General features: G+C 39.1%; 1 protein-coding gene and 2 long non-coding RNA genes across 3 annotated transcripts; 2 read left to right on the top strand and 1 right to left on the bottom strand.

Annotated features, from left to right (window-relative positions):
- Positions 1-36,448: 36,448 nt before the first annotated feature.
- LOC148009957 (uncharacterized) lies at positions 36,449-37,870 on the bottom strand. Its single transcript, XR_015689756.1, has 3 exons — positions 37,736-37,870; positions 37,516-37,603; positions 36,449-37,431 (listed from the first exon to the last, which is right to left on the bottom strand). It is a non-coding gene; the product is annotated as an uncharacterized LOC148009957 (long non-coding RNA).
- Positions 37,871-45,118: 7,248 nt separating this feature from the next.
- LOC148009956 (uncharacterized) lies at positions 45,119-60,101 on the top strand. The gene is made up of 4 exons (XM_087672849.1): positions 45,119-45,257; positions 46,614-46,795; positions 56,511-57,500; positions 59,958-60,101. Exons 1-4 carry the CDS (start codon positions 45,119-45,121, stop codon positions 60,099-60,101), a joined length of 1,455 nt encoding a protein of 484 aa, XP_087528975.1.
- A 7,297-nt stretch (positions 60,102-67,398) lies between these two features.
- Positions 67,399-68,350, top strand: LOC148009955 (uncharacterized). The gene is made up of 2 exons (XR_015689684.1): positions 67,399-67,775; positions 68,247-68,350. It is a non-coding gene; the product is annotated as an uncharacterized LOC148009955 (long non-coding RNA).
- Positions 68,351-72,089: the final 3,739 nt, after the last annotated feature.

The following is a 72,089-nucleotide window of genomic DNA, read 5'->3' as shown; positions in this document are numbered from 1 at the left end:
CATACCTCGCTTTGGTTAGCTATAATCAAATTTATGATAATCTTTTATTATCATTGTCTGCCAATTGGTGAAACAATAGTACACTCGTCAGAGGTCAATGCAATACAAATCTAGATTGAGATTGCTTGCATAATTTATTTTGTATTATAAATGAGAGAGAGAGAGAGAGAGAGAGAGAAGATGGTGGTGAAGGTAGTAATGGTGGTGGCTGTGGTGGAGCTAGCCGTGGTGGTGGAAGTGGAAGTGGAAGTGGAAGTGGAGGTGGAGGTGGATACATCTAAAACTAGAATAAGTGAACTATGTGGAACAAGACTAGAGGGGTTGCCAAAAAAAAATCACTCATAAGCTTGCTTCTTGCCCTTTCTCTTTTAGTAATAATGAAGAATTAATATTTTATTTTTATGTCACTTCATGTCTATAGTTTGTATGACTATGAATTAGTAATCATGCTATAAATGTATGTATGAAAATCATGTATGACCTAGGATACTTTCATGTGGGGGTATGTTGCATAGAGGTATTTATATGTGGGATCAGTATAATGCATGAAAAAGCTCAAAAAAACAAGATTAATTGCAAAAGAAAGAAAATGAAAGCTCACAAAAATAAAATCTCCTTCAATAACTTGTCAAATATGCACATGAGGAAATGTAAAGTGCAAAATAGAAATTCTCAATGTTAATTGAGAGTATAATTTAAATGCCTAGGACATGCCAAAAAGGAGAAGAACAATGCAAATTTTATGTAGAATTCAAAGCCCAACGGAAGCAAAAGACACGGATTTGACGATTTTAAGTGACCATGGAGATAGTAATGCAAATTTCAACCTTTTGCAGTGGTTACAGATTTTTCATAATTATTCTTGTTGAGAAATAAGGCATACGGTACAACATTTCCGATTCATAGGTCCGCTCCTGCGTTTACACAATTGGACCTCTCGGGTCCTCCATTCCGGCATTAATAAATCCTTATACTATGGTTGTATTAAGTAAGTATGTGAGAGTCTATGTAAAGTTCCCTGAAGGTCGAAGGGTCTATCTGTTTGTGAGAGACTTGGAAAACTAGACTGTAGAGAAGAGAGAAGGAGAAGAATGACGAAGAAGAGAGTGAAGAAAGCTTGAGCCTTTAAATCCGTGTCTCAACCACCTTCCATTGTGCATCCCCATCGAATCTCTCATCTATTCTCATTTGGTATCAGAGCATTCAAGAGGTAGAGCATTCAGGAGGTAGAGCTTCCGATTGGAAACTGTCTCGACAATAAGCTGATGCTTGCCTCCTTCATTGCCATTAGTAGTTCTAGTAAGAACTGAGATATTGTAATACTCCTTTATGTTAACGGTAGGTGTTGAGGACTCCAAAATGGCAGTAATAGCCACAACATTAGGATCGAAACCTCCCTCGAATTGTGTCTTGCCACGGAGTAAGCTTCCTTTCTGAGAAAATAAGAAATTTATTCTAAGAACTTCTCTAGATTTCTATAGTCCTTAATGGAGGGCTTATCAATGGGTAGCTGTATGCATATGGCGCCTCGCCACAAGTGAGCCGCTATGTTTGGTTTCCAAGGGTTTATGCTGCCAAAGTATTTTCAATGGCCTTCGCAGGAAATTTGAGAAGAGTTTGAGTGCATATCTGGCATATCTAATGTGAGTGGAGCCATGTATACCACACGCATACCAATCATTGCTCCAAAGATCAATGTTGAATAGTACTTCAACAGAAGGCACAACAAAAGGGATTTTTAAAACACATCATATTCAATCACCCTTCAAGGTGTTGTTGATACCAATGGCATCTTTATTGATGTTTGCATAGGTTGGCTAGGCTCTTATTTTGATGAGCAAGTGCTACAGAAAAATAGTGCCATAGCTAGCTGTCGGTAGCTCTCACGATTTCTTTTTTTTTTTAAGTTTTATCTTATAAGTCTTAATAGCCTTATTACTAAGGCTCGAATCTTCTTCAGCTAAACTTTGTTCACATTGGGGACATTGGAAAACTAGTTATTTTGTGGAATTTCTTTTACACAGGAGAGTCCATAAACTGGTTATTTTCTAAACTGGTTCACAGTTGGATATTTCACACTGTTGTAGAGTCAAACTAGCTATTTTGGAGGCCTAGAAGGCCAGTTTTATGCCATTTTTGGGTGTCATTTTGGAGGTAAAAAAGTTGCCCAAAAAATCCAAATAAAATTGTGCAGCTTTAGCTTGACTAGGGACTTCATTCTTGCCATGAAAAATTGCAAAAAAACTACAATGAAATTGGTCGATTTTAAGCCCATATTTTGATGCTTTTGGGTCATATGAGCATCATTTGAGCTCCGTTTTGGATGTTTCTTGCTGGAAAGCAAATGCATGATGTATGGGCATCATGTATGAATTTATATAACAACATTTGAGATTATTTATAGCAACCATTCTCTTTGAAGGGAATTTACATGAATTTTGGGGCTATTTTTGGTGCATTTTTTGTCTCGGGTTGACCATTTGAGGTAGTGGATTGGTTCATGTTGTTGAATGCTTGATTGAAGTAGCACATACTACTGGTTTTTCTGAAATTGCAACTATCAAAATGTTAGTCACAACTCAAATTACTCAAATTTTTGGAGATAAATAGACCAAGGACAACTACAATGTTTGGTCATACAGGATGGAGAACTTTTTGATGGTGGGGAGAGGTCTTTGGGACCTCATAAGAGGTGATGATGCATGTCTAGAGCTTCTTAATGAGGAGCCCATGAAAGAGAAAAAGAAGGCATACAAGGATAGGACTGGAAAGAACATGAAGATTTTGCATTGGGCCTCTATATGCATATTAGAGACTTTGATTCCTTGTATCAACGCATGGGAGATCATTGAGAAAATGTATGGGGCATGTATGGAGGCAAGGAAGATACAACTTAAGAAAAGATTGCATGGAGCATGGAGAGGAAACCGCACTATCAGTGACTATGCTGCAAAAATCAAATAGGTTGCAAAAGATATTGCATCTATAAATGCACCATGGATGATGATGACTTGGTTTCAATCACACTTAATGGACTTGGCCTAGGATATAAATCTTTGGATACCTCTATTTCAGTTAGAGGAGGCTCTATGCCAGACTTTGAAGAATTGATTTGCTTTGCTACTTACAAAAGAAATAAAGTTGGGTTTGAATGCATCTAGCAGTAGCAAGAATGCAAGTGGAGATAGTGTCTTTTATCATCAGAGAGGGCGTGGCAGCCCATCTAGAGCTAGAGGCTCATCTTATGGCTATGGTGATGATAGCTTTGCATGTAGTCAAAGTACCTTTGTTTGTGGTGGTTTCATGCCAAGAGGTAGGGGGAAAGCTTACTCTAGAGGTAGAGGATGGTCTATTCCTCCACATAGAGATGTTGCATGTAATTCTTGTGGGTAGTATGGACATTTTCAAAGGGAATGTTATCACAAGCAAAATGCTATGCCTAGAGATCAAGGAAGGACTCAATATAACCATTATGAAAGTGGCTATGGAGGTGCAAGTTATGGACCTAGAGGTGGCTCTGCTAGATGCCATTTATTTTGCCATGGAACATGTATTAGGGAGCATGACCCATCCTCCCAGTGAGGATGATTGGTTTTTGGACTAGGGGCTACAAATCACATGACTCGTCATGTTGAGTGATTTGACACAAAGCAACAAATGCAGAATGAAGAATATGTGGCTACTGGGGTTGAAACTTTGCATAACATTACTCATATTGGTAGTGTGCCACTTGTCACTAGAGATGGAGTTGAAAATAAGCTTGGGGATGTCCTTTATGTACCTACAATCACAAAGAGCTTAGCATTAATTGGTCAAGTGGCAAACCAAGGAATGCAAGTGAGATTCAATAGATATGGATGTTTCATTGAGGAATTTTGAAATGGAAGGATTGGCAGATTGATTGCAAAAGGGAAGAAGAAAGGCAAGCTATTTGCATTGGATGTAGGTACTCGTGTCATTCAGAATTCTATGTATGTTGAAAGTGACCCTGGTCAAGATAAGGATGTTTGAATTATGGCATAGGATAATTGGACATGTAAACCTGCAAAGATTGTAACAAATACAAACTAAACAGGTGGTTTATGGTTTGCCTCATTTTGGTTATGTTAATTATGATTATGTGTGAGGCTCGTGAGTTTGGAAAAGCAAGCTAGATTACCATTTCCAAAGAGGGGGAGAATCAACAGTTATCCTTTGAAAATGGTGCATTTTGATATTTGGGGTCCATGTCAGAATGTCTCATTGAGTGGGAGATGCACAATCTATATCGCTTTTATTGATATTAGAATGACTTGGGTGTATTTCATGGAGTATAAAAGTGAAGCCTTTGAAAGATTTTTACAGTTTAAAGTGATGGTTGAAAAAAAATATTGTTGTTACATAAAAGGTCTCATAATGGAGGAAAGTACATGTCATATGAATTTTCAAAATTTTTGAGAGATCATGGAAACAAAAGATAGGTGATATGCAAGTACACACCTGAGCAGAATGGTGTGGCAAAAAGGAAGAATTGTATCATTGCAGAGATTTCTAGGGCAATGATGAACCAAATGAATATGCCATTGACATATTGGGTAGAGGCAATGCATACTGCAATACATACCATGAACATGACACCTACAACATTGACTCATCATGTATCACCATATGAAAAGATATATGGCATAACACCCAATATTACTTACTTCAGGGTTTTTGGATGTGTTTGTTATATTCATGTTCCTAATGATTTGAAGAATAAGATGGAACCAAATGCTATAAAATGTATCTTTCTTGGATACCATGATGAGAAGAAGGGTTATAAATGCTATGATCCAGTTACTAAGGAAAGTTTACATTAGTAGGGATGTCAGATTTAGTGAGTATGAATCATGGTACAAGCCCAAGATTGCAGTGGACTTGGATTCTTATGAGAGTAGTGATGATGATGCTCATGGGAAGAAAATTTCAGCAAATGGTAAACTTGAAAATCAACACTTAGAATATTTTTCTGGACCTCAGGAGAATGCAGAAAGTAGTGGCAGCTATAGTCCATGGAGTGGCAGGTTGAGGAGTTTACAAAAGAGTGTGAAAATTGCAAAAGGCAAGAGGCCTATGGATGAAAGTTCAGAGGATGAATCTATCGATGATGAGTATGGTATTCCTCATGTAAAAACTCAAGGTATTAGAAGTGCAGGAAAATATGTGCCACCACATGCAAGAGCAGTTGAGACACCAAGTAGTGCGCCTTAGTAGAGGAGATTAGAAAGGGTTAGATATCTTGTTGATAGATTGACATATAATGGGTTCATGAATATGCATTATGCTTATATGGTTTCTTATGTACAGCATCTGGAACCTACTTGCTTTGGGGAAGTAGTGGATGGAAAGCAAAGAATGGAGACAAGCTATGGATGAGGAGATGGATGCTTTGAAGAAGAACAAGACTTGGGATTTAGTGTAGTTACCTCATGGAAAGAAATCAATTGGTTATAAATGGGTGTACAAAGTCAAGTACAAATCACATGGTTCTCTAGAAAGATATAAACCAAGGTTGGTTGCAAAGGGTTGCGGCACAAACATATGGACTGGATTATGAGGAGACATTCAGTCTAGTGGCGAAGAGGACTACATTGAGATCAATGATTGCTTTGGCTTCTATATATGTCTTGAAATTGTATAAAATGGATGTGAAATATGCATTCTTGAATGGGAATTTAGAAGAGGAAGTGTATATGGATCAGCTTGAAGGGTATGTGAATCCTAAATAACCCCATTATGTATGCAAGTTGAAGAAGGCATTGTATGGACTGAAGCAAGCAGCAAGAGCTTGGAGTGAGAGGATTAGCAAATTCTTGTGCAGCATGGGATTTCAGCAGAGTATGGCTGATTACTCACTCTATGTGAGACATACAGTTGTGGTTTTCATCTATGTTGATGACCTTATTATTACATGTACTCTTGAGAGGGAGATTGCTAAAGTTAAGCATGGTCTTCATAAAGAATTTGACATAAAGGAACTTGGTCTGTTGACAGGCATTGAGGTCATTGATACACCTCATGGTATTTGGTTGGTACAAAGATAGTATTCTTTGGAGATGTTGGAGAATTATGGCATGACAAGATGTAAGCCATTGGATACTCCCTTGGATCAAAACATCAAAATGATTGATGATGGAAAATATGTGGAAGATGTGACAATGTTTAGAAAGATGGTTGGTAGTCCATTACAAGGACAGATTTAAGCTATTTTTTGGATTAATTAGCCAATTTATGCAAAGACCATGTAAATCACATTTGGATGCAGTGAGGAGAGTTCTAAGGCATGTGAAGAAGACAGCTAGATTTGGTTTATTCTATGAGAAGGGAATAAAGCCTACCTTGTTTGGGTATACTGATGCAGATTTGGGTAGGTAATCTTATGGATAGGAGATCCACCAGTGGTTATGCATTTTCATTTGGATTAGCCATAGTAAGTTGGAGCAACAAAAAGCAACCTATAGTTGCTTTATCAAGTACAGAAGTTGAGTACCAAGGTATTGCATTGGCTGCATGTGAGTAGACATGGCTAAGATTGGTTTTATGTGACATGGGGATTGAAATTGATGGTGGAGTCATCCTATATTGACAACATTATCAACATTATGTTGGCACGGAACCCACTCTACCATGCTAGTACAAAACACATAGAAGTGGACTATCACTTAATTAAAGAGAAGGTCATTGATGGAGAGGTTGACTTGGTCCATGTCAAAACAAATGACTAAGTTGCTAATATCTTTACCAAAGCATTAGGTAAAGATAAGTTTGAGTATTTTAGAAGTACACTTGGAGTATTACCTTTGCAAGCTCATTATGAGCTTGATGGGGAGTGTTGAGAAATAAGGCATAGTCTAAGCCTTATCCTATGGTGTATTAATTTTAAGTAAGTGTGTGAGAGTTTGTGTAAAGTGCCCTAAAGGTCAAAGGGTCTATCTCTTTGTGAGAGACTTGGAAAAGTAGACTATAGAGAATAGAGAAGGAGAAGAATGAAGAAAGCTTGAACCTCCATATCCGTGTCTCAACCAGCTTCCGTTGTGCATCCCCTTCAAACCTCTCATCTACTCTCACTTCTGAGCGCCGGATCGAAGTAAGATGACTTTTGGCCATTCAAGACCTCAAGCCAAATGCACAAGATTTTCCAAATCTTGAATCGATTACCAAACATGGAAGCTACGAGAAGTCAGGCACTTTGGGGATCAAATATTGTAAGATTTTAATGGTTATGACTTTTAACCCTTTTGGGGGGGGGGGGGGGGGGGGAGGGGGAGGCGCAAAAGAGGCCATTTTAAACATTTTTATCAAATGGGGGTGTGAGGGGTTGTAAAATTGTGCCAAAAAAAAAAAACGACTCCTAGCGATTTGATGGGGTGGATGGGGGCTAAGAAGAACCAATAACACTGATTAATGCAGCGGAATCCTTAAATTTTTCACTCAGATTTGCCACCTTCCTCACATGAAATGGCTACCTAGATAGAGATCTCCAAATTTAGTATTTCTCTCTCATCTCTCTCTCCTCTTGATGCATGTTTCTATGGTTCAACCTATGAGAGAAGGGGGTGGGCTGATTTGAGAGATTTTGATTGGGAGATAATGCTGAGACATTATGGAGCATAGATCAATATTTGGAGGAGCATAGAGGTTGTTAGTAAGCATTAGCGGCTTTCCAAGTACAAGATATGTGTGTATAAAGCGTGGTTTTATAAGTAATAAATTTCATCATTTTATGATAAATCTTGATTGCAAATGGTTGAAAATGGTTGCTCTTGTAAGAAGTTGGGAAGAATAAGGATTTAGTGTGTAAATAGTATTGATGCCATGTCACATTGACATTGGTATAAAAGGAGGGGACATGTAATTTTTCTCATCTTTTGACACATTAATACATTAATGTCCTCCTCTTCACCTTGCTCTCAGCTTCAATGACTTCTTTCTCTTTCCTATCTTTCTCTCACATATTCTAGTCCTTCTCTCTCCTCTCACTCTCTTTCTCTCTCTTCGACAGTCTTCTCTCTCCTCTTTCTCTCTCTCCAATTCACTTCTTGACAAGTGGTATCAGAGCATTGGTCTTTGATCCATTTTTTCCTCTATTTTAGTCCAATTTTTCTCCATATTAAAAACCAATTGCAGACAAGTACTACAAGTGCTTGACATAGATAATGACTAGTAGAGGTTTGCAGATCATCTAGAATTAGCAAGAGACTATATATGGAGATCTTTAAGGGCAGATATGGTGTTGGAAGGCTAAAATATCAAGTCCTCACCACATTTTCATGCAATCTGGAGGTAACTAAGTTAAATGGGAGTTAACCCGGCTTAGAAGAGAAATAAAGTATGGTTACTTTTCAAGTGGAGCTTCTCTTTCTCTCTCTTCCAAGATTTTGGCTAAAGCTTCGATGGTGGTTGCCAAGAAATCCCTCAAGCTTGTTCTCCAGTGACCATTTTTTCCAACCAAACCATGGGGCAATGATTCCACATATCTTCTACATCAAATTGAGCACCATTATTAGGTAGCTTATGCAGTGATTGGATCAGTAGACAACCCAAAATTTACACTGTAATTTTCTTAGAGCAAGTTCCTTCAACAAGTTTCAGGAAGAATTGGAGCCCTAATCTTCATTCTCTTTGTTGGAAACCCTAAAACACAGCAGGGCAGCCATAGCCCCAAACTTGGAAGCTCAAATTTCTTCAATCTTTTGATCTTCTTGACCTCCAAGACTTCTCTACTATCATTTTGAAGCTGAATGGACTCCAAGATTAAATGCATTGCAAGGATTTCAACTTATTTAGGATCTTGGAGCTCATATTGATGGTCTATTTTGGGGCTTTTATTCAAAAGGCTTGAATCTTTGACATTCAACTGTTCAAGCAAGCTAAAGGCATTGATTCTTCATGGATTTGATAATATTGGAGCTTATATGGGCTGATCTTATGGATCTTTCAAGCTTTATGATAGATTCGTGGTGGATTATGAAGGATATTTCCATTATTTGGATTGGACTTGACATTAATCATCTTCTTCAAGCTTAATCAATGTATCTTACTTGCTTAATCTCTGAAATCTCTCAATAATCCACTTATGCTTTTTCACTTATTGGATGAGAGATTATTAGTCATTTAATTCTCTAAATTGATCAATAGATTAGATATTAGTGCTCTTTTTGTTAATCAAAGCCTATTACATTGAATTTCAGCATTCATTCAATCTTATTTCATCATAGATATCACTTTCAAAGTTTTGATGCATAACCTTGATTTTTTTGGCTAATTTCCATCTTATTGGATTCGATTGATGCATAACCTTGAAATTTCCATCTTATTGGATTTCATGAAAGGGGTATTTACAGGTCATTATAGGTACCAACTTCATTATTGAAGTACAGATGTAGATACTATAGGGTGCCCATAGGTTCTATTCAACCTCCTACAAGGTTTGGTAACCATTTGGAACCACCATTTTACTCTTACATATGGAAACAACTTCATTATAGGTACCAACTTCATTATTGAAATACAGATGTAGATATTATAGGGTGCCCATAGGTTCTATTCAACCTCCTACAAGGTTTGATAACCATTTGGAACCACCGTTTTACTCTTACATATGGAAACAAGGCATTTACAGGTTGAAATCACACGGTCTCAAGAGGATATTGGAAATACCTGTTTTAGAAAGTAATCCTAGTGACCTTGTTTTGTTGACCTGCTAGGCGGCCGTTTTAAGAGTTTCTGTTAGTTGTAAAGTAGTTAGAAAAGCCTGCCAGAACAAATATATGCAAAGAAGCAAAATCTTGAATAGTTGAAGAATAAAAGTATATAAAGATGTGTAAAAACGGGTTCTAACCCCTATAAAAATAGAAAAGGAAAGAAAGAAAAATCCTTGAGTAGTTGTTCATCACCTTGCGAGAGCTTGGTAGGTTCTTGGAGCCGAGACAATACCCGAGGCCGATGCCTTGTCTTCCTAGCAGTGGCATCTAGTTGAAAAAATAAAAATAAGATCATGTTAGAGCAAAAATAAAAGTGAGTGGAAGATGAAAGGTACAAATGATTAAGTGTCGCCTTGCGAGGGCTTGGTAGGCTCTTCGGTACCGAGACTGGACTTGAAGCTGATGCATTGTTCTCCTTAAGTCACTACGCTCAGCTCCCTTCTTTTTACACGCCTTAGTATGGAACAATTAAAGCTAAAGATAAACGTATTAAATAAAAATATTTATTGTTTAGTGAGAGCGGAATTTTGGTGCCAAGAAGTGCTTTAAAATAGCTAAAAATTATGAATATCAAGGAAAAAATATTAAACGTTGAAGGCGACAGCTCGATCTAGGATTATTTTAAGTGCCAAAGTGCTTTAAAGGCGCCCGAGTGACACTTGTTGATTTTTCATAATTTTTCAGACTATCGTGCGGATTGACAAGAGTTACTAGCCAATCAGGATGCCAAGCTAGATGCCCAGGATTTTTCAGAGCTTAATTCGGAGTCCGGACGGGAAAATGGCCACAAAGTGGGTAAGATTTGAAAAGGTGGACATGAGTTTGGCCAAAGGAGTGGTGACCTTTAGGGGCTAGGGGGCATTTTATGCCAAAATTTTAGTTAGCATGAAATCGTGGGATGAGAGAGAAGATTAAAAACGTGATCAAGGAGGCGCCGAAATTTTCGCCCCCTTGTTGATCATGCATCATGCATGCTGCAAACAACCCCCCTAATTGATCATGTGGCCTCATTCCCCCCTGGATCCTGGTCTTATCACCGTGCTTCGCTCCTCCAATGGCGGTCTCTATGAAGATCTCTGATTTCAGTATTTCTCTCTCCTCCCTCTCTCTCTTCTAAAGGCAGATTCATGTGGTGAATAAGAAGAAGAAGAATGGATGACGAATGCTTGTCCAATGAAGATCGGATTGCTCCGTGGTGCAAGAAGAATGAAGATTGCTGATTGTGGACTGTCACGAGCATTAATGGTGGCTATAAATCAGTCCCGAGATATGGCAAATAAAAACCCGCAACCCGCAAAGAACGGTAATCTCATTTTTACAAAGAAAATTGATGTTTTATGCAATTTGCTTCATGGATACTTATTCCCATGGGATGATTATGCATTATAATGTTGTTTGCAATGTCTTTCAACTGTTTGAAATCAGAAAATCAGAAAATCATAAGTGTTGTGGATGAAATTAATAGTGTAAAACCTGTAAAACATGTGAAATATGAAAAAATTGAGTATTTTTTATATATCAATGAAAAATATAATAAGATACACCAACTAAATTTGTGTTTTTGCTGCAAATAAACCTAAGGGTCACAATCCACAACACATTTTGTATTTTCAGTCATTTAATATTGCAAAAAATACAAGAAAAATAGAAAAAATAGAAAAACATAAGGAAAAAATAAATTTTGAGTGCCAAAAATTAAGAAAAAATAATAACCATGTTTGTGGATGTATGGGGGGTCTGAAGTATGAGGTTTAGCCTCAGTTCAGTCCTACCTTCATGTTTTAGTGAGTTTTTATGGCGTTTATACAATAAAAATGTGGAAAATGAACCCTAAACCGATCAATAATGCATAACCTAAACGGGTGAGGTGGTAGAGTGTATAAGAGGTGTTTAAATTATAAATGGAATGGTGGTCGATAATTAAAAGATTAAGAACCTAGTAGCACGGGGGTTTTCTCGGTGCTAGGTTCATGCAACGGTGCATACGAGCGATAGTCAAAATCATTGAAAGAAATGTTTTCCACATATGCACCAATGCTGATTTTCTTAATTGTTTGAGCACATGGACATTCTCAATTTGCATGAATCATAAAGAAATTTAAAAGGTATCAGACAATATCTCCTGGATACATGGCAATTGCTTTCTAGAGGAACGTGACCAACGTTGAGTGAGTAAGGTTATTCTAAGCTGTAGGATAGACGTTGGATCTAAGGGAAAGAAAGTGAGGTATGGTACATTCTTGGATACGATCAATTGGTACCTTGAGTGGAAATATGTGCAATATTGTGTTTTATGTTTAGCGACGCATCGAGGGGCCAATCCCCAAGGTGTAGGAGAGTCACAGTGAGGTAGCGGCAGTCAACTGTGGGAGGACCTCCTATGTTTGTACTTCATGCTATTTGGCAATGTGCTGGGACTCCCTCTGAGGAGTATTGATTAGGTTAGAGTTGGACTACGAGACGTGATACAAATGCAAGATATTTAGGAAGATGATGTATGTGTCATCCACGCTCCTGGCCGCGAGGCCGTGGGGTTGTTGAGTGCATGATAGAGGTCCGGCTAGTGTATGAGCCAGTGCCAGCCCGTTTTAGGTCCCATCAGTGGTGCGTCTGCAGGGAGTCACTTAGAAGTGGCGGTTCTCGAATCCTAGTTTTCTAGGGACCAGTTAGCAATTTATGCCAAAGGATACTGAGATTGATCCGTTATTCATCGATAAACATCGTCTAGCAGAAATCCAAAAGCAAGAGAGAGACGAATGAGCTAGGCGACGTACTGAAATTCTTAGGAGGTATTCCCCTAAGCGTTGCGGTGCTGAACCCTTACGAGGGAGTGGATCTAGTTGTCTTATGCCACAAGCAATAAGTTAGGAGAAGGTGGAAGCTCTAGTGCTCCCCTTTCTCCCATAAGCCAGTCTCAATCAAGTGCGGGAGGTGTAACCCCACCGTCCCCTATTTCTAGTGCAAATCCAATTTTCGTCATGGCGCAGCCTATTGCAATTCCTGCAGGAACGATGGATTTGCCGGCTCTAGGTTACCCGCTACCCAGTTTTAATGGGCTAGTTGAGGAAGATGCGGAACTCCACATCAGGGAGTTTCAAAAGCTGATGTTCAACTGTCGCATCCAAGAAGAAGGACATTTAATTATGTTATTCAACATGACTCTCAAAGGAAGAGCTACCATATGGTATCATGGCTTAGAAGCCAAAACCATATTGAATATTGATTTATTTTATGGAGCTTTTCGAAGGGATTTCGCCCCTGAAAGGGGTGGGCAATATTGGTTGCGTGTACTTAACGTGACCCGCCAAGAACCACACAAGGATATTCGTGCTTATGCGAAGAAACTAAAAGAGGTTTTCCGTAAGTTGGACACCTCTATTCCTATCCCTGCAGCTGCCCAATTGCAATATTTTCTGCATGGTTTGGACTTTAATATCCAGTTGCAGTTGAGTAGTGTCCCTTTAGGGGATATAGATACTGCCATTACACGAGCACAAGTGGAATCGTGACTACAAGCAGCCTATGCCTGTCGAGGCAATCCGAATGTGGGTCTAGCATTGGGAAATAATATGGCGATGGCCAATGGCAGTGGTAGCCAAGGGATAGCAATGGGGCTAATCCTAATGGGAGAGGGAACATGATGCAGAATGTGCCTTTATTACTAGCTCCCCCTGGCATGTCAATGCCTACAGGCAATCAAATGGCTCCAAATGGTGGAGGCCAGGTAGTTAATCCTAATACCATACCTGTGGTTCAACAACCAGTGCCTAATCAAATTGTTAAGCAGATGGAACGACAGGGTAATGATCAAGGCTACGAGTCGAGCGCTTCCAATGTTCTTGGTGAGGTTAAGGATATGATGAATCATTATACCGACATGATTACGAAGCAGTATCTGACAAATAGCCGTTGATGTCAACTTTCTTAAAAAACAACAAAATTTGATAGGAAGTAGATACCCAGATGAGGGTGCACCTTCGAGATTTAGCTACAAATGGTGTGATGGTCAACATTATCCACGAAATTGCCCGAATGTCAAGTGCGACATCTGTGGAAAATCCGGCCATCTAGCAGCCACTTACTGGAGTAAGATTAGTTCCCTCCAGCGAGGTAGTTGCCAACCAGGGCCTATTAATCATCGTGCGCAAGGAAATGATTCCCAGCGAGAAGACGGACCTAAACAAATACTCCAACGACCAAAGACTATAGTGGAGGAGCTGCCTAGTGGTAGTGGGGTTAGTTTGATTGAGGCTGTCCGCGTTAATCACGCTGAGACCTCTAATCTGCGAGCTGTCCTTACAAGAGGTCAAAAGGATAGAGAGGCCGACAAGGATAAGCCTGTCGTGACGGAAACCCTAAACAGGGCAACAAAGGAACGCAAGTTCTGGATCCTGCCATGGAAGGAGGACCTCTGAAGCCCGTGGAGAGTAAAGCCGATGTTAAGAAGGATAAGGAACCACTGGGGAAGAATGTGAAAGTTAAAAAAGAGGCAATAAAGACGGTTTAGCGACCTAAAGAGTGGATGGTTTGGCGTGAAAAGCGAACTCTGCCGAACTATCATGAATTCGATTTGGCGAGCTCTCTTTGCGAAGTCAAGCCGGATGTGAACCTTTTACAGCTTATTAAGCTTTCTCCAGGAGTACGCAAGGAATTCAGAAAGATCCTGCGTACCGGGTATATCATAGAACCTTTGGATATTGCGCGAGTTGGTGATGACTTGTTCGAGCATGCTGAGGAAGCATTACCCAAGGGTTGGACCCTATGTCGATGGGATATTAGTAGATTATACCATTGTCGACACGGGATCATCTGTTAACATTATGAGTTCTGAACTGATAGAAAGGTTGGGTCTTGCGATCCAGAAAGATACCTCCATAATTCTCAGAATGGCGGATGATAGTTTGAGACATCCGAAAGGCTGCATTACTAAGGTCCATGTCACTGTTGCAAATGTAGAATGCTTGTTGGACTTTAGGGTGATTCGTTTTGCAGGGCGTCCAAGTTACCAAGTATTACTTGGACTACCTTGGATCTTGCAAGCGGACTACCAAGTGGATATACCTGTCGGTTGACTGCTATTCAGCAAAGGTGCTCAGTGCGTGGTGATTGATGCCTATCCCGAGTCCCCGCAGAGTGAGAGAGCTCCTCTATCTTCTACAGAATTGGAGACATTAGAGGATTTATTTGCCAGTGAGACATCATCGAGTGATAAGTCCAAAGAGGGATCCACCACGGAAGACATCTATCAAATCACTTTGAACGAGCCGATAGAGGCCCAAGATCGTATAAGAGATGCAGATGTTATCGAGCTAGACCTTGGTATGCCTGATGAGTCGCGACCAATTAAATTAGGTTCCATGCTCAGTTCAGCAGAAAGGGAGGACTATGTGTCCTTGATTCAAGAATTCCGCGATATCTTTGCCTAGAGTTATGATGAGCTGAGAGGCATTCCTCCCAGCCTGGCTGTTCATACTATTCCTGTAAAAGAGAGCAGTCGTCCTGTGCATCAGAAAGTAAGGCGTATGCCTTGCGAACTGAGGGACGGGCTATTTGAAGAGTTACAGAAGCTGAGAAAAGCTGGTTTAATCTTCCCTGTTTAACACACAGAATGGTGTTCACCAGTTGTTATCAGGAAGAAGAAAAATAATCAAATCCGATTATGTGTAGATTTTAGAGAGCTGAATAAGCAGACGGTTAAGGATTACTACCCGTTGCCATTTATTGACCAGATTTTGGATCAATTAGCGGGTAGGGAGATATATTCGTTTATGGATTGCTTTGCAGGATACAACCAGATGGCAATTGCAGAAGAGGACAAGTTGAAAACAACTTTTATCACTGTCTTTGGTACTTGTACGTACCATGTGATGGCCTTTGGTTTATCCAATGCGCCTGGTTCGTGGCAACGAACAGCAGATAAGACACTCGATGACATATCCCCTGAAGAGTTGAAGGTGTTTATTGATGACTTAGGGGCAGCCACCGTGAGAGAAAGGTAGTTGATCATTTTAAGAAAGTGCTTTGAGCACCGCAGACAAATTTGTATCGCTCTAAACCCACACAAGTGTGTTTTTGGTGTACCTTATGGGCTCTTGCTGGGCCATGTGGTCAGTTCGGTAGAAATTGCGACAGATCCCGAGGTCAAAGTCATAGTTGTCATGGGTCCACTACGCACTCCGAAAGAAGTTCATAGCTTTCTGACTTCGGTTGGTTATTACCGTAGATTCATAAATGCCTTAGTAGAAAGAATGTTGCCGCTTATAAATCTATTATCCTTTATCTGTTCATTTGTATGGGGTGATCCTTGTAAGGTAGCTTTCGAGGATGTGAAGCAGGAGCTAGTAAAAGCACCTGTTTTGAGCTGTTTAGCCCAAATCTGGGAGGAAAAGTGGTATCATCCGATAGCCTTTGCTAGTCGAAAATTGGGCATTTCAGAGATCAATTATACCTACATGGAGAAGTTGTGTCTTGCGATGGTCTTTGGGACCAAGAAATTCAAGCACTATATCCTCTATGAGAAAGTTGTGCTTAATACGAAGGTGGAGGGGCTTCGATTATTGATGAATAAGCTGCAGCTGCCTGATCGTCTAGCGAAGTAGTTAATCACTTTGCAGGAGTTTGATTATGAAATCAGGAGTAAGCCACCAAGGTTACAAGGTATTGTGCAATGTCTTGTGGACTTTGGGGAGCCGAAAGAATCTGTGGCTGAAGATAGTGACATGGAGTCGTTATTTAAGATAGATACGGCGTCTATACCCTCCTAGTATGCTGCAATAACGCATTATTTATCGACAGGAGAGGCTGGATCCGAACTATCTAAAGCTGAGAGAAGGAAAATTAAGCAACAACCATTAAAGTTTGCCTTGATCGCAGGTACATTATATCGGCAAGGGGTTGATGACATCTATCGCCGATGTGTGATGCCTGACGAGGTGCCATTCATTTTGGAAGAGTGCCATGATTCCGCTTGTGGAGGCCATTTTGCTGGACGGCTTACAGCACAAAAGGCTTTAAGAGCAGGTTACTGGTGGCCTGCCATCTTCTACTAAGAGATGCGATATTTGTCAACGACATGATAGTCGAGAGAATAGGAAAAGACCACTCACCCCTATTATGGCAATACTTCCATTTGAGAAGTGGGGAATAGACTTTGTGGGTCCTATTACTCTGTCGTCGACTGCGCAAAAGAGGTATATTATTGTAGTAACTGACTACTTCACAAAGTGGTCAGAAGCTCGTGCAACAAGGAAAGATGATGCCAAAGAAACTGCTAGTTTCCTTTTAGAGCAGATAATATGCCGTTTTGGTCCCCCGAAAGAATTCGTGTCGGACCGTGGAACCCATTTCCTGAATAAAGTAATCAAAATCTTGATTGAGGCTTGGCAAATCAAGCACAATAAAACGACTCCTTATAACCCGCATGCAAATGGGCAGGTTGAAAGTACTAATAAATAGCTTGTGGGGATCTTGTCTAAGATAGTCTCTGAGAAGAAACGAGACTGGGACAAGAAGTTGTATGTGGCGGTATGGGCATATAATACCATGTTCAAGCGAGCCACTGGCCACATGCCATTCAAACTAGTTTATGGTGAAGAGTGTGTTTTACCCTTAGAAATTGAGTTACTGACCATTAGATTCGCGATAAACCATTCTTTGGGTAATGAGGACGCCCTATTAGAGCGATTTATGACCTTAGTACACCTCGATGAAATCAAGTTGCAAAGCCTATTACACTAAGAGGTGGCTAAACGTCACATGAAACAGTTGCATGACCTAAAAACGAAGAAGTATATCTTTAAGAAGGGGCAACTGGTTTTGTATTACGATACGCGTAGGGAGATGTTTCCAGGAAAATTGGAACCTAAATGGGATGGCCCCTACAAAATCGTCAGGTTAGGGAAAAATAGGCCTACGGCCCTATTGGCTGATTTACAGGGAGTAGAGTTTAAGAATAAGGTTAATCTTAATAAGATTAAACCTTATTACTTCTAAGTATGCTAATACAAAGAAAATGCATTGCAGGTCCATCCTAGGAATGATCTGAGATCTGCGGAAAAGAGCTTAAAAGCTAGTGGATGGGTCGGTTAATCCCTTATTTGGAGCACCCATATCTGGAGCAGAGATACCATCAGGGGAAACTCATCTGGTGGAGCAAATGATATAAAGTGATTGAGCGAGACGACGGAACCTTTATGTGGGAGATTAAAGTCTTCTGCCATCACTGCTTTACGACTGTTGACGAGTATCCCTGTTGAGTTCAATAAAGAAGATGGGATGGACCTGTCAGTTCATTCTCTCAATATGCTAAACTTTGATTATCATAATTACAAATAGAGGAGTTCGTGATGGCCAGCTATGTAAACCCATTGTGGATGTATACATTATATTTTGACGGAGCATCTAGGGGCCCTAATAAAAAAGGAAGTGTTGGAGTAGTAATCTGAGATCCCCGACGAAGAGTTACGATGAAGTTAGCTGCTATCTTAGGGTAGGATTCACTAACAATATGGCGGAGTATAAAGCCTTGATTATGGGACTGCATATTGCCAAGCAAGGTGGTGTTCGTCGATTGTTAGTAAAAGGGGATTCCCAGTTGATCGTGAATCAACTAGATGGGACATACATAGTGTGGAATCCCATTCTTTGTATATATCATCGGACTGCTATGACCCTACTTGAGGAGTTTGAGAGTGTCTTTTCAGCTGATTCCACGTTACTGGAATCAGTTTGCGGATTCATTGGAAAATCTTGCTTATGAGAAAGACCTCTTCTTTAATTGTGGTCCTAGTTTGGATATTGTTATCAATGATGAAACAAGACCCGGTCGCTTGTGGGGAATGTTATCAGAGCATGCAATATATGGTAGACGATGATTGATATGGGTGATGCAAAGCGTAGCCGAGACCAATCTACCGTTATTATCTAGGACCCATAGGTTGATTAGACAACATATTATGTGTACGCCTCTTGCTATCTATGTAAGAGGGATGGGTCATAACCTTATGCGTTTAGTTTAGGGCTACGAGCCTGTTTTTCCGGAGCCTCTAATTGTATCTTTGTGCTCTTTCAGGGAGGGATGTGTAGGTGCTATTCTGTTTGATCTCGTTAGGCCAAGAGGGCCAGTGTTGCGAGGTTTTTAATGCTTTATTTCATTAGGCCAAGAGAGCCGATTCAGTTTTGTAGTGAAGTGTTTTATTTCATTAGGCCAAGAGGGCCAGTTGTCTGTTTAGTGCAGGTGCGGTTAATGGTTTCTTGTTTAAGTTCTGTGCTAGACAGGTTTGAAGAAGAGCTTGGAATGAGCCTTTTGTTGCGTGGAAGCTTCTTGTGGCCCTATCCAGGTGATATCTCTCCTTTATGAGTACTGTGGTTTGTATGTTATATGTGTTTGTATACTTGTTAAGGAGGGTTTTTCATTTCTTATTGGGGACCGACATCCAAGGCATGAAGTCGGAGGTTTCGGTTTAGTATATTTGAGGGAGGTCTGAATAGTTGTTGCCTCCTGTAAAGACATTGCCCGACACCGAAAGACCTGTTTTAGAAGGGAGTTCTAGTGACCCTGTTCTGCTAGCCTGCTAGGCAGCCGTTCTGAGAGTTCTTGTTAGTTGTGAGGCAGTTAGTGAAGCCTGCAGAAGGAAAATAATGATGATAAAGGGAAATAAAACCCTGAATATCTTCAAGAAAATAAATAAATATAAAGGTGTGTAAAAAGGGGTTCTAACCCCTATCAAAAAAAAGAAAGATAAGAGAAAAATTTATAAGCAATTGATCATTGCCTTGTGAGGGCTTGGTAGGTTCCTGGGGACGAGTCAGACCCGGGGCCAATGCCTTGTCTTCCTAGGGGTGGCATCTTGCTAGAAAAATGACATTCAGGAAGGTTGGAGCGAAAATAAAAGTGAGCGTCAGAAAAGAATTAAGTGTCGCCTTGCGAGGGCTTGGTAGGTTATTGGGTACCGAGACAGGTCCTGAGGCCGATGCCCTGTTCTCCTTGGGTCATTACGCTCAACTCCCTTCTTTTTACATGCCCAAGTATAGACAATAAAATCCCTAAGAGAAGAAATGTGCTTTAAAAGAATACTTATTGATCAGGCTATAGGAGTCCTCGCCTAGTAGGAGCTCCTAGTTGTGTTTGTCCTTAGTTAGGTAGGTAGTTCAGACCACCACTTAGGGCAACCTCTTTGACAATCCTTTTTAATTTGGCTGTGTTGGAGCAGTTGGTTAGTGACTAGCTGCAGACCTTCTATCAGATTATGCTAGGCCTACTCCTTGTGGATGTTATGCCTTGGTTCTGTCAAGGGGTAGGGAGAGCGTTGTGCTGTGTTTAATATGTATCTATTTTGTATCAGCTTAATGCTTCCTTTGGTTGTTTTGTGTAGATCTATTGTGGGATTCGACGGGTTGAGTCACCCTATCCCGTAGTCCACCAATGAGAGCGGAATTTTGGTGCCGAGAAGTGCTTAAAAATAGCTAAAAATTATGAATATCAAGGGAAAACTATTCAACGTCGAAGGCGGTAGCTCGATCTAGGATTATTTTAAGTGTCAAAGTGCTTTAAAGGAGCCCAAGCGACACTTGTTGATTTTTCATAATTTTTCAGACTGTCCTACGGGTTGACAAAAGTTACTGGCCAATGCGGGATGCCAAGCCGAACGCCCAAGATTTTTCAGAGCTCAATTCGGAGTCCGAACGGGAAAATGGCCACAAAGTGGGCAAGATTTGAAAAGGTGAACATGAGTTTGGCCAAAGGAGTGGTGACCTTTGGGGGCTAGGGGGCATTTTATGCCAAAATTTTAGTTAGCATGAAATCGTGGGATGAGAGAGAAGAGAAAAAACGTGATTAGGGAGGCGCCGAAATTTGCGCCCCCTTATTGATCATGCATCATGCCTGCTGCAAACAATCCCCCTAATTGATCATGGGGCCTCATTCCCCCCTAGATGCTGGTCTTATCGCCGTGCTTTGCTCCTCCAATGGCAGTCTCTATGAAGATCTCTGATTTCAGTCTTTCTCTCTCCTCCCTCCCTCTCTTCTAAAGGCAGATTCATGTGGTGAAGAAGAAGAAGAAGAATGGATGACGAATGCTTGTTCAATGAAGACCGGATTGCTCCGTGGTGCAAGAAGAATGAAGATTGCTGATTGTGGACTGTCATGAGCATTAATGGTGGCTGGAAAGCAGTCCCGAGATATGGCAAATAAAAACCCACAACCTGCAAAGAACGGTAATCTCATTTTTACAAAGGAAATTGATGTTTATGCAATTTGCTTCATGGATATTTGTTCCCATGGGATGATTATGCATTATAATGTTGTTTGCAATGTCTTCCAACTGTTTGAAATCAGAAAATTAGAAAATCATAAGTATTGTGGATGAAATTAATAGTGTAAAACCTGTAAAACATGCGAAATATGGAAAAATTGGGTGTTTTTGATATATCAATGGAAAATATAATAAGACACACTAACTAAATTTGTATTTTTACTGCAAATGAACCTAAGGGCCACAGCCCACAACTCATTTTGTATTTTCAATCATTTAATATTACAAAAAATACAAGAAAAATAGAAAAAATAAAAAAAAATAAGTGAAAAATAAATTTTGAGTATCGAAAATTAAGGAAAAATAATAACCATATTTGTGGATATATGGGGGGTCTAAAGTATGAGGTTTAGCCTCAGTTCAGTCCTACCTTCATGTTTTAGTGAGTTTTTATGGCTTTTTATACGATAAAAATGTGAAAAATGAACCCTAAACCAATCAATAATGCACAACCTAAACGGGTGAGGTGGTAGAGTGTATAAGAGGTGTTTAAATGCTGAATGGAATGATGAAAATCTTTTTGGTTTTTATACATACCATTTAAGTTGGTCGATAATTAAAAGATTAAGAACCTAGTAGCACAGGGGTTTTCTCGGTGCTAGGTTCATGCAACACCGCATATGAGCGATAGTCAAAATCATTGAAAGAAATGTTTTTCACATATGCACCAATGTTGATTTTCTTCATTGTTTGAGCACATGGACATTTACAATTTGCATGAATCATAAAGAAATTTAAAAGGTATCAGAAAATATCTCTTGGATGCATGGCAATTGCTTTCTAGAGGAACGTGACCAACGTTGAGTGAGTAAGGTTGTTCTAAGCTGCAAGCTAGACGTTGGTGTTTTATGTTTAGCGACGCATCGAGGGGCCAATCCCCAAGGTGTAGGAGAGTCGCAGTGAGGTAGTGGCAGTCAGGCATGGGAGGACCTCCTATGTTTGAACTTCGTGCTATTTGGCAATGTGCTGAGACTCCCTCTGAGGAGTGTTGATTGGGTTAGAGTTGGACTATGAGACGTGATACAAACACAAGATGTTTAGGAAGATGATGTATGTGTCATCCACGCTCCTGGCCGCAAGGCCGTGGGATTGTTGAGCGCATGATAGAGGTCCGGCTAGCGCATGAGCCAGTGCCGGCCCGTTTTAGATCCCATCATTTAGGCCATATGATTCCTCACCTAAGAGGATCTCCTAGTTGAGTTGTCCTCAGTTAGGTAGGTAGTTCAGACCACCACTTAGGATGACCTCTCTGATAGTTCTTTCTAGCTTGGTCGTGTTGGAGTAGTCGGTTAGTGACTGGCTTTGGGCTTTCTGTCAAATTATACTAGGCCTACTCCTTGTGGATTTTATGCCTTGGTTTTGTCAGGGATAGAGTGAGAGCTGTGATGTATTTTATTGTGTCTCTATTTTGTATAAGCTTGATACTATTTGTGGTTGTGTTTATGTGCAGATTTGTTCATGGAATTCGACAAGTAGAGTCGCCCTATCCCATGGTCGCCAATGAACGATGGATTTTTTTTTAAAAAGTGCTAAAATTTTATCAATTTTTTTAAATTCTATGCAAAAATTCAATCTCGTCGAAGGTGACAGAGAAAATTGGGTCAATTTTAAGTGGCAAGCAAAAGACGGGTTTCAAAAGCACTTTGAAGACACACCAAGTGACGGTTGCAGAATTTTCATAATTTTTCCAAGTGTCAGATCGGACTTCTGAAAGTGATTAGCAGTTGGATATCCCGAGATGATCAGCTAGAAATTTTTGGATCATTAATCGGATACTAGACGGTGCCCAAGGTGAAGGACAAAAAAATTTTGAGTTATAAATAGGCTTTAAGTGGAAGGGGGGTGACCCTTGGAACCTCCCCCCTCCAAACTAAAATGTGACCGAAGTGACCGTTTTTTTTTTTCATGGAAAAAACAAACGAAAGGGGAGCCGCAGATGACAGAAAAAAAAAGGGACATGGGGCTATAGGCCATGGCAGATGGTCTATATACCCATAGCAATCGATGCCACCATTGAAATGAAGAATTTCTATGCTCTCCAACGTTGGTGATCGAATTGCTCCAAGATCAAGAGGAGGCTAAGTGAAGGTGTTCAGCACTGAAGAATAAATGTTGCTTAAAAGACCTGCAGCTCATTTTAATTATCAAAAAACTTGCAACACGCAAATAAGCGATATACTTTATTTTTATAAATAGAATTTGCTTCTTTTTTATGTTTAATGGCTTAAATGATATATACATGAAAATATAATTTACATGAATCTTTTTTGCATCATGATTGAGGGTTGTATATGAAAAAATACAAAACATGTAATGATATATGATCATAATAATTAAATTCAACCCTGAAAATTACATTTTTAAAATAAAAACGAAGATTTTTTTAATTTCGAGTGGAGAAACGAAACTCACATGGGATAAAAATCTAATAAAAACTATCTTTTAGCTGTCATAATTGGTCAAGTATCATAGATTTAAAAATACCCTATTTTCATGAATAGATAAATAAAAAATAGTAAAAATAAGATCAAAATAAATTTTTATGTTTTAAAATTTATAAAAACTATGATTAATATTTGTGAATGTTTAACAAAGCTGAAGTATGAGGATTAAGCCTCAAGTCAGCCTTGTTTTTATGTTAGAGTGCGATTTTATTGCTTTCTACATGAAAAAATGACATAAAAATGAATCCTACACCTATGCAATATTGTAAAACCTAAACAGTTAGGGGGAAGAGGGATTGTAAAGGCTTTGAAGAAAATGATAGTGGTAGCACCTAACTTGCAACCTCCTCTACGTCATCTCCCATTCCATGTTTTGGTGGATGCATCCGACATTGCTTCAATGTAGTTTTGACACAAGATGAAGTAAGGGAGGGGTTGTTGAAAATACATCAAATTCTCATTAATTTGGTTTATGCATAGCATATAGGCCAATAATAATTTAAGTTAAAGGAGACTAGTAGCATGAGAAAACTTAGTGCTAGCCTCTATCAATGCAGTAACAATGAGTAGATCAAAAATCATTAAAGAATTATCTTTATACACCACGTGGCCGATTTCTAATCATAAAATGCTTTCACACAATGGTTATACACTTCTACATTTTGCATGCCACATGGTATAAAACCTAGATGTTAGATATGATCAATGTCCCACCCTCATTAGGTGCTACCAATGATCCATGGTGCTCAAAGTTGTAAGGCCCCATTATGAGGAGAAGCCAAGTGTGAGCCCGGACATTGGTGGAGTCCTGACTTGTATATCAGATGAGGTCTATGTGACCGGATGGCAAAAAGGTGACCATTGTGGGTCTAATCTTTGGGTTAGATAGAGTGGTTAAGCTGGTAGCAACTCGAGGCACATTGCATCGAGTTACGGTGTAAGGGAGTTAAAAGGGGCCCCTATTGTGGGGTCCGGGGGCCCGATGGTAAAGGGAATATTCCCTGGAATATTCCCTGGCCGACTAGTGGAGGCTCATATGGTAGGTCAGTCAGCAGGCCGACCTAACGACCTTCGTAGGCTATAAAAGATAAACCCCTTCGCAGCCATCACTCACTCATCTTTCACCCAGTCAGAGTTGTTGTTCCAGCTAGCCTTAAGCTCTTCACCTATCTTCTGTCTAGATCGCCATCTAAGCTTCACACAGTGGAAGCGCATGGGTGGACAGAGCCATCTTTGTATCAGTTGTTTGGAGTTAAAGAATTTACTGATTCTCCTCTTATCTGTTGTGTACTCTCTATCTCTTTCTCAGATTCTGTTCGCTGCGCCGTGTAATATTTTACACTAGATACACAACACTTGATTACCTAATAAATTACCAACACTGAGTGTATAAGGATATCCTTTTTGTAGGCTAGATGATTGTTTCCTAGGAAAAGTGATTTGTGAGGAAACATTGAAGTCTCTTGGATTGTTCAAAATCAATGAGTAGAGACTGTTCGAAAGTCCTTTAAGTTAAAGCAATGCACCTTGGGGCCAATCCTCTTGGTGTAGGAGAGTTGCAATGGAGCCACGGCATTCAGCCAAGGGGGGTGCCTCCTCTATGTTTGTGCTACGTGGTATAGTATACCAAAATGTGTGGAATCTCCTCTAAGGAGAAGGAAAGGACAATCGTTGGACTAAGTTCCACTACAAATGAGATATTTATATTAGTAGTTAGAGTAGAGTGTGTCTTAGACGCTCTTGGCTACAAGGCCATGTGGGGGGGTTGTCTTAGAGTGTGAGAGGTCTCGGCTAGTTCTAGAGAGCCAACGTCGGGCCCATTTTAGGTCCTAACACTAAAGTACTAACACATCAAGATATAATTATAAAATATATATAAATAAGGTAGAAAGGGGAGATGTGAATGTATATATAATGTGATATCTCATATGCATGCATAATTGAACTATTAACATTGTATTAATATTATCAAAGATAAACACATAAGCTTAATCTAGTAATGTAAACAAGTTAAGAAGAGAAAACTACTAATGCATTGTTAAAGGAGATGATAAATGACAAAGTTGGGGGTGTAAAAGACCGAGAGAGAGAGAGAGAGAGAGAGAGAGAGAGAGAGAGAGAGAGAGAGAGAAATAGGTTATTCAAAAGGAGAGGGAGACGGATGTCGTGGATCCTTAACATATGAGAGAGACAGAGACAGAGATAGAGAAATGTGTAAATGTATCTGGTTTTGCTCAGATGTGCACGATATCAGTACTAATATATCATGATGTAATTATAATATATATGCAAATAATTGAGAGAGAGGTGATGTGAATGTATATGGAGTATGATATTGCTTGTGTATGTGTAATTCAACCACTAACATTATGATAATATTATTAAAAATAATCACATAAGCTTAATGTAGTGATGTAAAGCAATTAAGGAGAGAACTATTAATGTGTTGCTACAAAGAGAGAGAGAGAGAGAGAGAGAGAGAGAGAGAGAGAGAGAGAGAGAGAGAGATGAGATGAGAGTTGAGGGTAAAAAAGAGAAAGAGAGAGAGAGATAAAGAGAGGTGTTATTAAGGGGGAGGAGAAGAGGGAGATGCATGTTGTGGGTCTCCAAGCTATGAGAGAGAGAGAGAGAGGGGGGGGGGAAAGAAAGAGGGATGTTATTGAGGAGAATGAGATGTCAGTGGTTGGTTTCCAACATATGAGAAGAGAGAGGAAGAGCGGAGAATCAATTGTGGTTTTGATAAGGAGAAGGAAAGTAAGATGTGGTGGTGTAGTGGCGATGCTAGTGGTGATAATGTTATTGAGAGGAGTGAGGTGTCGATGGTTGTCCCCAACATATGAGGAGAGAGAGAGGAGAATTGGTTGTGGCTCTAATGAGGAGGGAAAGAGTAAGATGTAGTGGAGGCGGTGGTGGCAATGGAGGAGCATCATTGGTGATTGATATATGCCCAAAAGAAAAAGAGGACCAAGTGGACTATGTGGAATAAAACTCAAGGTTGCCATAAAAATCTCACTTATTCTCACACACACTCTTACTAAAATAGTATGACAATTTACATTTACATGAACACACATTAAGAAAACAAGACCAATATGGCATATTCTTAACATAACCAACCAAATCAAATATCCTAATGCATGTGATCCCTTAATAGGAAGTCTCCTTTGTGGTAGCAAACATTTTTCAACATGATATATTGACCACCCTCGATTGGGCTTCCACATGAAATTTAAGGCAAAGTAATGATAGGGAAAGAAAAACCAATATAGTCACATGCCAACAACATAGTTGAATGATATGGGATTAACACAACCAACCACAAAGCATAATGTCAAACTAAACAATGTAATAAGTTTGCATGGCACACTCCCACCAACCATACAATCACATGGCATACTCAAAGATTAAACTATAGCCACATGATGAAGTACATGATAAACATCTAAAAATAGCAATAAAATGAGATGCCTAGAGTCCCTTAAAAAACCCTCTCTTTCTCAACACAGTACCGGTCCACACACAAGGGCGGATAAACATTCCCCATTGAGCACATCATCTAGCTCTAGACACATGCAATGCCTAATCTCCTCTGTGCTAGCCCGTGCCAAACCATGACATCCCCGCAAACACATCCAAAACATAGTCATAGCACTCCATAAATGTAGCCAATAACCACCTAACCATATCACCCATTAAGATACAAAATGTTTGTGACCATGCAAGTACAAATAATGAAATAACTATACAAGGAAACCTGAGAGCAAAAACATACAAAACTACTCACTGATAAAAAATATGAGACCTCTCTGCACCACCTCTAAGAATGACACCATCAATATCTATGGGAAAGACATAATCATCCAGCATGTAGCTACAATACGCTGGAAACAACCTCTCTGAAATCTTCTCCCCATCCTCTTTATCATCATAGCAAGATACAACGTGACTAGCACAATGCCAAAGACATACAGTAAGATCAAGTACCTATTCATGAGTGGAAATAGAATAAGTGATCCAAGTTTATATTTAAACCATGCAACACAAACCTTGTTTGCAACATATAACAATATGTTTAAAGCATCCAACTTTGTTATCTTACCACCTCTCTAGTAATAGGGTGTCAATAAGCCTTGGAATCACACATGAGCATCCAAGTGTGATGAAGCACAAGCCGCCCCACTCTCACTGCATCCGCAATGAACTCACCTATATGCTCTGCCAAGCACATACTAATCAAGAATCCCTCGTCGCGACCAAATACTCACGAGCAAGATCCATGCAACCCATAACTAGACCCTTTGAGAATGTATTCCACTTGGAAATAGTCATGTCCTCTAAAAGAAACACAAGGGTCATAACATATGGGAAGTGATTTTGATGTAAACCTTGTATGAGAAAAAACATAGCTTATCCAATGGAGCGGGAACTAGAGTATCCACAAGCAAGCTCGTGTAAAAAACTGCAAATATCAATCGAGCTACCTTTGACATGAAATGCCATCTTTGCTATAAAGATGTGTCTTCTGTGTTGTAAAAAAAACTTATTGATGCTATTCAAAAACAACACATAGTCATTGATGCTAAGTAAATAATGACGCAACACTACATGCAACAAATAGAGAAGATGGAGAGCTTCTCTACCACGGTCCCTCACCCTCACACACTCACTCTCTCACACTCTGACACCCCCTCTCAAGCACAAGCACAAGCACAAGTAAGAGAAAGAGAAGAAAAAAAGAAGAGAGCTACTTTTTCCACACACCAAGAATGAGCTTCTCATTTACTTTTTGAGTTTATATACAAGCCCTAAATCCCTTGGGTACCCATCCCCTTTTTTACATGATCGAGCATCTTGCCAAGGTTCTCTTTTCCTATTCCCTTCTACTTACATTATCCCTTTACCCATGCATGTCTAGATTTTACAATTTGTAGAGGAGGGAGCCTGGAGCTCTTTTATAAAATTTTAGAGGCGTCTTTCATTTAAAAATGCAACTTTCATCTTTTGCATTTTTCTGAGGTTGCCTTTGGAAGCACAACTACATTGGATTCTTCTCCCTCTCTTGGTTCCACCTATCGCGAACCCTTCCTCCCACGCTTATCACCTCCTCCAACACTTTGGTTTATAGCACTCTGCATAGTGTAGAGAAGAATTTGAAAGTGAACTTGAAGGGTTGGCAGTCATTCTCTTTCTACTCCCACATTATGAGCTCCGCATTCCAATTCACTGGAAAACAATCTTCTCGTGGTGGAATGGGTGCTTCGGGGGCTACTATTGGTTGGGATTTTAATCTTCCCCTTGCATGCTCCAATATCCTCTTCTCTTCTTCTTGATTTTTTCTTTTCTTTCAACACTGGTGTCCACCTCTTGCTGCGTTTCTGGTCATGGAGAGGGAGGTTGCGGGACTAGCTCCTCATCTAGCTGCCCCATTTCAAAATCTAGTCCTGCTTCTAGAAGTGGCCTCTGTATTTCGTCTTCTCTCTTGGGCTCTTGTGGTTCTCTTTTCTTGAAGCCTAGCAAGTCCACATCTTGGACCGTTAGCCTTGCACTTAGCAAATAATTTATTTGATCTTGTTGGCTTAGGATAGTCCCTTTTCCTTGCGGTTAAGCACACAACCCCTACCTTCTGGCTCTACAAGTGATCTTCGGCTTTTTATTTAATGTCTCAATGGCCTCCTCTTCTTCTAATTGTGTGACATCCATGATAGTGCTAAAAAAGGCACGTTGTTGGGCTTCCAATCTTGTATGTGTAGCCTCTGCCCCACTTTTTGCTAACACTATGTTCCCTTCTACAAGGGCCAGACAACTTGCTAGGTCTTTTACTCTCCTTTCACTCTTCATAACCCATTCTTCAACTTTGTGTTTCGTTTCGTCTAAGCTTTCATTTTGTCTTTAATCTAAGGCCACTATCGTTGGTTCTTGCTTTTTTCACTTTTTGGTTATTTTCTCCTTCTCCTTCTCCAAGCATTCAATCTCTCTCTCTAATCTCCCTTGCTCTTCCATCTCCATCAATAGCCTACCTATCATTTCGTCTATCTGTCTTTGATGCTCTTCTCCTTCTTGAGCTTTCTCAGCTTCTTCTATTGTGAGCTGATCCATGGCTTCTTGGATTGTATCCATCCACCCTATCAGCTCTTCATTTTGCACAATGGGGAGTTTGTACTGTATTTGTAGGCCGATCAGTTCCTGATGCTCTTCCTCAAGCCTTTCTCGCTACTTATCTTCTTCTCCTTCTTTTACCTTGAGCTCTGCCTTCAACTCACTTATCTCTTTTTGATAGTCAACCACTTGGCAAGTTCTATCGAGTTGGTAGGTTGCTAGTGTCTCCTTCTCAGCCTCCAAACTCAGCTATTGCTATCTTCTTATCCTCCTTTGCTTTGTCTAGTTGTGAGAGAAGCTCTTTAATGTATTCATCATAGCCTATGAAAGGCAGCATGACGGTGGGGATGGAAGTGGTAGAAGCCTTTATCTTCTTCCTTTTGGGGTCTTGTCTCGACTCGACATTTGCAGTCGCCAAATCTCTTAGTTCCAATCACTAGGGTTCATACACTTACATCCAAGGGGGTTGTCTCATGTGTCGTGTCCACGAAGAACTGCATCCATGCCATGAGATTATTGGCATCTACCTTAGGTGTAGTGCTTTGGATAGTTGTGGTAGCTAGGGTATTCGGCACAAGAGTGAGTGAGATTGGATAAAGTAAGCCCTTTCCCTTGCCTTCTGTCATCACTGGGGGTGGTACGATGTCTAGCACTTGGGCACTAGTTCCCAAGCCTTCTCCTCTAAAAGGGCTCATGATAGCCAACGCCTCCTTCTTGGAGCGCTGCTCTACCAACATACAGATGTCCCTAGCCATGTCCTCATCTTATTTCCTCCTAAGCTCTTTGGCCTCTTCATTTGCCTTTCCTTTTCTCTCCTCTTCAGCTCTCTTGGAATCCTCTTCTATCTTCTCCAATTTAGCTTTTTCCTTCCTCCTTTCTTCTTCAATCTTCTTCGACTCTTTTCGCGCCTTTAGCAAGTCGGCTTTTTCTTTCTTCCTTCTCTCTTCTTCATTCTTCTTTTAGGGAGTCTTCTTCTTCTACTTCTTAGCCCCTCCTTGGCTAGACTGACTCTTGCTCTCCTTCCTCACTCACAGTTCTCTTGCTAGATTGTTCCTGCTCATGGAAAGGTGACATGTTGGGTGTCTCTCCAAACTTGTTCTTCGCTTTGCACCTCTCCTACTACCTCCTGGATGATGGCTATCAATACCCCACCAAATCCTATGGTTAAGGCCTTGGAGGATGACTTCTTTCTTGCCTTGGAGACTGGGGACTCTCCACTTGTTGTCGATCCTCCACTTGTGGCCAGTGCTTTTGTTGAGGTCTCCATCATTTTTCGCACGAAGCCATTCAAGTTCACTTCGTCTAGGGATTTGCCTGCAATGCTTTCCAGCATCGGTCCATTGGTCCTGCTCATTAGTACATGGTACCTTTGACTGGAGAATAAGGCATGCACCGTCTTCACTTGCAACTAGACTTCTGGATCTGGGATATCGGCGAGGTTGATGCCATCATTGGTGTAGACTAGAATCTTGTCCATTCCTAGCATGTTATACACATCCCTTTTGGGCCATCTCTTGACTTTGTTGGCTGGGCCCAACGCTAGTGGGTTTCCTCTCCTTGTCGCACACTTATAGTGCCGCGGTTCCTTTTAAAGGTTCGAAGGAATTCTGTGTACTTGTCGTAGTCCACTGCTTGCTCGACTTTCTCCACATACTTCTGTAGATTGAATTGTTCCACAATCTATTTCACAGCCTGTTCTTCCATGGGTACATCTTCCAAGTTCAAGATGTGCCTAAACTTGAACTAGTTGAAGGCCCTTCTCTCTATTGGCAGCTCGTACTTTGCTTGTTCCTCTTCCGAGAAAAGAAGTTTGATGCTTTTCTCTTGACCTGCCATTGTGGGTCCTTGTCATAATACCACAGCTCACCATTAGTTTTCTTAAGATAATTCCTTGCAAGAAGATGAGTAGAGAATGATTGTGCACTTATAGAAAAATGAAATGCTTAAGTACAGAAAGTGATTTTTTCTTCAAGCAATCCGCACAATCCAATAAAAATCCATGAAAATTTTTCTTAAAGTATGTTTTTCCAATTTTCCTTAAAGTATGCTTTTCCACCTTACCCCCTCCACCCTTGGAAATCCGTTAGAAAGTCACCACAGGCAATCCAGCTAGTAATATGTAGTTCCTCCTCAGTCAGGATGCAGTCTAGGTAGGGATGGGCGAGTTCGTGATCATCTAAAGTCCGACTGCATGAGTGATGACTAAGACTCTAAATGAGGTAAGAGCTACGTAAGTTGGATCATACTCTGAGGTTTTGATTGCACGTCTTTGCTTGACGTTGGTCATAATGCGGTAGCCCTCTTGTTCCCATTGGATTCAAAGAGCATACCATTTACACAAGAATGTAGACTCACTATTGATTAGGGCTTTTAACGCTTCAATTTCTTGGGTCGTGTAGCAGAGATTGTGTACATATCATAAGATGTGATGAGTCATCGTTTGTGCACTTGGTCACAAGAGATTTCGTTGTCAATTAGCTTTTCAGCTACCGTGGAAGCCTTAAAGAATATGAATTCAAATTCCTCTCAAGAGCAAGGACTTCAATTGCTAAATTCTCTTCTAAAAGACCCAAGTCTAATCGGTCATAGCTTTTAGCAAGCATGGAAAATGTAGCATCTAAGCATCGAATGCAAGTAACCAAGTCATCCCTCGTATTCTCAACTAAGTCCATATTAAAATGTTAGATCTAGAGCATGGCATGAGCTATGGAGGTTGAAAGATGATGACTAAATTCATATTAACATAGACAATGAGTAGACAACTGTTACACAAGTGAATTAGGTTCCAAGAAGAAAGCTTGGACTCATAAAGACAATCTTGTATATTGGACTGACACTGACACTAATTGAAAGAGAAAAGTATCATGATATTGTATTTATCATTATGAAAGTGATAGTAAAGTACAATGCTTTATAGAAGTTGGGTAGTTCCACTCTCCTCACTGTGTATATGGGATTGATGACATCTCTTTTTGGAGCATACATCGTTTGTCCATTTCTCAACACCCCCCCTCAAATGAGACTCCCTACACTTAACTTGCTTTTGCCCTCCCTACATGGTGGCATGGGATGGTCTAATTGTCTGGATCAGACGAGTCACATTCTGATTGGATGGGTCGAGTGGTGTCTAAGTGGTCCAATTTTCAGAATCAGATCATTCAATTATCCGGAATCAGATATCCAAGTCCCATTTTGGAAATTGGACTCTGTCAAGCGCATTCCATTCTGACGGCCGTGGTTTCAAACAAGATGAAAATTGAATCGATTGCAATGATTTTGGGCATGCAAGGCTACATAAACTTCCAAAATGCAAGAATAGACAAGGGGCAAGGTTCGTATATACCTGACGCAAGAATAGACGTATATACCTGAAGCAAGAATAGACAAGGAGCAAGGTTCATGTATACCTGATGCAAGAATAGACAAGGGGCAAGGTTCATATATACCTGACGCAGCTAGAAAACACCCATACGCCATGATTGATCAGTGCCTTGCCCTACGACGATCGATCCCCTCTTCCTTGGGTTTAAAACCCTCGTTCTAGTGATTAAGTGTTGCTCCATTCGTGCTCTTGCCTTGTCAATGGATTTCAACCCCCTTTTTCCCTTGTTTTTATCGTGTTTTGATTTACAATAGAAACCCTAAAGCAATTTGCTTCAATTTATTGGTCCTATCCTACTCTAAATGTAACAAAAATCAAAGCTCAAGTACTGAAATGATTTACCCTACATACTTAATCCTTGAAAACTCAAAATACTTACTTACTTTAAATATTAAACTCCCAAATATCCTATCTATATCAAGCACCGATTCCAAGATGAAACCCTACTTCAACGATCAATTTGAAGTGCACAAGTGCTCAAGCTTAAATCTGTGGGTCCCGGCAATGGAACCAAAATGAAGTGAAAGCTCGATCGCCAAGACCCATAGACTGCTTATTGTTTCAAGTATTTCAAGCGAGCTCTAATGGCTATCTCTCACTAGCTGGCATGCTTCTAATCCTACGACTATAGTGAGCTTACCTTGATGCCTAAATGAGTAGCATCCTCCCTCAAGCACTCCGGTAGCTCCATGATCTGTGATGTGAGCTCAACTAAGCTCAACCCTCTACATTCAAGCTCAATCCACCATAGCTGCACACACGAGACAAGAGAAGAAGAGAGAAGAAGGTGGAGAGCTTCTCCACCACGGTCCCTTACCCTCACACACTTACTCCCTCACACTCCCTCTCTCAAGCACAAGTAAGAGGAAGAGAAGATAAAAAGAAAAGAGCTATCTTTGCCACACACCAAGAATGAGCTCCTCATTCACTTTTTGAGTTTATATATAAGCCCTAGATCTTTTGAGCACCCATCCCCTTTTTTACATGACTGATCATCTTACCAATGTCATATTTTCCTATTCCCTTTTATTTACCTTATGCCTTCACCTATGCTCATCTAGATTTTACAATTTGCACAAGAGGAAATCCGACACTCTTTTACAAGATTTTAGGGGTGTCTTTCATTTAAAAATACGCCTTTTGTCTTTTGCATTTTTCTAAGATTGCCTTTGCATCTTTTGCATTTTCTCATTCTTGTTGACTTCATTGGATCCACATTTGAAATTTTCTTGGATTTATTTTTTATTTTCTTTTTTCTTATTCTACACTAGGGTTAACAATCCTTTGGATTTGTAGCACTACCTCCAAATGCAACTGAGCCCAATATGTCTCTTTCTTCATGTAAACCCGAAAGAGCTTATAATTATCAAAGTGAGGGAATTGAAAATCTTTAGACTTCATAGGACTCATAAGATGCAACAATATTTTTTTCCTACAATGCACAACATGCATGAATAGAAAGCATTAAAGAAAAAAGACAACACGCACACAACTTGCTTTATAAATACAAATTACATTTTCAAATAGATTTTTGAGCTTGTAAGACAATACAACTTGTCTCGTGATCTTGAGCATGCTCACATCATTTCACCTTAGGCTAAATAACAACTTAAAGGAATCATCCCCATTTTGGGGATTGACAATGCATAAGTATTTGTAACCCCTATCTTTGAGGCACTCCCCTTCTACTCTTATAGACTTATCTAGACGTTTCTTGCTCTCTGCCGCCTCATCTATACTAAGAGCCTTAACCTTCACGGTTTATTTTGAGACAAATGCATGTAATTCACCGTATCATACCAAAACAAAAATAAAATTATAGCAAGAGAGCACATTCCATACAAGAGAGCTAGAGATAAAAGAGCACCTTCTATACAAGCTGAGATATTAAACTGCAATGAGTATTGTACCATGGAGCGACACCATGACAATACCTTCTCTCTATACTCATCTCAAATTTAACCCATTTCCTCATGTCTAGACTCAATCTATCTAAAATAGATTCTTTGTTTGCAATATGCGCCCTAGAAATACTCTTGGAAACAAACATAAGCATAATATGAGAATATAATCATAAATATGACAATGAGGAGCACATTTGAAGAAAGAAAACTTACACATTGGTAGTATCCAATGCAAGTAGTAGCTCTACTTCCTTCTCCTTTGGCATCTCAATGAATTGACACCATACACAAATATGAAATTAAGCATTGTCAAAATACTCTATAATTGAAAATCGAATAATATAAGAATAGGATACATATATTCAATGCATACATGTATAATGGACAAAGTATAAATGATTACTTACTTTCTTTGATGCAACTCCACCATGTTTTTAACCTATGGTTTCCATCCCAAACCAAGAATTTCTTGCCCCTAAGATCTTCCCAATCTCTCCCAAGAGCCCTCTCAAACTCCTCATTTCTTTTATGCTAGACCCCAGTCATCTAGATTGTTGGCTATCACAGGTATGGTCTCCCCTTTGGGACCCGCAATTGACACAAGGAAGTATCCCATAGTCTCAAGATAACCATTGGAATCAAAGGAAGGAATTAACCATTGAGCATCATCTATGCAAAATCTGACTGCCTCATGAGGCACCAATCTACAAAGAGGCATGATAGGAGACAATGTCATTTTCTTAACAAGGTTGCATATCATCCTACAAATAAAGAACTATTGAGGTTCATACTTCTAGTGTGCGAATGACAACTACCACCTCAAGCACATGTAAACACACCATATCATTGCTAAAGAGCAACTGGTAAGTACATGGACTACAAAGAGATGGACAGTATAAGCTACAAGTATCAATAGCATATGTTTATGAATGTTTCATATTATAATAAAGAGGCTACCTAGGTCACTAGTGGTCTATACTCTATATAATAATAATTGATTGGCTGGAAGCAATGATGACAAGACTCGAGAGAGAATACAATGTCAAAAATAGTTTAATCTCATCCCATTCTCAATATAGATCTCTTCATGATACAATCTTTGGTCACAACCACAATAATCATACCTAGTCACAAGTATATCTAACAACACTTCATCTTTTAAACAACCACCTTATAAACCACAATATGCACTAGCAAAAGGCATGGTTCAAGAATTTATTATTTCTTCTTATTCTATCCATCGCAATATGCCAATTAGAGATCCCAATAGAGAATGCAATCACATTGGCATTGGATGTTGTTCAAGAAAACATCTATGGACATGCTAAGAGTGGAGCCGGGGCTGCAACATCTATGGCTTCTGTAGTTGCTTTGCTTCGAAAGCCTATTTTCCCCCCCTAAGAGGTGGTTCAATCATCGTGCAGCTTGAGTATTAATTTTTTTCTTTTTGGGTGAAAGGTCTTCCTTTGATAGCATTCTCTCTCTCTCTCTACACCGGCTGCTAATTTTCATTTCTTTTGCGCTTAGCACAAGTACTAAATACAAATGCAAGGTACAAATCTGTCAAGCATCGAGTGATTACCAATACCACTCTCACTAGAGCCTCCTTGGCTCCAACTTTTGGACCAAGCGCAGATACCAAAACTGGCCCTCATCCATGCTTGATTGAGAAGGAGCACATGACATGGCAATTCTCAGAGATATGACATTCGGGCAATTATTACACCACCAATCTCCCCCTTCATAAAACCACTCTCTCAACTTGCCAGCATAAGAAACTGTCTCAATAAATATGCTACATTACTTCCATAGAGACTACACCAATCAACCAGCTTGAAAAACATCAGTTAAGTTGAAATGTGATCAGGAAGAGCCAACCAGAAGCCAAAGGAAATGCATGCATAAGGCAAGGGAAGGGATGTCATTGAACAGTCTGATTCAAAATTAAGATATTAAGAAACTCTCTCAATGAGTACCCTGAACTACTTCCATAGAGACTCCACCAATCAAAGAGCTTGTAAAACCCTTGTTGAGCTGAAAATATGATCAGAGGAGTCAAACCAGATATTAAGAAACTCGCTGCACGAGCACCCTGGATTACTTCCATAGAGACTCTGCCAATGAAACTCTCCAGATGAGTACCCTGGATTACTTCCAAAGAGACAACACCAATCAATCAGCTTGTAAAGCAATTGTTCAGCTGAAAAGTGATCAGGAATATCCACTTCAAAAGCTAAGGAAAACGTGGAAACCAAAAGCCAAAGGAAACTAGTACATGCAAAGGAAGGGAAGGGATAGTCGCTCAGGGGCAAAAGAAATGGAGTAGGGCCAAGTGCATTGCTGTAGCTTTCTTTATCTGATTCTGACTGGTTGTTCAATTCTTCATCCACACAGTGCCTGACATATGATGCGATTCTCTCTGCATGATTCTTATGCACTATGCTTATAGAATTTTGCAAGTACTCCACCGTTTTTCAGAATTTTGCAGGTACTCCACCATTTTTGCAATCGTCTCGTTAAGGAGCTTGTCACAGTAGAGGTGCTTCAACTCTGCAACTTTCCCTATGCCTGGTTACGGTGAGAAGGTCAGGAACATCAGCAAGCATGACAAACTAGTCAAAGCTTGGCTATCAATCCTAAACCTGCATCGACCTGAAGCTTTCAATCGTTCGACCTGCATCGGCCATGGCTATCAATCGTTTGACCTGCATCGACTTGCATTTCGTATGACGCTTTCGACCTGCGTTTCATTTGAAGCTCTCAAAAATTTCAGAAGTCTCGACCTGCATTTCATCTGAAATCCTGACCTACTTTCGATATCTCGTTTGACCTCTGATGCAAAAAATAGCAGCATGCAAGGAACTGAGATCACCTCTGATCCGCATGTGCACTGCACAGACGACTTGGCGGCTCCTGTGGTCTCTCTCACATAAACCCTGCTTGTGCACGCTCTCTCACGATCTTCCCACAATAGATATTATAATCCAACCCTTCATATAAGGTAAAACTCTAAGGAACCAACCAACCACCCTCTTAGGAAGGGTCTTTTTTCCCTTTTTTGTGCTTGCTCTCTTCTTTAGAAGAATGAACAATTGTTTTTTATTAATAACTACCTTGAATAATTATTTTTTTACAGAAAGCTAATGCAACTCCCATTAAGGTGACCGCTAGAGGGTTATGGAGGGGTTTAATGTGCCTTGCGTTTTGCTTTGGTTGCTTTACTAGAACTTCCTTTAAACCTAGGATATGTGCATGTGGGCTGATGCTTGCAACTAGATATTGCTATTTAGAGTAATCTAGCCCACAGTGGATTTAATGCTAGAGCGGGCAAGAGTGGATTTAAAGCCTTTAACAAGAGACTACACCCAATCATGCATACTGTTATACAATTCTCTATTGCAAAAAACCAAGCATGTGACAGCTAATTACAACAAGAATATGGATAAGGCCAAGAGCTCCCCCCTAAACCTTTATGTGGAGAACTGAGTAGGATGTGGGAGCATGGAGACATTTATATCACTTATGGGATAGTCTATAAAAAACTACAAATGCCTTATCTCTATAAGATGCATGTACTCACAATTACATAAAAGAAGTTATACTGCAAATTGGCCATACATAAAAGAACAAGTACCACCAACACTATATTAGGGAATTTAAGAATTATCATATAGTTTGCAAATTCCCAATATATTCAATATTTAGCCACATGGTCAAATCTTGTCCCCTTACTTGAAGAGTGGAGTCCACCTTAATTACTATATATGTTATCTTTCCAAGTCCCACTTTGAATCATGGGTTAAGATTTAGCCACATGACCAAATCTTTATTTGAAAATGGGACTTGGAAGATTTCCAAATTCTCTTATATGGTGTTCACTTATAGTTGGTGCAACAAAGGAGTCTATCCTCAATGTTTTACAATGGAATTTATCCTCCGCAGGCAAAACATGTCTACTCACACGTGCACACACACACATACATATACACACACTCTCTCGTTTCTTGGCCTATGTGCCGATTATCTCACCTAAATGGTTATATCATCATAATGTGCAAAAAAAAGGGGTGTGTAAGTCCCCCATCCTCCACTTGCACACAAATGATAGGGGTTTTACACTTAGTGTAGGTAGAAAGCATATGCAAAGAACAAGATCCTGAGTGAGTTCACCTGTACAGCTCCCCTGTGATCTACGTGTGTGTGGTCAACCTAACTACTTTGCAATCTTGAGGATGATGACTTGTGGCTCGATGATCCAATGCTTCACAAGAGAGAGAGAGAGAGAGAGAGAGAGAGAGAGAGAGAGAGAGAGAGAGAGAGAGAGAGAGAGAGAGAGAGAGAGAGAGAGAGAGAGAGGCATGGAGAGTGTCTTTTGGCTTGAATCAAGCATGAAGGTGGAGCAAACAAGGTCAATGTGTCTCCAAGATGGGATCATGAAGGGCATGTGCACTACATGATTAGTAGCACACTATCAACCACCTACTCCATCATGCACTCAAATGATTGTGTGTAGGTATCTGATAGTATTGAGTCAATAAAAGGTGGTATTAGTAACAAGTCAACTCCAATGTATCCTGATATACCCTCAAATGATGATAGCAAGAATGTTGACTAAGTGATAATGTCAAAAGTTGAATACAATGATAGAGGCATGTACACAAGGATGCATGACACAAATATTGAGGAGGAGTTGCATGTGGGTAGCCAAAGCAAGGATGTTTTTTCCTATGATAAGTCCATTATGGCCTTCATTGAGGAGAAATCTAGGCACTTTGTTGATCTCCACAAAAGGTGAGCTCCCAAGTGAGTATAATGGTATGATTGCTTTTGAGCTTCCAGCTACACACAATAAGAAAAGAATGATGGATATGGAACAAAAATATGATGGTCATCTTTGGTTGCGGCCCTCACAAACAAATATGGCAATAGAGTGCATAGTGTGTTTGAGCTATTGTCTTGAAAGTCTTCAATGTCCTAGGGTAACTTGTCCTTACTACGTAACTGACTGAATATGCAATGATGTTTTTTTCCATGGTCAGTTAGACAAAAGGTGAGCATGGGCTATCCTACAATTGAGGGAAACTCCAAGATAGCATGTCACTATTTTCAAAATGTTGTTAGTTGTACAGCCATTTGCAAATGCTCAATCTATTATGTGCTGCCACTAGACCCTACAATGCCACGGTTGGTGATCCATGTTGGGGAGCATGCTTATGGTGTTCAATAGGGTGCAAAGAGGCCAACAATTGAAAAGGTATAGATCCTTGTCAGCACAATCCTAAAAATAAAAAAGGAGGGCCCATGAAAAATACAAATGCTAGTTGCTTAGCAGATGTTTGAATATTTGACAAAAGAAGAGGAATCAAAGGCACCTAAGGTGGATTTTTAGAAGATATGATGCCACTGGTGTAGAATAAAGGGTAATCTTGTGTATCATTACTTTTTGCTAATGTTGTATACCTTACATTTGAAATAACCATCTAGCAAACACACAAGTTCAAAGGTATTGTTTCACAAGAGAGAGATAATCAAGTTCAAGTCATTGGTGATGGGTATGGCAACATACTTCTTTTGCAAAAACGTTGTGGTTTTCCATTTTTCCATGGAAGTAGATTTCCTTGGCAAGGTGATGCCAAGGAGAAGTGATTCTTGTTTAAAATATCGACTAAGGGACCAGTATCAGGGGTGGACTTAGTGAATCATATGAGGCGAACACGAACCAGAGATCTACAAAATGCATGGGTGCACTTCTATCACACCCATAGGGTTGATGCATGGGCAACAATGTCTTGTTATGTTCATGATCCTGGGTATGTGGTAACATTATTATATAGCTTACATTGAAATTTGATTGTTGCTAGCAAATACTATGGTAATGTATCGATCATCAACTAGCATGAGAGCATTGCAGTAGGTGATTGCAATATGTGAATTTAAAGAGGAGGATGAAGAGTCTCAAATATTGTTTTGGAGAAATTTGAATTTTTTCATGGTTCAATGTGGCCATTATCCTCCTGACTTTGTTAGATTCACAGTGCAAATTGGTTGGCAATAAGGGTTGTATACAATGGTGGATCACATAACATAATGGAAGGGAGGGAGCACTCTTGTCTTTTTCATTGGGAGCAAAGTTTACAAAGGCATACCAAGAAATGAGTCACTACAAATAAACAAATGCATCACATTGAAATGTGTGAAGCATGGAGGCTGGCAATGACAAGTCAACAGGCCTCGCTTCATGTCTCTGCTATCCGAGATTGGTGGGCACAAAATATAAACAACGATAACATTAAGGCTTTGAATAGGTGGTTAAAATGGTGGCAACAAAGAATTAAATCTTGTGGACATGCTCAAATTCCAAGCATAAACTTGTCAGAAGCATAAACTTGTCAGAAGGATAACAAAAGTCCTTGTGGACATGCTCAAATTCCAAGCATAAAATTGTCAGAAAGCATACATGCTATCTAGTTAGTAAGAGGTGAAGGTGGAAAATGAAAGTTATCACTCTATGATGCATGTGTTAGTGATGTTTTGAATGCATATATCCAAAGTGCAAAGAGGTTGGGCTATACCATGGATAGGTATATTGGATGATCTGGGCCTTTTATGTGATGGATAATGCTAGCAAAAGGGAATCCCCAAATCATGCCTCTATTGTGCATGCATTGCAAGGTGTTGTATAGCTAGAAGTCCTTTGTATGAGAAGCCCACAATGCAAGGTGATAGGGAGAGTGTGCATAGAAAAAAGAAGGGGAAGTGGAGTAGCTGCAAGTTTCCACAAGTTGGGATACATGATTGAGTCAAGCAATGGAAAAATAGGGGTATGCTATGAAGCATACAATTTGATGATGGTGAGTTGGAAGAGATATATATTCACGATGCTGAGAAGAATGAAGAGATACCAATCAAGCCCTTGGAAAGTGGAGTAAATGTGCCAAATGCAAGAACATCCACCTATGTAGAAGAGGTAGAAGTGGCATGAGAGGAGTGGGCTTTATGAAGGATGCCATCTAACTTTGTGAGAAAATATTTTGGTATGGAGGATAGAAAGAGTTGTAGCAACAAGTTACAAAGTCGGTAACTGGGACTAGTCACACCATGCTTTTGGTTGGAGAGAGCCGATAAGGACAAGATCATTGCACAATGGATATGGTTTTGCAATCGTGATGTCACGCATACAAACGCTATGCAGAAACAAGTGATAGTATCACCAACAGATCACCAATTGTTCCATCTTTGTGGCTAATTAATATAGGAACAAATATATCAAAGGAAGAGTATTACAGTCTAAAACGTGTTGGTTTCAAGTTTTTTTGCTTTGCAACACCATCAAAGAATGAGAAGAGAAAACCTTCTACTTTTGTAGAGGGTGGTTCAAGCAGAAGGAGACACAAATGGAGGCATAGAATTTCCAAAGATGCACAAAAGAGAATAGAGGCAGCTGCTCTTGCATGGTTGCAACCTTCTTGGAGAAGATAGTGAAACTTGAGAGGAAACATTCAATATTTAAAGTCTTGATAGAGAGATGTTATGATGTGCACATCAAATAAGAGCCTAGGTGCACTTGCTTTGATTTTCAAAGAAGAGAATCTACCCAAAAGGCACTTCTTGCTTGCAAACATATGTATTATGTGTACGCGCACATACATGACCTTTGACCTAAGGAGCGCATGGTTATACATCAACCTGTAATAACTCCCACTAACCTCGCCTTTGTGTTAGGGGAAGCACGTAAGATATGCCCTCTCATGTGGAAAGCCCAAAAATCAGCACAACTTGCTCATTATTTTGGCCCACTCATCTCATCATGCTCACATATTCAATAGGGTGTGGCATGTCCTTTTTTATTGCAAGAAGATTAGGATGTAGCAATCTTGGAAAATTTCTAGATATTGTACTCTTTTTGGGAGATACAGAAATTCTCCATTGCTCATTGGAGGAAGGTCGCCCATACTCTTTCTATATATTGTACTCTTTTTGGGTGATGTAGAAGTTTTGGGTGTAGCAATCTTGGAAAATTTCTAGATTTTTGTATTGCAGCTTCCTCAATTCTGGATAGTATATGTCTTGTTGCAAGCTTGAAAAAACTCAAAAAATCAATTTTAGTTATTACAAAAGCACGAAATCGAAAGCTAGCAAAAACAACACACTTGTTATTGAAGTTGCATATAAAATTATGTATACACTATGAAGCATCCCTCCAAATGTGAAGTAGCTATTAAGAAAATTGAGGAGCTATTAAATTCTTTAGGTGTATATCGAGGTAAGGTAAAGATTAAAAAGGACTAGAACACATCATGCCTAACTTATGACATAGCACAAAAATTATCAATGAGTGGAATGAAGGCAAAGAGATTCCTGAGCAATATGACTAATAAGCTATAAAAAGTTAAAGTGGGAGTTGTGGAAAGATTTTTGAAAATGTATTATAGATTTGGAAAGAGACTCTAGTCTTAAGAATGTTCAAGCAAAATTTTGGGATTCTTTTGATATTCATATAGTGGTCAATGATTTTACAAAGCTAGTTATCAATGTATGAGGAGAAACCAATATCATCCAGTATATGATACACCTTCAACTCTAGTATTTGCATGTTTTTTAATATTTGGATACCTTGATGTTCCAAATCTAATGTCAATGGTCCATACCTTTGCAGCACATACTATATGCTCATGGATTATATTTTTGGAGAACTATAGGTCTATGGAAATGTGGAGTACCCAAATTCTAGAAAAGTCTCATTGCCGGGCTCATGGTGTATATTACAAAAATACTTACCATGAAGGTGGTTGTGTTAAGAAAAGCTACCTTGTAGAAATGTTTATTGGTTTTATATATGCGCCTTCGATCTCACTCCATCACATTGGATAATGCTAAGGCTACCGTATTGGCTAAATATCTCGGACAACAAATCCACATGTGTAATACGAAAAAGTGGTGAAACACAAATGCAATGAATACATATGCAACATTGTGCATGACAAGGTAAAGGGAAGGATCAAAATGGGCATGTATGTAAAACTGCATGTGAATCCCCTTAAATCCTAATACTAGGTTTCATATACATAGATCTCTTTTAGTTCATTTCCTATTTTATATTTCTATTATTGTCTTCTCTTCTAATTCACCTCATGGCCTACACCAAGAAAACTACGTAATAACATTCACTACTAAGCCAAGGCCAAGGACAAGTTTTCACTTCTCCATTGTGGCAAGGCAAAGAGATCCCCAATTTTAGCCAACGAGATTACTCCAATAGTAGCATGAACTTGTCCTCTCCATATTATCCCTCCCCCTCCCCTTGTTGAGAATTAGGAAATCACACCTAGTGCAGCCTCTTTGTATGGAGCAATTGGGCCAGGGGAAATGCAAGCAATCTAGGAGAAGGGACTCAATCCCATAAGCACAGTGGTGAAAAGTGCTATTTACCCAAAAGACTATAAAGCATTGTACTTTGCCTATCATTTGAATGAATGCCACTATACTTTTTGTCCTTTCAGTCTTAGTGCACAAGATTTTGTTTATGATTCCAAGATTCCATCTTGGAACCTAATTCACTTGTGTGACAATCATTGTCTCTAAGTGAATGTTATCACGAGTCTTCTAAGTTCTCTTCAATTTGCCATAACTATGCTCACACATTCTAACATGATATCAGAGCCATGGTGAGCATGGCTCAGCTTTGGAATCTCTTCTCTTAGCTCATGTTCATCTCTATCTAGCTCAATCCAAGTGGTTGACTTCATCTCCAACTTCATATACACTCCCTACCTTCATGGCAGCCATAGCTAGCCTGCACCTACTATTGCTTCAAACGTCAACATTGCCTTGCTCTGAGCCCAGCATTGCACAAATTTGTCATCACTGCCTGTTCTGCGCCTGTGTATAGTACGGCTTGCTCTCCGTGCACACAACATCATTCCCATCGAGATCACAAGGCTTTGAAAGCTCTATACCTAAGCTCTCTCCCAAATTTTCTCACTCGTACCACTTGAACCAAGTTTTTGGCACTCTGATTAGTTGATTTAGTAAGTTTTTAGCAAGATTTTCCCATCAAACCAACAAGAAGGGGAAGATTTATTAAGATTTGAAGGATTCAAGCTCATCAATCTAGTTCAACTTGTATCTCTTGATACTATTTGTCACTACCATTGCTTGTGTCCCTTGACACAACCAAATTCAACTCATTTTTGAGAGTTTTGGTGTTGATTTTTTGTTGTTCTAGTCACTCCAGCATAGGCAAATACTCTCAAACATGTCGCTTCAAAGGAGTCAAGTTTCATACCTAGCAAACACGCATAAAGCTTATCTTGATGAAGAAGGCCTATGGGCCATAACTAGTGGACAAGAAAAGAAGCCTCGGGATGCAACTCTTGCAATTACGTGGCAGAAAAGTGATGAAAAGGCTCAAGCTATCATAAAGTGATAGCTATATCCACCATGTGGATACCTGTGACACATCCCATGACACTTGGAAAATATTGGATAGTCTATTTGGTGCACAGTCAAAGTCCTCAAAGTATGGTTTATTAATTGAATTTTTTAGATTGGACATGAAACCTAACACATCTCTTGCAACACATTTGAATTACATGGAAAGTCTCTTAACCCAGCTTGCAAGGATCAACATTAAAATGGATGAAGATGTATGCATTGGTGTCTTGTTAAAAAGTCTACCTCCATTATGATAATGTCTCCACCACTTTAATCAACATGCCAAATCATAAAATTTTGGACATTCAACCCTCTTTGTTAGAAGAAGAAAAGAAGATGAAAAATAAAGAAGAGCCAAGTATCTCTAAGGACGAACAAGTGTTGTATGTCAGTAAAAAGTACAAAGGCAAAAAGGACTAGCTAGTTTGTGATTTTTGCAAAAGGACTGGACATACTGAAAAGTTATGTCATGCCAAAAAAAGGCATCAAAAGGCCTATCTTGTAGTTGTGAAAGAAGAAGAAGACCATGGACATGAAGAAGCAAAGGAAGAAGAAGACCATCAGGAGTAGAAGGACAAGCCTCACCAGTCATTCTATTCACACTACTTTGATAGACTTTTTTAAAGCCTTGTATAACTTTCCCTAATTTTCCTTTTTATAAGCTTGTAAAATCCTCATGTAACTTGGCACTACAGCCTTTGTACACTTTGTGAAGCCCCTATTATAGCCTCTATATATCCACCATGTTTTTAGTACCCACACTTAGCTTTGTTTGCAACAACCTCTAGATGATTACCATGTTTGTGGTGTGCCCACACTTTGCAAGTGTTTTCTCAATAAAGCCTCTATAGACTTTGTGCCTTTCTTGTTGTGATTGAGGAGGGGTGTTGAGAATTAGGCAATCACACCCAATGTAGCCTCTTTGTATGGAGTAGTTGGGCCAAGGGAAATGTAAGCAATCCAGGAGAAGGGACTGAATCTCATAAGCATAGTGGTGAAAAGTGCTACCTACCCAAAATACTATAAAAGCATTGTACTTGCCTATCATTTGAATGAATGTCATTTTACTTTTTTTCCTTTTAGTCACAAGTGTCATTGTCTACACACACAAGATTGTCTTTATGAATCCAAGCTTCCATCTTGGAACCTAATTCACTTATGTCACAGTCATTGTCTCTAAGTCAATGTTATCATGAGTCTTCTCTTTCTCTTCCATCTGCCATAGCCAAGCTATAGATCTATGCATTCTAACACCCCTTGACTATCCAAAGGCTCCAAGATCCTCTCTAAATTGGCCTTGGCAACTTTGACAATAGCTCATAAGATAAAAGACTCTTCCAAAGAGGAAGAAGGAAGCAAGGATGTGGAAGCTGACAACAATGAGCCAGAGAACAATGAGGATGATGCTTTTATGGATGAGGAAGGTGGAAACAATTATGACAAGGGAAACATTGATGACAACATCAATAGGCCCCAAGACATGATAGAATGGCCCAAGGCAAGTAGCCTTTCCACACTTATGAAGGAAATGCTTCACTCTTACAAATATCAATTCCGCATGCAAAGGATTGTAGTGGAGACAAGAAGCTGCAAAAGTGTACCTTGTTCCCATTTTTTAGGACACATATCTATGCGCAATTCACAGCAAATTATACAGAGAGCCATGCAGTTAGCTAGATGGATAAGAGGGGAGAGAGATTAGAGCTACCAAGGGTCTAGAGTTTTTATAACACACTGTAATGCAATGTACTTTGCGAACTTCAACATGTAATGAAAAACCTTTACTTTTTATTGTTCCTGAGGTGTCTCATATTGTATTTTTGTATGACAATCTAATGATTTAATTTATAATGTTAATTGAAAACTCAATGATTAAGTAGAATGAGTAGTCGATTATTGAGGCAACAGTCTAATTAACCTTTTTGCTTTGCTCTGTGAATGAAAAGCTAACATGTGTCATACAAGTGTAGGAATTTTTTAAAAAAATTATAGATTAAAATATTGTGGTTTGATAGGCCATAGTGCTTAACTTTACCTCAAAAATCCCAAAAATGCCAAAAAATGACCATCTAACTAGTGCAGGATGCCCTAAACACCAAATTGTGTGAGAGAACATGATGACTTAATTGTATTTTTGGCACCTATCATCCTCTGAAAATCTTGCACCAATTTCATGTAATGTTGATTCATAAAATATTTTAGTCTTCTTAGAGTCGAACACAAGAAAAAAAAAGATATGCTCGAGAAATAGATTGCAAGAAAAATATATTTATATTATACTACAAAGTACAAAGTACTTTTCTCTATAGGACTATAGTTGGAATACTCAGACTCAATACAAATTTTAGGCCATTTTTAGGTGCTTGATTTTCTCATGGGTTTTCTTACGTCCCTTATTGGCCTATGAAGGCAATCCTATGTTGACACTCTTATTGGCCTATGAAGGCAATCCATGTAGGCATGTACCAAAAATGTGCTTCAATAACTCCTTTTTTACAAGAATGATATTGTGTGCATTCGAGGTGATGGTGGATTCACACTTCACTTTTGATAGGGCCTTCAGGATAGAGAATTGAGCCTATCTGTTTGGGGTGAATATGGCATGGACAATGGCTATGTCACCAATGGGGACCCGACCAATGTAGTGCTCTATCAAGGCATCCGTCTCGAACACTCCATTAACCTTTTGGCAACTTGCAAAATCATCAATGTCCAACACAGTCTACTCAACAAAATATGCATAATAAAACAAAGTATCTAGACAAACTATGGATACACTTCTTGCTCAACATGGATGGAAATCTTCAAGGGTTTCATCAAGTCCATGCTTGACTTGGACTCATAAATCAGGGGGGACTTACTACTCTTCCAAGAGCACTTGTTCTACCATCAAGCTGGCTTGCACTATCTCAAACTCTCGGGTGCCAACAGTGGCATGCTCTGCCAAGTCCATGGCACCTCCAAGAGCTATGAGTGCATCATCTATGTCTTGTAGCTTTGGGTTGCTCTACTCTGCATGCAGATCACTAGGCATGAGGGGAAGTCATTGGTGATTTCTAGCATTGACAATGCATCATCCTCTCTCACTCCAAAACATTTCTCCACATCATGGAGAAGCATGAATTCTTTATTGTCAATGAAGACTTTGCTCATGCTATCACATTGACAGTTTGCATCGATGGTAGAGGATATGGTCTCTTGCTCGCCTGAGCCACCTTCTAAGGTGCTATCCATAGCAAGTATAGCTCTTCGACCATAAGGTTTAGAGCTTTTGTCTCTTTTGTAGCCGTTGCTTCCCCTCTAATATTGTCCACTAGTGAAAGCTTTGGATTAGGGATATCCTTTAGCAAGCCTCCCACGTGCTCTTCCACATCCATTGTGATTGCAAGGGGATCCTCACCTTCATTGAGTAACAAAACAAAAGTGGTAGTCCATTAGAGGTAGTTAATGCCATGTTAATCAAAGCTATATTCCCTAGCTTGCCAAGAAATAAGGTGCTTGAAGTAGGTGAGGGTGAGATTTGCACAGAAATGACCTAGTTGTTTGCAAAATGCCTCCATTCCATTGATGTACTTTAAGACATTATAGGGCACCAATTCCTCATTGGAATCCTTGAATGCAATTGTATACTCTTGTAAGTATGTATTCATGTACTTGATAAGATATTGCAAGCTCGGACCATGACACAGTACCATATCATAGTACTTGATGTTGAGACAAAAGATCTTGTAAAGATCTATTCTCTTAGCAAATTGTATGCCCTAAAGGAATTGCATGAAGCTACTAAGAGTGTGATCCATCATGGAAATAGTAGGGAAAGCTCATGATGAGCTGGATGCTCTTAAATCTCAGTTGAAGAAGAGCTTTGAGATGAAGGATTTGGGACATGCCTCTCACATTCTTGGTATGCACATTAAGCACAACAGGCATAAGTGACTACTCTACCTCTCACAAAGGGAGTACATTCATAAAGTCCTTGAGCATTTTCGCATATGGGCTTAAAGTTTTAGTTTTAAAAAATCTATTCAATTTTTAAAATATAAGTTTTGAAAAGTAAAAATAATAAAATTATAAAAAATCCAAAATATAAAATTTTATAAAATCTAAAATACACATAAATAATTCAAAAATAAAACCCCTTGATTATTCATCAAAATTTTTGATACATCATTTTGCACAAAAATTATAACTCGTTGTAGAGCACTGATAACATACACTTCTTCTTCATTATTTTGCCCATTTGAAAGAAAAAAAGTTAAATAAGATTTGAAATGTTTTATCGCAACTAAACTTTTAAAAATCTAATATTAAAGAAGCTCACCTTTCTACCATCAATACATAAGTTGAAGCTCTCTGTATGAATGCTTCCCATCAACACAAGATGATTTCACAGATTTAGGAGACTCCAACAATCACTAACTATGATTAACTCGATCGTTCCACTTGCAATATGAATTTGAATATCAAATTCACGTCCCATGTCTTCAATGGACTCTAAGGGAACCCATCGGCCTATTTTCTTCATTCGATGTTGATAATAGAAGCACTTGTACAATGATAAATGTGCAACCAAGTAACAAAAGGTAACACTAGAGACCACCACTCTGCATGAAAAGATGTCAAATTTGTCCATCCTACCCATCTCATTTCATCCTTCTTCAAAATTAGAATTAAGAAAGTCCTTAGTTACGTACTTTACAAATGAATATGGAGGAACATTGATGCACATTTATGCTTTTGAAGATATATGCAAAAACATGAATTGGTACAAACCATGAAAGACCCACTAACCTTGAAGCTCTCTCAAATCTCAATGAGGTATGATTGTCATGTAAAATCTTCATTTTTAATGTCTAAAGCGCCCACTCATTCGGAATGGACAAAACCAAAGAATTGAGAGATGGATAAGGAAGTAATTTAAGAGAATCATATAAATCAATTGATATAGATACTACATACATGAATTTATAGAAGAAAATCTTTCAACATAAAAGATATTGCAATTTCTTTTCAATCATCATTGTCTCGCCCACATCTACATGCAGAGCTTTGTATGTCCCATACAAGCTTTCCAAAGCCTAATTCTCAACAAGATTCAAAGGGAAAATATTTGACAGGAGAGAAGAAGTAAAAACCTCAAAAACATATGAGAAGTTAAGAACATAAAAGAAGTGACTTAAAAATCATGGGGAAAATTTATCGAGTAGTCCCAGATGTAGCTTGAAGTCCTTTACACCATACACATGTTGAACTAATGTAACAAGACTACCATCTCGAGCCTCTCAAAACCAAAGCACCCTACCCTTCCAATGAGTTTGTAGTACACTACGATGATGAACTTGATGAGGCCCTATCACTGAAGGCTACATGTAGACCCATGAATCTTTCTTGAATAATGCTTCTTCCTATTTTCCATATTCATCCTTTGTATTGTGTATGTAGACAACAAATATGGAATCATGGGGTCACCTTTGCTAACATGTAGATCCCATTGGAATGATAATGGAAGGATAGCATTGTGGCTATGGTTGTGTGAGCACATGCATATGAGAAATTTTGTGAAATGGAAGAAAGAGAGAAGTTGGATGCTGTGTGGCTAAGGCTGTGGGGGAATATGGGGGTTGTGTGGCTATGGCTATGCTCAAAAGAAAGAGAGAGGCTAGGTTATTGTTTGACTATGGCTATGTAAGAATAGAAAAATGAGAAGATTTGTGGAATGGAGGTAAGAGAACGACCATGGAAAAAAGAGAGAAACTAGGTGCTGTGTGACTATGGCAAAGCAAAGTTGGGGATTTTGTGGCTATGGTAAAGAGAATTTGGGATTATAGAAACCTGAGAAGATTTGTGTAATGGAGCTAAGAGAATGAACGAACTCAAAGCATGTCTTGTGGAATGGAGCTAAGAGAATGAACGAACTCAAAGCATGTCTTGTAGAAAAACACCAAAAAATGCATTTTTGGACAATAGATGTCATAAAAAGAGATTTTGGGTGGGGAAGGGGGTAAGCTATTTTTGGAGAGGGAGAATTTTTAAATTTTGAGTCACCTTTTTGGATGCCCAATGGGACCCATCTAACATGGGGTGGTGAAAGGGGGAGGTAGGGGTAAAAGGGGACATAGGGAAGACAAGCCTATAAGTAGTAAAGACTAGGGAAAAGAGGGAGTAGATAAACTGTACACACCTCCCCCTCTCCCATTGGTCCACCTCAAATCTCTTGTCATTAGGAGAGTCATTAACTCTTAAGGTAAAAGGAACCTTTGTGAGTCCATATTAATGGAGAAGATTCCTTAAAAATAATCATAAAATAATGTGGTTAATAGAATGATTACATTAAGGAAGTGAGTATCCTAGTCAAAACTCCATAGACATCCATCCTAAGTGATGATATCTTTGAGAAACATTTCAAAAGTGAGTACCTTGGGGTCACTAATCTAACTCCACTAGACAACTATATTGAGTGATGATATCTTTGAACAAACAAGCTACCACAGAGCTAGCCTTAATATGCTTGAAGTGCCAACATGAACTCATATGGTATAATAGTTGGTGATGGTTAGAATGCATTTGTTCCTGGTATCAGCTATAGTGGGTTTAAAGGGTCAAACCCCACTTATGGAGTAGCTCCAATGGCAAAATTAGATGAAAGGGAAACCAATTCTAGTTGACCTAGCTACTAAAACCTACCACAGTAATAGATCCATTTGAAAATATCTCTATGCAGTATGTGCCACCAAAGGCCAAACATATTGAATCTTACACATGTTTACTTCATTGGAAAAATGGAAATTGGAAAGCCTTTGTAGTGAGCTTCTTCAATAATTGCCTCCTCTTCATAGGCAATACCACCCACATTGAAGTACTCTTGTAAGAGTTTGGTGATAAAGGTTATCAAGATTGGGAAAAAAATCAATCCATTGAAAACTTCCAAGTTATCTAGATGGAAACAAAACTTGGCAACCACATGTTGAACTCCTAGCACATGGATTACTTGAAATTCAAACTCTTATAATAGGAAGATCCATCATGTTAACCTTTTTGTTACTTGACCAAGTACACCTAAGCAAGATGACCGACAAGGAACACAAAAGGGGTAGATGTCACATCAAGGAGCCACATCAATTGGGAATCTCATGAAATATAAAGAATCTCATGGCATCTTATAGATTAATGGAAAGAGCTTGAAGAGTACATTTTAAATATCCACGGTCTAGCAAATTTTGGAGTTTACTTGCAAAAAATTCACTATGGCTCCTTTTTTTAGAAGAGAAAATGAGTCAAACCCCCTAAAAGGTCCGTTTTTTAGTCCAAACTTTTCCTAATGTTATCATGTGTATCATGCATATGTGTTTACAGTTAAACAATGATAATATTTTTGCACACTTTCTCTTCTACATGAGTTATTATTTTGCTATCTTTTGTAAAATAGCATTTATACAAACTTTATGCACTTTCTCTTCAATACCTTGTAGAAGCCTTGCTATACATCAAATGTTAAGGACACCATATTTTTCATATATTCTCTATTAGCATATATTTTGAAGTGATAAAGAATGATTTTTAACATCCCATATAACTAATTGGCAATAAATGTTATTTGCTCAAGCATATTTTCAAATGATGCCTTCTTTACTTTTCAAGGTACTCAACATGATTCACTTCAATTTTATATAAACCAAATTCTTTTATCTTTATGGTCGCTTATAGCTTCATATCAAACCCTATGCACTTCAACAATAAATTAAACAAGACTTTTTGGTATGCTACTATTTGCCAAATAAAAATTACCCCTTCAAATATAGTCCACCTCATTGCTTATCCTCTCAGTTGGATAATTTTCCAAAAACATATCAAATCATGAAAAAACAAATTTTTGAGTTGGAATATCACTTGAATTTTAAGAAATCCATCACAAATTAATATAACCTAATTTGCCTCCTTGAGTGTAACATGCCCACCAAGCTCATTCCAAGGCATGCCTTTTGTTGTCCATCGAGTAGGTTTTCCAAACGACACTGTCCAGCACTCCCTTGGAGTATCATGGGGTTTGTCACTTAGACCCTACTGAGTCTACATTGCAACGGAAGAGTTCCGGTCAAACCCACTAGGATCGACTTGAATTTTGGGTTCCTAAAACTAGTCAGGTCTCCTAACAGCTAGCTAGTGTCAGTAATTCAAGTTCTCACTTCTCACAGAATCACTCAAACTGAAGCGGACTTGCCGTTGCACTTGGTTTAAAGAGAATGGGAGACAAAGGGAAGTGCGGCACACCAACCCTCCTGCCCATAAGGCAAAATCCCATTCCAGCCCCCTAAAACAATGCAAGTCGGTTCTACCCCAGTAATTAGGTGGTCATTTTATCATTTTTATATTTTTATCGCAAATTTAGAAAGCTCCCAACTAACCAGGACCACCCTAACATTGGATGGACCCATCGATGGGTCACGCCCACTCGCTTTCCTTTGGTGACGATATGATATTTAGTTTTTTAATTACCTATAGCATATTTCTTGAAACATATACAACCAACTTCCTTAAATTAATTCGTTAGATCACGGGTTTCTTCCCGTAATTTATCTCACGAACACGCATAAAATTCAAACAATCCTTGAATAAAATAATTTTCTTTATTGTATTGGAATTTCATTACAATTTCCATCTTTTTGACTCTATAGAAGATATATAGAATTCCATGAGGGTATTGTACATACCAAGATTCCACCCTTGTAACTAGTATTAGGGTTCTAGGATTCCATCCTGGGTCATGAAGGGGCTCGTCAGATTCTAGGAGTAATACTAAATTTATAGCCAGAGTCCCCCCCTAGCATTCACATTTTCTACTACTCAAGATTATCCCTATGGATAGACCTTTCCGCTACGGAGCTAGTCTAAGGCTCTCGAAATGATAACCATGACTCCCTTGGAGTAGGGTCTCGCAGCTAGCTTGGGGGTACCCTAGCATAATATTTCCTTTTATCCTATTTGTCAATGTTTTGAATTAGAGATCTAGATTCTAGCAAACACATACAATCCTTTCAAACATATATCATTAATGCAATGAGAATCACACCATTGTGTAGCTCACAGCTTCACATAGCCAAGGTAGACCTTAACCTAAGATAACCTTATAATCTAATGAGGATTCTCCTCCCCATAAAGAAGTGTTGAGAACATCTCTTTCAACTTTGTTATGCAAGGCACGAGTTTCCCTCTTAGGGCTAACTTACCCAACATAAGCAATACCTTTGCATAAACTATTTTTTTGAAGAATATACAATATTCCTCTATTTCAATTTTGGGGGTTTGTAGGTAATATGTTAAACTAGGATGGTATAAGTTGTTCTTCAAATTTTTAGATCCCATCCAATATTTCCTTAATGTTGAACTATCCTAGGACGTAGCGATTTTTCTTTTGTTGGTACCTAGAAAAAATATGGCATTGATAACCTAATGAGACGATTTACAAGGCTTTTAAATAGACCTATACTTTGTATAACAAGTGTTATTCAATACTTAACCTTATTGCGTTCGACAATAGGTATATCAAGCTATTTTACTTTAAAATAGTCCTTTACTTATTTTATGCAATGCAACTAGAAATTCTTTTTATGTTTGTGTTAACTAATGCACAATTTACAGTTCTATTCACAATATCCTATCGCATAGATCATTCTGTAATACTAAGTTCTTTGTTTATGCAACCATGTACACAACTACCTAATAGTTTAGTATCTAGTGTAGTTTTCCACTTCATAACCTATGCAATATCCACCTACAACTATTTCTATTATGATTCTACAAATTATAACCTTGACTAATCTTAACTACAAATCATAGGTAGTAGTTATCAATTTATGCATGCACTAACGCACATTCTAGATGAAAGTTGTCCTTTCATGTAAGTGCAAGTATGGAAGCCAATATTTTATGTACTTAATTTTTATATGGATGCTATCTATGGAATCTAACAAGTAGTTTGTGCACTACTTAATGCAAAAACTAACATTTTATGTAAAATTTTGGTAAAAACCTTATTATTTTATGTGTTGATATGAAAATAGTAGCCTATTTTTGAGATGTGAGTAACCTGGTTTGGCACGACAACATTATGAATTTCATCTTTGCTTGCAATTGCATTCGCAACACCCGATGTTCCATTGGTAGTGGGAACTCCAACAATCTCGAGCACTCCCGCATTTTTGGCAATACCCACTCCTTGGCCGGTTGCAGTGGTTATCATGGTCTTTGCACCTCATTTCTTTGGTGCCATCATCGAGAGTGGGGTTCAGAGATAAGGAAGGAGGGTTGAACTTGGGATGGGAGAGCATGAGAGAAGATTTCCTAGTTGATGATCGAGAGAGGGGGGGTAAGTTAACTTGAGGAGATTTTACCTGACCATGATGTTATATGCCTCACAGAGACACATGAGAGCCCAGAGAGAGGGCTTCCACGCATTACAGGATTTGAGTGGGTATCTGCATACCGGGCTACTACTAGGCAGAGCACATCTAGGGGCTCAGGAGGGGTGGCAGTTCTATTCCGCCAGGGGATACAGAGACATATCCAGTTAGTGAGACGAGATGAGGAGGCCAGTTACATATGGATCAGAGTGCAGATATCAGATGAGAGATGGATCTATATGGCAGTATGCTACTTTTCACCACAAGGGTCCAGATATGCTACTACACAGGGTGATATTCAGGCCAGAGATTCCCCCTCCCCTTATTCTATATTCTAGTTTGGGTGAGGTCTTCCTTATGGGGGATTTCAACGGGCGCACACAGAGCCAACAGTGTGAGAGTTTTGATATGGAGCAGCCAGAGATCATGAGAGCATTAGACCCTGAGGAGTTGGGGATCAGTAGGGAGTCAGCAGATACTGGGCCAGATGCCACAGGGTATGGAGGGCATTTACTTGAGCTTGGTAGTAGACATCATCTCGTTATTTATATAACGGGATGGCACGATGGCCATATTCAGGAGGTCTTACATGCTTCCCACATGGGGGGGGAGAGTACTGTAGATTATCTGCTCGGACCGATCGATGGGATGCATACTATCGAGTCCTTCGGCCTTGGGAGACTTCCACTCGGTGCCGATCACACCTTTCTCAGTTTCTCACTCCTCACCTCATTACCATCACCACCTGCAGATATCATACCCCACATGCATACTACCATACACTTCACTCATAAGCTCTCACATATTTACTCACAGCATCTGGAGGAGCACATCACGTCACTTGATCCATACGCACCCCTTGATACACTGACCACTAATATCACACGCATTCTGCATGATTCTGCTACACTCAGTTTTCCACATCACACATACACGCACCCCCCTCGGACTGGTACCATGCCACAGAACAGGTGGTATGATGATGAGTGCAGAGATCTACGTCGACAGCTACGCGATTTGGAGGCCAGAGAAGAGATCACACACAGACATGCGCAGAGACGCATGCACCGCTTGACCCGCCGTAAAAAGCGGGAATGGGAGGAGGAGAGATATTGGGATATATACCACCTTCTTATGAGCAGAGATTGTGCAGAGGCATGGAGGCAGATCAGAGAACCACGCTCACCCACACCGATACATGACCCTGTAGTATGGCATGGATACACACAGAGTTTATATCATGTACCCGCACAGCCGCTAATACCCACACCATGTACAACAAGACCGGGTATTTCATCATTTTTCACCACTAGTATGGTGAAACATGCTATCTCACAGTTACAGTATGGCCGCGCTCGAGACCAGTTTGATCTTCAGGCAGAGCATATTATATATGGCAAAGACACATTGGCTCCACTCATTTCTCACCTCTTCAACCATGCATTGTCGAAGGGGTTCCCTGATTCGTGGACAGAGCACACCATTGTACCTATCCACAAGTCAGGGGATCCTATGGATCCTAACACATATAGGACCATCATGATTGGGCCAGTTTTGTCCAAACTTTATGGCACGGTGATGGAGGAGGAGCTCAGCACGCTAGCAGAGAGAGAGTGCATGCGCACACCCGGACAGGCAGGGTTCAGACGGGCATTTTCTACCATAGACCACATCTTCACTCTCCGTTGTCTGATCGACCAGACACGAGTGAAGAAACAGAGATTGTACTGTTGCTTTGTGGATTTCCGCAAAGCCTTTGACATGGTTCCGAGAGAGAGGCTTTTCAGACGCCTACTTGATCTAAGGGTGGATGATGACATGATGTGGGGTATTTATGCACTATATGAGCGGGTTACTGGCAGAGTCAGATGTCCGGGAGGTATATCAGATCCCCTTGTGAGCACCATTGGTGTGAAACAAGGATGCCCACTCTCACCGACTCTATTTGGGCTATACATTGATGAGATAGCAGAGTTTATTCAACAGCGAGCCGGTGGAGGTATAGATATCAGTGGAGCCACAGTTCATATCTTACTATATGCAGATGACATTGTGTTGGTCTCAGACTCAGCTCAGGGATTACAGCAGCATTTATTAACATTGTATGATTTTTTCATACAGAGAGGCATGACAGTGAATCTTGGTAAAGCCAAGGTTCTTATATTCCATACATCAGCTCAGATACGCAGATAGAGTATTTTCATGGCAGCAGGAGGGAGTATTGAGGTCACTGGATCATATGTATATTTGGGAGTCACCTTTACAGCAGCTTCAGGGACTTTCTCGATGACACAGGCAGCTCGTGACCGCCTCACTAGAGGATACTCAGCATTGGCTCTTATGGAGCGACAGTGTTATCAGGCACACTTCCAGGAGCCCCGCACCAAGGGGTGGCTCTTTGATACTCTAGTCACTCCAGCACTGATGTATGGAGCAGCTATATGGGGGCCAGGCCTTGCCGATTATGTATGGACATTGATGGAGAGACCTCAAGTGATCATGATATCTAGATTGATTCGCAGCAAGGCCTCAGTCCCACATGACATTGTGCGAGCAGAGCTTGCCACACCGCCCATGCTAGTCGAGGCATTATTTCAGACAGTCTGCTTCCTACACAGATTTCAGGATATGGACAGAGATCGCATTGCATATAGAGCATATATGGCATCTTAGGAGATGGCTCAAGCGGGGGATACCACATCATGGTATGCACAGACTAGAGCTTGGTTTGACAGACATGGGCTGGACATTGATAGACTCCCACCTCTTCTATATGATACTCAGGCTCCCACTTACACCCTCTCTCTCTCTGAGAGGAACAGAGTCATCAGACAGGAGATATGGCATATTTGTATACAGAGGACATGGGTCAGCCCTGCATAGCCACTACCATCGAAGATGGCACATTATTATACACAGTTCTTGAGCATATCAGAGCAGGGATTCATAGAGATTCCGAGATATATGTAGATCTATATGCCACATCGATTGAGAGTTCTTATTGGACAGCTCAGGGTATCATCACATCAGCTTATGATTGAGAGTGGCAGAGCCAGTGGCATCCCACGGGAGGAGAGGATATGCCCCCTTTGCAGATCAGAGGTGGAGAGTGAGGAGCATTTTGTTCTCAGATGCCCGACATACTCAGAGTTGAGATCTAGATACACATTGAGCAGCTCACTTCAGGGATGTATGACTGATATGGATCAGAGATCATTTGGCCATTTTCTGGGAGAGGCATGGCACATCAGAGAGCAGAGCACACAGCGGGTCCCAGTCAGAGAGGGGCCCACCCAGACGACTATTACACAGTTCTTTCAGATAGACAGAGTGAGAGCTACTATACCAGCCTCCAACCAGACCTCCGAGCTCACACTACAATAGGCTGAGGACCAACGTACCCGACGCCGCACGAGGATCCGGGGGTTTCGAACCCCACAGCCACACCGACAGGAGATCCGGAGGATTCTTGATCTACATCGACAGCAGACTGAGGTCCGACGACACTCGGCACATTGGATCTCAGATCTCCAGTTTGCTCTTTCTCCACTGCCGATGTACCACATCCTGCATCCAGGAGGGATCACCTGCTATTAGCGACTTCGACGACTGCTACTACATCCCAGGATAGTATATCTCCCTGCATCTGTTACATATACACATCGCACCACTTTATCACAGCCGACAGGTGTTCCCCTATCACAGCCGACATTTGTTCCCCTTTTGTAGCCATTATCTGGAGTACCAGAGCTACATACGCACATACACATATACGACACTTATCACACTCACAGCACCGTATTTTCAGTTTCCAGTTTTTAGCTTTTCATTCAGCACTTTTATTTTGGATAGCTGGACCTCATCAGTTGTATCATAGTTTGTCTCATAGGCTAGTTTTGGTCTTTAGAAGACGTTAATATAACTTTCTTTCTTTCTTTCTCTCTCTCTCTCTCTCACTCACACTCTCTCTCTCACTCTCACTCACACTCTCTCTCTCACTCTCACTCACTCACTCACTCTCTCTCTCTCTCTCTCTCTCTCTCTCTCTCTCTCTCTCTCTCTCTCTCTCTCTCTCTCTCTCTCTCTCTCTCTCTCTCTCTCTCTCTCTCTCTCTAGCTCTCTCTCGTAGCCTCTTGGAGCATCTTCCTTTCACGTTTTCAAGTAGAGGACATGCCTTTATATAGGTAGAAGGGAGTATGTGCTACCTCTTCCTTCCCTTCTCTTTCTCCTTCCTTTTTGCTATAATAACTCCTTCACTCTTAGTTTAAATATAGTGGGAGCTCTTTACATGTTGAAAAAAATGGTGATGTTGATGTTAGTGATGATGGCATTGATGAGGATGATCATGGCTTGTTTGTCGAGAAGATTCGAGAGGTGGCACCCTTTATAGCGAGGATGACCACTTAGTTCACAATTTAAAAAAAATGTTAGTTATAAAGTTTAACATATTATAATAAGTATCTATTATATAGCTTATATAACATATAAGTAATATTACTAACCTTATTAACTTACCAGCTAACATATAAACTAACTTACTAACTTACAACCAACTAACATTTTTTTCTTAACTAACCAAAAACTTGTTTTTTTGAAGATGCGGGGATGTTACATCCTCCTCCCCTTAGAGGAATCAAGTTGTCCTCATCTCGAGAGAAACTGTGGGTATTGTTGATAAAGAACATTCGCATCTATCCACGTAGCATCTTCTTTAGGGTAGTCTTTCCACTGGATAATGTATTCTCTAAGGGTTCTACTTCTCAATTTTCTCTCTCTTACACCAATTACTCTGTCAAGTTGTAGCTCAAGGACTCCTTAGCTAGGTATTACGACTTGTTGATAATCAAGGATATAGTCAGGGTTAGCTGCATATGCTTTCAATAAGCTAACATGAAATACATTGTGGATTTTCAAATTCTCAAGGAGTTGTATCTTATAAGCGCTTGGTCCTAAGCACTTGAGAACCTTGTAGGGTTCACAATATCTTGGACTTATCTTCTTAAATTCTCTCAAAGACAAGAAACTCTTCTTTGGATGATGGACATGGACAAAGACCATGTCTCCTTCTTTGAAGATTCGTTCTTACCTTTCTAGATCAGCATATGCCTTTTGTCGGTCCTTGGCAACTTGAATATCCTATTTGATAATCCATTTCCTCTAACATTTTTCTTTAAGCTTCTACCCTTAGAGTAGGATCAAAGAAATCAAGTGGCATACAAAATCTTGACCATATAGTGCCTAAAATGGAGTCATCTGAATACTTCGATGATAGGAGGCATTATAAGCAAATTCCACTAAGGGTAGATACTCAATCCACCTTTTAGGTTCCTTGCTGCAATATGCTCACAGAATATCCTCAATCACATGGTTAACTCATTCTATCTACCTATCAGTTTGTGGATGATAAGCACTACTGAAACAAAGTTGGGTTCCAATGGCTTCAAATAAACTTTTTCAAAAATATGATGTGAAAAGAGAATCACAATCACCGATGATCCTTTTAGGTAACCATGTAACCTGAAAATCTCTTTTACAAAAATTCTTGCAATATTTGAAGCTTTGTAATTGGTTTTGGTAGGAATAAAATGAGCAACCTTTGTTAGCATGTCTACTATCATCTTCATTGAGTTATATCCTCCTTGCATAGAAGGTAACCTAACTACAAAGTCCATGCTAATAACCATTTCATATGAGGAATGTCAAGTGGCTGGAGTTTTCTTGGTAACTTGATACATTCAGATTTTACTCTTTGGCAAATCAAACATTCAGTAACATACTTAAGTACATCACCCTTGAGTCTTTGCCACTAATAGCTTTTCATGACATCATTATGAGTTTTTGCATAACCTGGGTGTCTTGAAAAAGGGGAATCATGTGCTTCCCAAAGTATCCTTCTCTTAAGAGTCTGACTTGAAGGAATGCATAGTCTCATTCTAAAATAAACAAGTCCTTCGTCATTAGTTGAGAATTCCTGATACTTAATCTTGAATTTGGGATCTTATTCCTTATTCTGAACTTCCCAAAACAATTGTTGTATTTTGGGTCCTTATTTGCTTCCAACTCAATGATAGGATTATTTGGCATTGATACCATTGTAGCTAGAGTTTCTACCCTAGATGGTTTATGACTTTATGACTAAGGGCATCTGCTACTAAATTTTCTTTACTAGGTCTGAATTTAATTTCAAAGTTATACTCCTGCACAATTTTGATCCATCATTGTTGCCTCATATTAAGATTAGGCTGAGTAAAAATTCACTTAAGAATTTTATGATCTGTGACTAAGGAAAACTTATTTCCAAGCAAGTAATGTCTCCATAATTTGAGAGAGTGAATCATAGCTAACAACTCTGCGTCACGATAGCATAACTCTTTTCATGGACTTTTAATTTTCTCGAAGAGTAAGCTACATAATGACTTTCTCGCATTAGTATGCATCCCAATGCAAGAGAGCTGGCATATGTGACAACCTCAAATTCCTTGCTTAAGTCAGATAGCCTTAAGATAGGAGCAGTTATCAGACTATGCTTTAGTTTCTCAAAGCTAGCTTATTCAATTGGTATCCAAGTAATAGCAACTTGCTTTTTGAGTACGTCTGGGTAAGAGGTGCTGCAACTTGGACATAGTTTCTGATGAATATCCTATACCATCCTATTAGACCTAGAAAACTTCTCACTTCCATGATAGTGGTTGGGGGTGGCTAATCTTGAACATCCTTGACCTTGGCAGGAGCTACTGATATACATTTGGCAAACACTATGAATCCCAAGTATTCAATATTCATTTTGAAGAAGGCACACTTCTTCTTCTTGGCATACAACTTATGTGTTCTCATAGTCTCTAGGACAATGCAAAGATGTAGTTCATGATCTTCATTCTTCTTAGAATAAGTTAGGACATCATCAAAGAATACAAGAATAAAATCATCAAGATGAGGTATGAAAATGTCCTCCATTAACCTGTTGAAGGTGGTTGGAGCATTTTTCAACCCAAATGACATCACAATGAATTCAAAATAACCATATCTTATGTTGAAGGCGGTTTTAGGAATATCTTCATCCTTGATTCTAATATGATAATATCTTGATTGAAGATCCATCTTAGAAATGGTCCTTTCTCCTTGTAGACGATCAAGAAGCTTGTCTATCCTCAGGATTGGATACTTATTCTTTATGGTTACCTGGTTTAGCCCTTCGTAGTCGATACAAAACCGGAGAGTTCCATCTTTCTTCTTCTGGAATAATACTGGGGCTCCCCATGGTGAACTACTTGGCTAAATATACCCTTGATCTAGCATTTGTTTGAGTTGCTCTTTCAGTTTGATGGCTTCAAGAATATACATTTTGTAAGGTCTTTTTGCAACTAGAGTGGCTCCTAGAACAAGTTTGATTTCATGATCAACTTCTCTTTTCAGAGGTAACTCAATAAGCTCTTTGGGAAATATGTCAACGTATTCTTTTAACTAGGATGGTTATTCTTGTGTCTAACCATCTTGATTTACCTTGTTAAGCTTGACCAAGTAAATAGATAATCCTTTCTTCAAGCCTTTCACAATTCGAGAAGCTTTTGCTAGTTGAACCTTAGGTTTCCTTGTTTCACTTTGTGTAGTCACTATTTCACCATTCAAATCCTAAAATGTGACTTGACCTTTTTCACAATGGATATGAGCATTGCTGGGAATCAGCCCATCTATTCCCAGTAAACAATCATAAGCGCCTAAGTTAATTACCTTGAACCTCATGCTTGAAAGGTTTTCTCCTAGACTAAACTCTACCTTGGCAATTTGATGTGCAGAAAGTACCTCCTTTCCATTTGCTAACTCCACAAGAAATTTTGATGCATTTACTATGTCCATCCCTAACTTCTTAGCACAATTGGGTGAAATAAATGAGTGTGTACTTCCATAGTCAATCAAAACTTTAAATGATTTACATTGGTGACTAGCTAGTATGTGTATTCCAGAATATTGATATTTTGGACCCTTCTTGTGGAATGCAGCATGAACAATCACTTTTTCAATATCTTCTTCCATAGTAGGGCTTTCCTCCTTATTAATCTCTTTAAGGGTAATATTTGACGTTCTTCATCTTGCCATAGCTACTTGACCTTGGCTTGGGAAGCTCTACCTTGACCTTGAAATTGGCCTTGGCGATGGTTTCCACCAAGTTTCGGACAATCTTTCTTGAAATGTCTTGGCTCATTACAGTGAAAGCACTTAAGAGCATCCTTGCTTCCTTGGGTAGGAACAAAATTTCCAACTGCATTGGATTTTGCCTTTTTTTAAAAAAAATCTTGGTGAAATTAACCTTGAGTTCTCTTTTCTTGACCTTTGAATCCTCCTTTATTCTAGTTATTGTAACTCCATAACTTATTATTCTTAGTCTTTGATTGTACTTCTTGTACAATAGGAGCAACTCGAATCAAAGCATCTTGGAGGTCTATTAGGCACATTCTAGACGAGTATTTAGAGGAGAATTTAGCCCATTGCAGAACTTGGACACTTGTTGAGTAGTATCCATGGAGGGTGCATATTTAAGAAGTGAAACAAACTTGGAGTAATATGCCTCCATGGTCAATCCCATTTGCTTCAAATTAAAGAACTCATTCATTTTCTAGGTGCAATAAGCTGGAGGTAAATACCTTTCTCTTATTGCTTATTTCCACAAATCCCAAGTAATGGTATTTTCACGGACACCTTGATCTCGGCACCACTGCTTCCACTAGAGTCGAGCCTCCCTAGTTAATTTTAACTTAGCTATCATGGCCTGGTTGGCTAGGACAGTTCCAACATCAATAAAATAATCTTCCATGGATTCAATCCAAATTTTTGCATCAGCTTTCACATTCTTGCCTCTCCCGTCAAATTCTAGAGGTTTGACTTGCTTCAAAAGATTCCTCTTTTCTTAAGCTTTGTTTTGGGAATTATTGTGGGCACAAGATTCTAGGAAATTTTCAACAATTCCCAAGTTAATATTTACTAAATTTAAATAGTGTTAATATTAGAGTTTGATACTCAAATTATTTCTTGCTTGATCTATTGAAACAATTTCAAGTAAAGCTCTTTTTCCATAGCTAAAGTTAAACTACAATTCAAAGCTTACAAGGAAAAGTAGGCTTCCATTATTTCTCTGGTTGATAAAGTATCAATCAATTTTTATTACAACGGATGTAGAAAGCAATCAATGGGAAGAAATACATTATTCAAATAGCTCACATGCTCATCTTATTTTTTAGAAAAGGATTCCCTACTACAATCGAAGCATAACACTCTGATACATCCTTTAAGAAGTAACTTCGATTCTAAGAGTAGATATATAGAAATCTATATTTTTGAGGGAGATCAGGAAATCCGTCCTTCTCGTAGTTGTGGTGGCTAGAGCAATCTACGACTTTTACTCTGTCACCTGGAAGGATCTTTGTAACTTCCTCATAGATATACTGGTTTAGTTTGATCTTCTTGCCTCTAGTATACAGGGTTGAGTTTACACTGGCCTCATAAAATAGATAGATCTTGACTTTTTAAAGATCTTCCATCCATTTCACCCTTTTCAAATTATCCTGAAGATAAGCTAGACGGCTTGCATCTGCATCAATATAGGCAGAAGGGAGTACGTGATATCTCTCCCCTCCCTTCTCTTTCTCCTTCCTTTTTGCCACAATAACTCCTTCACTCTCAGTTTTAGAGTGGGAGCTCTTTACATGTAAAAACAAAATGGTGGTGTTGACGTAAGTGATGATGGAGTTGATGAGGATGATCATGTCCTATTTGTCAAGAAGATTTGGGAGGTGGTGCCCTTTCTATGGCGATGATGACTAGTCAGTTCGCAATACTTTTTTTAAAAACATTAATTATAACGTTTAACATTTTATAATAAGTATATATTATATAACTTATATAACGTATACGTTATATTACTAGCCTTACTAACTTACTAACTAACATATTATCTAACTTACTAACTTATAAACTTGCTAACTTACAACCAACTAACATTTTTGTCTTACCTAACCAAAAAATTGTTTTTTTGAAGATGCAAGGATGTTACATCAAGTTTAAATATGGGTCTAAATTTTTATAAGGGGCTACGTTTAGCATTTACAAATATGCTTCCTCATTTCAAAAGCCCTTTCTATACATATAATCATTTCTATATATATAAGTGATTGCAAACAACAAATTGAATTCCTTTCATAATGGCCACCTCTAGTAGGTGTCCATATTTTGGTCAAAGACAACCTTGGACATTTATGATCAAACATGTTCTTCAATTTTTTAAAAAATACTACTATGTGGGGGGCACATAACCCATTACCAAAAAATATTCTCATAGAGGGAAATTCTATTTGTCATGTTTTCTCTCCAAAGCTTTCTTGTTATTGCTCTTGTACCATGCTAAGATAATAATAGAAAGGAGGGTTCTATCACATTAAACGTGTGAACAACATAAGACAAGCATATCTAAGGCTGAAGTTCATGTTATTTTGTTCATGTGCGCACCTCCATCTTAAATATTCTCATTTCTCCTCTAAGTCCAAATTTTCTATGATGATTCTAATAGCTTTATGCTAGGAGACATGATTTTTGAAAGCCCAAAATTTTGTGGTAGAAAACTAACTTTAAAATCTTGTTTATTCACCATATTAAGTCTTTTTTGAGAATTTTGCAAAAAATGATGGATTGGGATGAGATTTGTTTCTTCTTTTTGTTGTAGTATTTTATTCAATTAGAATAAGACTAGGCTATGTTAAAAACAAGGTCATAATACTCCTCTTGACACTTCATTGCACCATTTGAGATAAAATACCCTTGAGCCATACAAGTGGCTTTATTACAACCTAATGAAATAACACAATCTTGGGTTAAGCTCTGATCTTATCTTCCAAGTTGACAACTACATGCATGATATATTGTATATATTTAGGTAGTTGTTATCCTTTCCTCTACTACCTAGCACAAAGATAGTTAAAAGTCATTGTTGACTATGTATATTCCATTTTTAATATCAAGTTCTAACATACCAAAATATTTGTTTATATATTATAGTGGGGACAAAAAGATGCAAAAAAAGTGTAAGACATGCATGGACATCAATAATGCATTTTAGTAGACTTAATTGTACATATAATCCCAAAACAAAGCATAAAAGTGAACTATTGTATGCTTAATTAGAAGCATAAATTTTTTTATTTATGCACAAAAGATATGTGCTATTATAGAAGTAACTAGAAGCACCAAGAAAGGCTTCACATCAATAGACAAGCCATAATATTCTCCTTCAAAGCCTTTTTTGATGTTGTTCTCAAAACCAAGTGGTAAATTCAATCTTGATGGGATGATAGAATATATTTCTCACTCTTTGCTATCAAAGGCAACACAAGCATGATTAGAAAATGTGGACATAAAGTAAGAAGATAGAATATAGTTGTCATGCTTTGTTATGAAAATAGAAAAAACTATGATTACCCAAATGTAGATTTAAGTTGCCCTTACTTATGTAAGAGAATATGCTTTCAACTACTTTTTTGCCTACTCATAACTATTGAAAAAATCATATGGAGTCTTGTTTAAGTAATCGCCACTATGTAAGCAATAACCACAAACTAGAAGTTGTTGCCTTTTTCAAAGATTGAGATAAGGGACATGCTAATGGGATTTTGACAGGATGGTTGTGATAGTTGCTTGTTTACATTTTTCTAGTGGAAAATCTCTTGTGAATGTCAAGTGGATATGTTAGAAATGTGTAAAAGTTCACATAATATTCTCCAAAAATGTAAGGTGATCACAAAAAAGGAGTACAATGTTCTTATATAAAATGTGGCTTGGATCACATTAGGAACAAGGCAAGTTTTTGGGCAAGTTCCTCACAATATGTCTTACCACCACCATCACCACCATCATCACCATGGCTATGACTACCACCATGCAAATGAATTAGGTGTTCATCACAATGGTTATCCTCTCCATGAGGGCCATGGTTATGATCTTCATCATGTTGATAGTTACCAACAACATGGAAATCCTCACAAGAAGCATGAGCGTTTAGCGGAGATGGGGTTACTAGCTTCAACTCTATATGGACTTGTAAACACCTTCTCAACACTAATTTTCTTTTTCTTCATACTTACTAATGTTTTTTCAAACGTACTTGAAATCTTTTAGTAATTTTGGTCACATAAAGGCATGTATTGCAAGTACCTAATTCTAAGACTTTCTAACAAGCACCCAATTCTATGTATGCATGCATGTGTGTGTGTCTAGGTGTGTATGTACACACTTGTGTGCAAATGCGTGCATGTGCATGTACGTGTGTGTATGCGTGTGTTCATGTTTGTGCATATTGCACAAGCATATGCATATGTTGTAGTAGTCTTTCAGCATACAATTACAACTTACATTTTTTATAATCTAAAGGTCTCAAAATTTGAAAAAGAGTGACAAGAGGCTTTGCAAGTCTAAATGTCTCCATTATAATGCAATATAACTACTACTTATTATATTTAAGCATAATAAGACAATGGTGCATTAATGATGTGAGATTTTTTATTGTTGTAGCATGAAGCTCATAAAGGAAAAACAAGTCATGGAGATGGACACTCTCACACTAAATTGGCTACTTTAGGTGCTCTCGGGTCAGGAGCTCTTGCAGCTTATGAGCATCATCTCCACAAAAGCCACTATTAACAAGTTATTTGATAGTCTCTATGCTTAACTTTCTTTTATATAGATTTAATACATAACTTGCACGATGGTCCTAGTAAGATACAGTGAAAACATTGTGACTATTTTACACATGTAATGAAACATTAGTAATGAATATAGAGGAAATTATTAGTGTTATGATCACTTGATTGCTAATGTAGAAAATGTTTTGGATCATGACTCAATACACATTTTCTATGCTTCTTTACATCCTGACAAGTTGGAAAGTGTGATGACAACCCAATTCCACATTAATCACTACTTCATATGTTCTTATTTGGCATTAAATATTTTTATAAAAGATAACCAATCGCCCACTATAAGGCTTGCTAGGAGATATCACTAAATCATGAGGATATTATGCTATCACTAGGAGATGATAGCAAAGAATGGATTGGTATGTATAAAATGCAATTATCATTTTCCTCAAATAGTTGGAGTTGATTGATTAGGGAATAAGTGACAAGTTGTGAAGGCTTAATAATTTTGGCAACTAGGCCTAACAAATTTATGAAATGATATATGAGTTGTGGAAGCTAAGTAATTACTTTATTTTCATAGTGAGTTGATGTTTTCACCATAGTGATGGTTTTTGTTTCATAGCCATTTAGAAGAAAGACAAGTATTGTTTGGCAATATGAATTGTTTTCTCCCAAGAGTCTCCAATAAGAGTCAACTTTCTTTTCAAAATGTATTATGTACAATCACCAAACCTAACAATGAATTCTTAATATTTTATTATTTTTAATAATTGGAGATAATAAATTAGATAGAACTACTTTCCATTCTACCTATAGGGTTGTTGAAGCTCATAAGATATTTTCCTATATAATAATAATATTGAAAGGCAAATGTTACTAATCTTATTCTAATATCCTTATGTTTGAATAATTTGAATATGCATAATAAAGGATAATATGAAAACATACTTTGCCTTCACATGCAATAAAGTATTATCAAATGGGAGGCTAATTTGTACTTTGCAAGTAGTTAATTTAGCATAAATGCTATGAAGTATGTGTGCTAGTTGCAAGTATTTGTAAATAGTTATGTGTATATTTGTGTTAAGCTTTGCAAGTAGCCCCCCCACCCCCCACCCCCGACACACACACATGTTTATGTCTTTGTATGATTTTTCATTTGCAATGACTATATAGAAAATAATAATTTATGAGTCATGAATGATGGGAACTAAAGTTTGATTGACATGATAAAGTATGTGAAGAATGGCATGCATGCCTTAAATTTTAAGGCAACAACAAGCTTCAACAAGGAGGGGTTTACCCTTCCAAATAAGGGTCACAACTATATTTCTTTTCAAATGAATGGTAACAAGTTTAGAAAAGAGGGAACTATAAACTTTATTACTCTTCAAAGGAATGGTAGTGTGAGTTTAGAGAAGTAGAAAATGATTCCCATTTGAGGCCAAATGCTAGTATGGGTGGCATTACAATTAAAGATACAAAGATGCATGACATCATCTCCCCTAGTGGTGATAAAAAAATGGCTTCTTATCAAAATATGTATTGGAAACCTCCTAAAAAAGAAGACAAACAAGACAAAAGCTCATAAGTTATGGTTAGTTTTTATGTAAGGTTGACACTTGAAAAGGTTTAGTGATCCTATGGACACTCTTGTTCACCTTCTTCATACAAGAGTTGACTTTAGTTTTCGAAAAAGAAATCTTAGAGACATCCTAACGTTTGGCAAAGCATTATGCCATGCTACGATGTCCAAATGTCTACATTCCCATCAACTTGAGAAAATCCATGCACTAATTATGTTTATGACATGTCTTCTATTGAGCCTATAGCAACACTAAATTCATTTCATGTTATGGATCTGTATTATATAATGAGATAGGCCTTATGAGGGATGAAAGAAGCATGGAAAGGGAAGGGGATGGAGAAGCAAAAAAGGGGTGTTTGTACAAATTCTAGGTATATTTTATCAATGATTATGTATAAATTATATAGCCGAATTAAAAAGTGAGGTTTTAGTAGACCCATGTGAACTATACCGGCGGTCTTGACATGCTTGGCCTATGCCACTACTACATGCCAGTTACATTGTTTGGAGTTGGATGCTACTAAACCTTGCTTTGGCTTGACATTTGATTGCCCAGAGCTTACTTTGGCAATTTCTCGGCTTTCCACAGTTACACTTTGGATATACTTGATGTCTATGGATGCTTGATCTTGGATCTTTTAGCACTGCTACTATCATATGCCCTTGTTGGGCTTCTTTGCTTGATATTTACGACTTTTGTGCCAGTGGGAGTGTCTTAATATGCTTGACATACATTGAGTAGGCGGTTTATGCTACTTGAGCATTCAGATACTTGAGGATGGGATCTTCACTTGGATGTTGCATGGTTGATATGCCATGGTTCTCACAGATGTACTTGGGCTGATTTGGGCTTTGCACTCCCTAAGCATACACCTCTTTGTGCTAGGTCTTACCAGTGTTGTGTAAAATATTACACGGCGCAGCGAACAGAATCTGAGAAAGAGATAGAGAGTACACAACAGAAAAGAGGAGAATCAGTAAATCCTTTAACTCCAAACAACTGACACAAAGATGGCTTTGTCCACCCGTGTGCTTCCACTATGTGAAGCTTAGATGGCGATCTAGACAGAAGATAGGTGAAGAGCTTAAGGCTAGCCGGAACAACAACTCTGACTGGGTGAAAGATGGGTGAAAGATGAGTGATAGATGGCTGCGAAGGGGTTTAGCTTTTATAGCCCACGAAGGTCGTTAGGCGACCTACCATATGAGGCTCCACTAGTCGGCCAGGGAATATTCCAGGGAATATTCCCTTTACCATCGGGATGCAATGCGCCTCGAGTTGCTACTAGCTTAACCACTCCGTCTAACCCAAAGATTAGACCCACAACAGTCACCTTTTTGCCATCTGGTCACATACAACTCATCTGATATACAAGTCAGGACTCAACCGGGCTCACATTTGGCTTCTCCTCATAATGGGGACCTTACAACTTTGAGCACCATGGATCATTGGTAGCACCTAATGAGGGTGGGGCATTGATCATATCTAACACCCCCCCCTCAATGTCCACCCATAGGTGAACTATCTCCTCGATTCAACACCGAGTCTCTGAATATGAACTTGAAGCAGATCCTTCGTAAGTGCTTTGGTGAAGATATCTGCTCCATTCTCCTCTATTGGACAGTAGACCAGTTCCACTATCCCATCCTCCATCAAATCACGCACATAGTGATACTGGATCTCTATATGTTTGGTGCGTGCATGAAACACTGAATTTTTGGCAATGGCGATGCAACTCTGATTGTCACATCTCAGCACAGTTGGTTCTTCATCCTGCACTCCCATATGCCATAGAATCCTTCTCAACCATACGGCTTCACATGCATCAAAACAAGATGCCTTGTACTTTGCTTCGGTAGAAGACAATGCCACTGTTGGTTGCTTCTTACTAATCCAAGAGAAAATTCCTGAACCCAAAGAGAAACAATAACCAGAAACTGACTTCCTGGAATCAATGTCTCCTGCCCAATCTGAGTCACAGTTCCCCACAAGAGAACTTCTGAAACTGTATGTGATACCATAGTCAAGAGTTTCCTTTAAGTATCTAAGCACCTGCATCCCAGCCTTCCAATGACTCTCATGAGGTTTGTTTGAGAACGTGCTCAAAACACCAACAAGAAAACTGA

Source organism: Lygodium microphyllum, chromosome 30 (genome assembly GCF_053477565.2).
Source record: "Lygodium microphyllum isolate KBCC chromosome 30, Lygodium_microphyllum_v1.1.10, whole genome shotgun sequence".
Lineage (NCBI taxonomy): Eukaryota > Viridiplantae > Streptophyta > Polypodiopsida > Schizaeales > Lygodiaceae > Lygodium > Lygodium microphyllum.
The sequence above is the reverse complement of the archived record's forward strand: the minus strand, read 5'-3'. Positions and strand labels throughout refer to the sequence as shown.

Excerpts from the sequence above, each read along its gene's own strand:
- LOC148009956 (XM_087672849.1), top strand. The coding sequence starts at position 45,119 with ATGTCGCTTCAAAGGAGTCAAGTTTCATACCTAGCAAACACGCATAAA. Across the intron at positions 45,258-46,613 it reads TGCAATTACGTGGCAGAAAA|CTCATAAGATAAAAGACTCT; the intron begins GTGATGAAAAGG and ends CTTTGACAATAG. Across the intron at positions 46,796-56,510 it reads ACATGATAGAATGGCCCAAG|CATCTGGAGGAGCACATCAC; the intron begins GCAAGTAGCCTT and ends ATTTACTCACAG.